General features: G+C 45.4%; 1 protein-coding gene across 3 annotated transcripts; it reads right to left on the reverse strand.

The window, feature by feature from the left end:
• Window positions 1-17,090: 17,090 nt before the first annotated feature.
• LANCL1 (LanC like glutathione S-transferase 1) lies at window positions 17,091-43,772 on the reverse strand. Of its 3 annotated transcripts, none has more exons than XM_073553207.1 (10): window positions 43,661-43,772; window positions 40,734-40,824; window positions 39,497-39,614; window positions 38,284-38,491; window positions 32,070-32,217; window positions 30,818-30,964; window positions 25,937-26,119; window positions 25,313-25,489; window positions 21,827-21,899; window positions 17,091-20,003 (listed from the first exon to the last, which is right to left on the reverse strand). In XM_073553207.1, the coding sequence occupies exons 2-10, from the start codon at window positions 40,815-40,817 to the stop codon at window positions 19,927-19,929; spliced, it is 1,215 nt and encodes a 404-aa protein (XP_073409308.1). In that variant the 5' UTR covers window positions 40,818-40,824; window positions 43,661-43,772; the 3' UTR covers window positions 17,091-19,926. The 3 variants fall into 3 exon arrangements, with proteins under 3 accessions (XP_073409308.1, XP_073409306.1, XP_073409307.1); XM_073553205.1 differs by having other exon boundaries at window positions 43,525-43,662; XM_073553206.1 differs by lacking the exon at window positions 43,661-43,772 and adding an exon at window positions 43,427-43,566.
• Between the last annotated feature and the right edge of the window lie 28,317 nt (window positions 43,773-72,089).

Below are 72,089 nucleotides of genomic sequence, written 5' to 3' on the forward strand. Positions count from 1 at the left end.
CAGGCTCGATGGCACAGCTGTGACCAAAGTGACTACAGGATAAGGGAGATTTTGAATCTCTGCACACACTTTTGGACACTGGACACTTGTGGATTGTGTGAGGCCCAATGAATATCTGAGCGCTATGTGACAGGCTCGATGGCACAGCTGTGACCAAAGTGACGAGAGGATAAGGGAGATTTTAAATCTCTGCACACACTTTTGGACACTGGACACTTGTGGATTGTGTGAGACCCAATGAATATCTGAGCGCTATGTGACAGGCTCGATGGCACAGCTGTGACCAAAGTGACGAGAAGATAAGGGAGATTTTGAATCTCTGCACACACTTTTGGACACTGGACACTTGTGGATTGTGTGAGGCCCAATGAATATCTGAGCGCTATGTGACAGGCTCGATGGCACAGCTGTGACCAAAGTGACTACAGGATAAGGGAGATTTTGAATCTCTGCACACACTTTTGGACACTGGACACTTTTGGATTGTGTGAGGCCCAATGAATATCTGAGCGCTATGTGACAGGCTCGATGGCACAGCTGTGACCAAAGTGACGAGAGGATAAGGGAGATTTTGAATCTCTGCACACACTTTTGGACACTGGACACTTGTGGATTGTGTGAGGCCCAATGAATATCTGAGCGCTATGTGACAGGCTCGATGGCACAGCTGTGACCAAAGTGACTACAGGATAAGGGAGATTGGATTGCTTTTAAAAAAGCAGTTTGCGGAGCAGTGGGTAAACAGCAATGCCAGCCTGTCAGGAAGCCTTAAAAGGCAGCCCAACAACCAACACCACTGATACACCACAATATAGCCTCCCCTTGCACTGCACACACAGTGACTTGTGTGTTGTGCAGGCCAAATCGCTAGCAGCAGAAGCAGTTTTTTTGTCTTCTTCCCTGCCTAAGGCTCTCCCTACAGAATCAGCAGCAACCTCTCCCTATACTGAGATCGGCAGAAGTAAGATGGCGGTCGGCGTGCAAGCCCTTTTATACCCCCTGTGACGCCCACCAAAGCAAGCCAATCACTTGCATGCCCTTCTGAAAGATGGTGGTGACCCCTGCCTATGTCATCACGTTGCCCACAGTGTCCGTGGATCCTGATTGGCTGTAAAAGAGCGCAAAACAAACTTTTGAAACGCGACTTTGGCGCGTAAGTCGCCGACCTCGTGGCCGACCTCATCCTAGGGTCGGGTTTCGTTTCATGAAACCCGACTTTGACAAAAGTCGGCGACTTTTGAAATTTTTCGACCCGTTTCGCTCAACTCTACATGTCAATTCTTTCCGTGGTTTAGAAACCGCCGAAAATTCCGCAGCATCTGCACTGCAGTTTCCATTTCCCATAGGGAAATCCGCAGCGTATACACACCCTTACCGTCCTTGTGTCTCAGATGTTTGAAAGTTGTGAAAGGCCACGAGAATTGGTTAAAGATAGAAGCTGTTTGTCAATTTTGAGGACATGAAGTGTGGACGCAACACATATAAGCGGTCAAGGAAGTGGTGGGAGAGGCTGGGGGCCGGTATATGACTGTTACTCTGAGGGAGAGGGGATGGAACACTCTGATGGTGTGAACCTCAAAAAAAGAATGGCGTCCAATCAGCCTGCATTTATTTATTGGGTTAAAAAGTACACGCTCTGTACCCCTTGTACACACATGGCTCCACTCCGTAAACCTTGTACACATATGGCTTTGCTCCATACACCTCGCACAAGCGCGTCTTCACTCTGTACATACACGGCTCCGCTCCATGCACACGCAGCTCCGCTCCGTACACCCTGTACACACGCTGCTCTGCTCCATACACACGCGGCTCCACTCTGTACACCTCGCACACACATGGCTCCACTCTGTTAACCTCGTACACATGCAGCACTGCTCTGTACACCTTTTACACACGTGGCCACGCTCTGTACGCCTTGTACACACACGGCTCCACTTTGTAAACCTTGTACACATGCGCTTTGCTCTGTACACCTCGCACACACACGGCTCCACTCAGTACACACATGGATCCATTCCGTAAACCTCTTACACATGCGGCTCTGCTCCGTACACATTTCACACACGTGGCCACACTCTGTACACCTTGTACACACATGGCTCCACTCAGTAAACCTTGTACACATGCGGCTTTCCTCCGTACACCTCGCACACACGCAGCTCCGCTCCATACATACGCGACTCTGCTCCATACACACACGGCTCTGCTCCGCTCAATACACACACGGCTCAGCTCTGTACACTTCACACACACAGGGCTCCATTTTGTACGCCCCACACACACACACAGCTCCACTCCGTACGCTTATATACGCGGCTCCGCTCCGTACACCCCGTACACACACTGCTCCACTTCGTACACACGCGGCTCCACTCTGTACACCTCTCATGCACGGCTCTGCTCCATACACCTCGCACACACGGCTCCGCTCCGTGTACATGCGGCTCCGCTCCGTACATCCCGTACACACGCTGCTCCGCTCCGTACACCTCGCACACACAGGGCTCCACTCAGTACACACATGGCTCCACTCCGTAAACCTCGTACACATGCGGTTCTGCTCTGTACACCTTTTACACACGTGACCACGCTCTGTACACCTTTTACACACGTGACCACGCTCTGTACTCCTTGTACACACACGTTCCACTCCGTAAACCTTGTACACATGCGGCTCCACTCCGCACACCTCGCACACACATGGCTCCACTCTGTAAACCTCGTACACATGCGGCTCTGCTCTCTACACCTTGTACACACGTGGCCACGCTCTGTACACCTTGTACACACGTGGCTCCACTCAGTAAAGCTTGTACACATGCGGCTTTGCTCCGTACACCTCTCACACACGCGGCTCCGCTCCATACACACGCGACTCCGCTCCATACCACACACGGCTCAGCTCCGTACACTTCGTACACACAAGGCTCCGTTTTGTACGCCCCATACACACACAGCTCCGCTCCGTACACCTCGTACACACGCGGCTCCACTCCGTACACACGCAGCTCCACTCTGTACACCTCGCACATACGGCTCCACTCCGTAAACCTCGTACACATGCGGCTCTACTCTGTACATATTTTACACATGTGGCCACGCTCTGTACTCCTTGTACACACACGGCTCCACTCTGTAAACCTTGTACACATGCGGCTTTGCTCTATACACCTTGCACATGCGGCTCCACTCCGTACACACACGGCTCCCCTCCGTCCACCCCGTACACATGCGGCTCCACTCTGTACACCTCGCACACACAGTTGCACTCTGTACACCTCGCACACACTGCTCCACTCAGTACACACATGACTCCACTCCGTAAACCTCATACCCATGCGGCTCTGCTCTGTACACCTTTTACATACGTGGCCACGCTCTGTACTCCTTGTACACACATGACTCCACTCCATAAACCTTGTACACTTGCGGATTTGCTCCATAAACCTCGCACACATGCAGCTCCGCTCAATACACACGCGGCTCTGCTCCGTACACCCCGTACACACTGCTCCGCTCCGTACACTTCGTACACACGCGGCTCCACTCTGTACACCTCGCACGCACGGCTCTGCTCCATACACCTCGCACACACGGCTCCGCTCCATACATCCCGTACACACGCTGCTCCGCACACCTCGCACACACAGGGCTCCACTCAGTACACACATGGCTCCACTCCGTAAACCTCGTACACATGCGGTTCTGCTCTGTACACCTTTAACACACGTGACCACGCTCTGTACTCCTTGTACACACACGGTTCCACTCCGTAAACCTTGTACACACGCGGCTCCACTCCGTACACCTCGCACACACATGGCTCCACTCTGTAAACCTCATACACATGCGGCTCTGCTCTGTACACCTTGTACACACGTGGCCACGCTCTGTACACCTTGTACACACGTGGCTCCACTCAGTAAAGCTTGTACACATGCGGCTTTGCTCCGTACACCTCGCACACACGCGACTCCGCTCCGTACCACACACGGCTCAGCTCCGTACACACAAGGCTCTGTTTTGTACTCCCCATACACACACAGCTCCGCTCCGTACACCTCGTACACACGCGGCTCCACTCTGTACACCTCGCACACACGGCTCCACTCCGTAAACCTCGTACACATGTGGCTCTACTCTGTACATATTTTACACATGTGGCTACGCTCTGTACTCCTTGTACACACACGGCTCCACTCTGTATACCTTGTACACATGCGGCTTTGCTCCATACACCTCGCACACGCGGCTCCACTCCGTACACACGGCTCCGCTCCGTGCACAAACGGCTCCCCTCCGTCCACCTCGTACACATGCGGCTCCACTCTGTACACCTCACACACACACACAGCTGCACTCTGTACACCTCGCACACACACAGCTCCACTCAGTACACACGACTCCACTCCGTAAACCTCATACCCATGCGGCTCTGCTCTGTACACCTTTTACATACGTGTCCACGCTCTGTACTCCTTGTACACACACGACTCCACTCCGTAAACCTTGTACACATGCGGCTTTGCTCCATAAACCTCGCACACATGCAGCTCCACTCCGTACACCCCGTACACACGCTGCTCCGCTCCGTACACCTCGCGCACACATGGCTCCTCTCCGTAAACCTCATACACACGCGGCTCTGCTCCATACACCTTGTACACACATGGCTCCACTCAGTAAACCTTGTACACATGCTCCGTACACACGCGACTCCGCTCCATACACACAGGGCTCCGTTTTGTACACCCCGTACACACACAGCTCCACTCTGTACACCTCGCACACACGGCTCCGCTCTGTTAACCTCGTACACACGCGGCTTTGCTCCGTACACCTCGCGCACACACGCGGCTCCACTCCGTACACCTCGCGCGCGCACACACGCGGCTCCGCTCCGTACACCTCGCGCGCGCGCACACACGCGGCTCCGCTCCGTACACCTCGCGCGCGCACACACACACGCGGCTCCGCTCCGTACACCTCGCGCGCGCACACACACGCGGCTCCGCTCCGTACACCTCACGCACGCACACACACGCGGCTCCGCTCCACACACCTCACGCACACACCACACGCGGCTCCGCTCCGTACACCTCGCGCACACACATGGCTCTGCTCCGTACACCTCACACACGTGCAGCTCTGGTACATCCACCCTGTAAACCCCTCCTGACACATAAACTTCACCTCATTTAGCACGATGACAACCAGCACAGCAGAGTCTTGCATACACTGAGGCCCCTGATCATGTGACCTAGACTCCTCCACTCCTGTGACCTCATCACAGGTCCTGTGGCAGAGAATAGAACATAGCAGCAGAGGAGAGCAGGGATGGAGATGATCGATAGACCAAGGGCTGATGCGCACAGGACCTGTGATGAGGTCACAGGAGTGGAGGAGTCAGGGGTCACATGATCCAGGGCCCTGACTCCTTCCCTCCTGTGACCTCATCAATTACAATCCTTTCTTACGATACCAGCAGCACCAGCGTGCAGGCTAAATTGTAGGTGCTGCTGGTAGCAGAGTGCATAATGCCGCCCCCTGTGCACAGCAGCTGTCTGGCGCCTGAGCCACTGGCTCAAATGGCGTCATTATAGGTGCGGCCCTGTCAGTCACCTTTACTTCTCTAAGAAAGATGTGCCTGCGCTACAGCAACAAGTCGCAGACAACATCACCCGTTCCCTGAAGAATTCTGTCTGCCAGGGTACATTTCAACAATGACACCTGGATGAGCAAGCATGGACAGGGGAATTACAGCTAGATGAAAGGGCATTGGGTGACTCTGGTGGCTGTCTCTGGTGGCTGTAAGGGCAGTCATGGAAGGGTCTGCTCCACAAGTTTTGCAATTCCCAAGGCTTGCAGGGCGCTTGGGGATGGAAAAATGAACCACTACACATCATAAGATGGATAGCTAAACTGCTAGACAATAGGAATCAGAGAACTAAACAGCTCGGGTTGTAGAACTAAACACCATAGTATGGATAATTAAACTAATAGACAACAGGAGTTGGAGAACTAAACTACTAGTCAGCTATGATTGCAGAACTAAACAAATGCAAACCAGAACACGGACAACTACTAAACAGGGGTTGAAGAACTAAACTATTAAACAGCTTGAGTTGGAGAACAAAACTACTACACACCAGGGGATAGAGACTTAAAGCACTAGACACCAAGTCTTGGAATCCTCAGAGCTTGCAGAACAAATCTCTGTATCTAATATTTCCTCCAGTGCTTCTGCCTCCTCCAACTCCTTTAGAGCCTCCACCTGAGCCCTCAACCTCTGCCTTAATGAAACAGATGTTACAACACTGCAGAGGGAATCCCATCTCTGTACTGCGCAGCCACGGCTCAGGCAGCTTTTAAATTAATATGCCTTGGAGATTGCAGCCATACAGATCAACAGTTATGGACAGCTATCCATGCCGAGATTGAGCAATGGCTGTCTACACTCAACCTGATCTGTGCATTGCCTATATGTAGCAGAGCCGATCAAGTATGGCATGCTTCTAGCCTCCTATGGAGGCTATTGACGCATGCCAAAAGTAAAAAAAAGTGTTTAAAAATTAAGAAAAAAATAAAAAACATAAAAGTTTTATCACAACCCTTTCGCCCCAATCAAAATAAAACAATAAGGCCGGGGTCACACTGGCGAGGAATACGGGAGAGTGAGAGGCGCTAAAAGCACGCATTAGACACGGACCAATGATTCTCTATGGGGTCCCTCGCACCAGCCGTATATTTCTCCTCAGTATAATACGCTCCGTGCCACTCGCAGCATGCTGCGATTGTCAGCGTACTACGGCCGTAATACGCCAATGCAAGTCTATGGGTGCGCAAAAAATACGGATTACACACGGACCACACGTGTGACTTGCGAGAAATACGCACCCGGTGTCTTTTAGCAATGCCGGCAATTCAGTGCGCTATACAGTAAACTCACACTGACAGGTTTAATAAAGAAATGAAAGAATAGATATAGACACATAGAATGCATATATATATATATATATATATATATATATATATATATATATATATATATATATATGTGTCTATATCTATTCTTTCATTTCTTTATTAAAACTGTCATAGGGCTCCATTATATGTCCATTTTGCAAGCCTGCGAGAAAATCTCACCATACGGATGCCATACGGATTACATACGGATGCTCACATACGCAAAATACGCGACCACACCTTGATTACGGATGACATACGGAGCACTATTTAGGGGTCTGTCATCCGTATTACGCATGTAAAATACTGACCGTATTTTGCACAGGTTAGTGTGACTCCAGCCTAAAGAAAAAAATCAAACCTACACATATTTGGTATCGCTGTGTTCAGAATCACCCGATCTATCAATTAAAAAAAAGAATTAACCTTAACGGCATAGCGAGAAAAAAAATCAAAATGCCAGAATTAAGTTTTTTTGGTTGCCGCGACATTGCATTAAAAAGAATGTATCTGCAAAAAAAGTGGTATCGTTAAAAACGTCAGCTCGGCGTGCAAAAAATAAGCCCTCATGCAACCCGAGATCACGAAAAATGGAGACGCTACGGGTCTCGGAAAATGGCGCAATTTTTTTTTTTAAATTTTGGAATTTTTGTTCACCACTTAGATAAAAAAGAACCTAGACATGTTTAAAGTGCAATAACGGGCGATCAAAAGAACGTATCTGCAAAAAAGTGGTATCATTAAAAACGTCAGCTCGGCGTGCAAAAAAATAAGCCCTCATGCAACCCAAGATCACGAAAAATGGAGACACTACGGGTCTCGGAAAATGGCGCAAATTTTTTTTTTTTTTTTAGCAAATTTTGGAATTTTTTTTTCATCACTTAGATAAAAGAGAACCTAGACATGTCTAGTGTCTATGAACTCGTAATGACCTGGAGAATCATAATGGCTGGTCAGTTTTAACATTTAGTGAACCTAGCAAAAAAGCCAAAACAAAAAACAAGTGTGGGATTGCACTTTTTTTGCAATTTCACCACACTTGGAATTTTTTTTCCTGTTTTCGAGTACACTACATGGTAAAATCAATGGTGTCGTCCAAAAGTACAACTCGTCCTGCAAAAAATAACCCCTCACATGGCCATATTGACGGAAAAATAAAAAAGTTATGGCTCTGGAATGAAGGGGAGCGAAAAACTAAAAAGCTCCGGGAGTTAAGGGGTTAAGAGTGTGTTTTGCTTTCTGATGGATCAACTGGAGTTTGTAAGTATATACAGGTGAAATTTATAGACTTGAGTCTAACTCACTGATAGGTGTTTTTACCAGTTGGAAAACCACATTTTAATAATAAATAAGTTCCACGCAACAGATAAATATACTTTTTTTTATCGAATATGGCATATACAAATACAGAACTACATCATGATCCTGTCCAGATGAAGAAGTTATATACTTCAAAATGCATTGACAAATAAAGCACTAAATCGGGGTCCTTCATACTTTCTTCAATGGCAGCGCAAAATTAACCCATTTGTTTCTCCATTACTTATGCTTTCATCGCGTGGGTCTGCAGCAGCCTTAAGCGTCATCAGTAGTTGTGTGCGCACAACTCAACCAGGTAAGCACAATTGTGCAAACTTTTTCTAAAATTGTTGCCCAAATAAGACCCTATTTGCGATCTGTCTCTCGCTCTGAAGATGAGACAGTGCTAGCGTCATTGGTATATAGCTCATGTGCACATTGCGACACACAAATGCAAATTATAGACGTGGTTGGTCCATGAAATTCAATGTTTGTCCGACTAAAGCATACAACCAGGTGAGCTATTGCTTTTCAGTAGAACACGACCATATTCCAAGAGAAAAATAGAGCCAATTTTCATCTCACCAAAAAAAAAACAAAAAAAAACATGATTTGTCATCTGTATTGTTATCCGTATGGAATGTTTTATGAATCAGTTAATAAACAAGAATTCCAGTATGGTGGATCAGTGGTTAGCCTTGCAGCGCTGGGGTCCTGGGTTCAAATCCCACCAAGGACAACATCTGCAGGGAGTTTGTACATTCTCCACATGTTTGCGTGGATTTCTTCCGGGTTCTCTGGTTTCCTCCCACATTCCAAAGACAAATTGATAGGGAATGTAGATTATGAGCCCCATCGGGGACAGTGCATAATGTCTGTAAAGCACTATGGAATTAATGGTGCTATATAAATGAGTAAATTACATAAAATAAATTTCAGTAAAAATCGGATACACTACTGTATGGTATCCTACTTTTTTGTGCATCCATAGACTTGAATGGGCGAGTCTCATGCAAATTGTTGGGAATCTAGTTACAGGAAAGATATATATCTTTGTACCGTGTTAGGGATGCTAGTTAGTGCAATGGACATGCGAAATTGGCATTTTGGGTCAGAGCTGTCTGTGGAAAAAAAACTTGTATTAATGTATCCTTCATGGGAAAAATAAGTGATAGTGTACAAGGAGGTACACAACATAAGTTTACAGAAGCAGTTCTAAATAAAAGGACTGCACATTATAATTAGATCGCAGCCACACAATTTACAAACCTGAACGCAAGGCTATATGTTAACATTACGATGAAACTATGTCAAGCCCACTGACACGTCACGGCGAACCTCTTAGTGGGTCCCCAAACTTAAAATATTTGACGTGACGTGGTGGTGGGATTCATACCTTCTGAACATAATGTCTATCAAGAACACCATGCTCAGTTTTGTACATTATTGTACAAAGATTAATGTATACATTTTGGATGTGTGGTCCATGTCTTTTCTACAGTTACCGTCTGTTGTAAATTTACAGGAGCGCCATGCACGGTCACTTTATGCCTTGAAGCAGAATGCCCCATAAAAACGTAGTAGGGTCACCTCAGTTTGAGGAGCAGTAGACCATACTATACAGTGATGGAAAAAATTATTTGAGCCCTTGCTGATTTTGTAAGTTGCCCACTGACAAAGACATGAATAGTCTATAGTTTTAAGGGTAGGTTAATCTTAACATTAATATACTTAAAAAAAAAAAAAAAATGTAATTTTATACAGTCTATGAATATTTAAAGACTCTATAGAAACAGGGTCTGTTCCTTTTGATTGGCGGCAAGCAAATGTGGTACCAATATTCAAAAAGGGGTGTAAAAGGGAACCTGGAAACTATAGGCCGGTAAGCTTAACATCTGGTGTGGGTAAAATTTTTGAAGGGTTTCTAAGGGATACCATTATGGAATATCTCAATGTTACTAAATGTTTAACTCCATATCAACATGGATTTATGAAGGATCGCTTCTGTCAAACTAACCTGATCAGCTTCTATGAGGATGTAAGCTCTCAAATGGACCAAGGAGAATCATTGGATGTCATTTATCTCGACTTCTCTAAAGCATTTGACACTGTCCCACATAAAAGATTGGTAAGTAAGATGAGAAAGCTTGGGCTAGGGGAAAATGTGTTTTGATGGGTAGGTAGCTGGCTTAGTGATAGAAAGCAAAGAGTGGTTATTAATGGGGCATACTCAGATTGGGCCAGGGTTACTAGTGGGGTACCACAGGGTTCTGTATTGGGCCCCCTACTATTTAATATATTTATTAATGATCTAGTGGATGGCTTACACAGTAAAATATCAGTATGTGCAGATGATACAAAACTATGTAAGGTAGTTAACACAAAGGAGGACAGTTTGCAACTACAGACAGATTTGAGTAAATTGGAGAATTGGGCTGAAAAACGGCAAATGAGGTTTAACACAGATAAGTGTAAGGTTATGCACATGGGAAGGAGAAACAGATGCTATAATTACTTACTAAATGGGAAACTGCTGGGGAAATCAGACATGGAAAAAGACTTGGGCATCTTAGTCAATAAGAAGCTAAATTGGAGTGCCCAGTGTCAGGCAGCTGCCACCAAAGCAAATAGGGTCATGGGATGCATTAGAAGAGGTCTGGGGACACGAGATGAAAACATAATTCTCCCTCTGTACAAATCACTCGTGAGACCACACTTGGAGTATTGGACGCCAGTGCTCAAGAAAGACATTACTGAACTTGAAAGGGTTCAAAGGTGGGCTACTAAAATGATAAATGGAGTTGGTTCACTACAATACCCAGAAAGGTTATCAAAATTAGGTCTATTTGCTCTAGAAAAGAGAAGACTTAGGAGAGACTTAATATATATGTACAAGTATTTCAGAGGGCAATACAGAGATCTCTCCAATGAACGGTTTGTACCAAGGACTGTGACAAGAACAAGGGGGCATTCTCTTTGTTTGGAGGAAAGACAATTTCTGCACCAGCATAGAAGAGGGTTCTTCACGGTAAGAGCAGTGAGGCTCTGGAATTCTCTTCCTGAGGAAGTGGTGATGGCCAACTCACTGAATGAATTTAAGAAAGGAATGGATGCTTTTCTTGTGAGTAACAGTATAGAAGGTTACGAATAACATAATATTATAGGTAGATGGTTGACCCAGCTTAGGGGAAGGAATTTTTTTCCCTATGGAGAAAATTGGCTTCTACTCTGTGGGTTTTTTGCCTTCCCCAGGATCAACAATGCAGAACAGCTCCACTAAAACTAGGTTTAACTAGATGGACATAAGGTCTTCCTTCAGCCTTCAAAACTATGTTACGTGATTTTCATCTTTGATATAAACATGCCTCAATCACATGTCCTCAAAAAGCCCGCTCTTGACCCATCCTCTGTATATAGCTATCACCTTATATCACTTCTTCCCTATGCCACACAACTACTGGAACAACACGTCCATCTTGAACTGTCCTCTCACCTCTCTTCTTGCTCCCTCTTCGACCGCTTACAATCTTGGCTTCCGGCTGCACCACTCTACTGAAACTGTCCTAAGGTCACCAATGACTTATTAACCGCCAAGGCCAAGCAACACTACTCTGTCCTCCTCCTCCTGGACCGGTATTCTGCTTTTGACACAGTGGACCATTCCCTATTACTACAGCCCCTCTCATCTCTTGGCATCACAGACTTGGCCCTATCTTGGATCTCGTCATACCTAACAAACTGCATATTCAGCATTTCCCACTCACACACCACCTCCTCACCTCGCCCCCTATCCGTCAGAGTCCCGCAAGGTTCAGTCCTAGGCCCCTGCTCTTCTCCATTTACACCTTCGGCCTCGGACAGCTCATAGAATCTCACCGCTTTCAATATCACCTCTATGCTGATGACATACAGATCTATAGCTGTGGACCAGATATCACATCCCTACTAACCAGAATCCACAAAGTCTGTCTGCCATTTCAACCTTATTCTCTGCTAGATTTCGCAAACTTAATATGGGCAAAACAGAATTCATCATCTTTCCCCCTATCACTCAACCCCCCTAACAGACATCCATTAAATAAATGGCTGCTAACTCTCCCCAGTTCCACAAGCTTGCTGCCTTGGGGTAATCCTTGACACTCTCTTTTTCAAACTACATATCCAAGCTCTTTCCACTTCCTGCCGACTTCAACTCAAAAACATTTCACAGATCCGTACATTCCTCAACCAAGAATCTGCAAAAACCGTAGTCCATGACCTCATCAGCTCCTGTTTTGACTACTGCAACCTCCTGCTCCGTGGCCTCCCCTTTAACACTCGCGAACCCTTCCAATCTATTATAAACTCTGCTGCTTGACTAATGCACCTGTCCCCCCGCTATTCCCTGGCCTCTCCCCTCTGTTAATCCCTGCACTGGCTCACCATTACCCAAACTCCAGTTCAAAACCCTAACCAAGGCATACAAAGCCATCCACAACCTGAGTCCTCCATACATCTGTGATCTCGTCTCCCTGTACGTACCTACACGCAACCTCCGATCCTCACAAGATCTCCTTCGCTACTCCTCTCTAATCTCCTCTTCCCACAATCGCATACCAGATTTCTCCCGCACATCACACACCTACTCTGGAACTCTCTACCACAACATATCAGACTCTCGACTACCACCAAAACCTTCAAAAAAGATCCTGAAGACCTACCTCTTCTGTCAAGTCTACAACCTGCCGTAACCACCAATCGACCATGCCATTGGATGACCAGCTCTTCCCTCACCTACTGAATCCTCACTCATCCCTTGTAGGTTGTGAGCCCTCACGGGCATGATCCACTCTCCTCCTGTACCAGTCGTGTCTTGTATTAAGATTACTTTACTCGTTTTTATTATGTATACCCCTCCTCACATGTAAAGCGCCATTGAATAAATGGTGCTATAATAAATAAATGTTATATTCTTTCAATGTTGAAATTAACCTACCCTTAAAATTATAGACTGTTCGTGTCTTTGTCAGTGGGTAAACTTACAAAATCAGTAAGAGATCAAATATTTCCTTCTCTGTAATTTTCTAATGGAAAGCTGTAATGGAGGAATTTTATATAGGTAAAAGTGCATAATTTGCTCTTTAGAAGCCACCGACTGTGGTTCTAGTGCAGCCCATTTGTTGTACATCTGACATTCCTCAGCAGCATTTCTACAGCTATTTATGGGCCCTGCTCCAAAAAGCTTGAGCTAGATGACCAAATCCCATATTAAATTACTGTCAGGCAACCCAGCCCCTTCTGTATAACTGCAATGGGCTGCGACAAAAGTCCATTGACTGCAAAACGACACAGAACCACCAATCACAGGCACCCAGAACCGAAAACCTCCAAGCATTTTACCATCAGTGCGCTGCCCTCCCTTGTACGTGGTAAATGTAGAAGGCAGAAGTTTAACCAATTCATAGAAAGACAGCTTTACGGAGGAACGAGGATACACTAGAGGACAAGACAGGAGACCGCATCCACACAAGTTTATGTTATGTTTCAGTTAGTGGATCCCTTAGAATACAAGGTGCCCGAGTGTCTATGTGCATTTTTGCTCTAAAACCCGCTAGCAATTTCTTGAAAATAAAAATACATATCTTGAAACAGACAGTAAAAATGCCACCCCCAAAGAAAAAATTCTTAAAAATATAAAACACTTGAAGTCAAATACATCAAAAACTCATTCAAGAAGCAAAAAAAAAAAAAAAAATTCCTAAAGTGTCTTCCTCAGTAGGTTTGCCTGCCTGAAAAAGAGCTTGTGCGCAGATACAAAATGGATGCAGATTTAGGATATTTCAAATTCAACAGGGCAAAATTCTGTTTCCTTTTTTCTATTACGTAGATAGGATATTAAAATCCCATTCCTGTATTGTGGAATGAAGGCAGGGGAAATCCTTCCTGGGATGGTATTGTGGGATGGAGGCAGTATGTACAGTTTGGGTAAGCACATGTACTCATTGTACATACTGTATGAATCATATTCCAGTAATTACATAGATGTCTGCCGAGATGCGACAGTGGACACATTTTTCTAGGTGTGCTAAGAATTCTGGAGAATAAGGCTATGTGCACACACTGCGGATTGGTCTGCGGATTCTTATCTGCGGAACCACAGGTAAAATGACCTGAGGTTTTACCTGCCGATTGGCTTGCGGTTTGGCACCTGGACAATGGAATAGGTGGCAAACCGCAGCAGAATCCGTAGAAACAATTGACATGTCAATTCTTTCTGTGGATTCAAAACCGCAGCTTTTCCGCAGTTAAAAATCTGCAGCATGGGCACAGCGGAATGTAAATCCCATAGGATAACATGTTATTGTACACTGTCTGCAGAACTGCTGCAGTCAAAACCGCAGCGTGTGCACATAGCCTGAGAGTAAAGATGGATCAAGAACCTGACAATGGGCAGGAACCTAAAATACTCATTTCCATAAACGAGGACTCGAGGCTAACAACCTTATTCACCTTTTGCAGATTTTTTTTTTTTTAATTAAGTCATTATTTTTTGTCTTGTGCCATTCGTTGCCTTTTTTTCTTTAAGCACCAAATTCTTCAAAAAGGCGCACAGCGTTAATGAACTTTTACACAAAAATGATCCTTTCGTATGTTAACTTTTTTTTAAGAAGCGCACGTTTCCAGAAACGTATAAAACCTTTGCGTTAAAATTTGCACATGTACATAAAATCACTTTTAGGGGTTGAGGGTTAAGGTGAATTAAGTACATTTACGCAAAACTAACGCCTTTTTTGTTTTTTTTTTTAAACGTTGCAATTCAGGAATCAGCTGTAAACATGGAAACTCTAAGGCTGTGTGCACACACTGCGGATTTTTCCGCACGGATTTTATAAAAACCTCTACAAGGTTTATAAAAACCTCTACAATGGAGAAGTTGTGAATCCCCTGCGGATTCTCCACAAAGAAGTGACATGCTGCGGTTTTTGTTTTTCATAGGTTATAGTAGTACTGTACACCGCAGCAGAATCCGCAGCGTGTGCACATAGCCTAAAAATTCCCACAGTGAATGTAAAAAAAATAAATAAAAACGGGTAAACATGAAATGGGCTTAAAAAAAAAATCAGTTTAAGGCTGTGTACCCACATATGCAGGAAAAACGTTTTTATGCGTTTTTTGCACATTTTTTACAGGAGCATCCTTCTGCTCTTATACTGTAGTTAGAAACGCAGATTTTTCCGCAAAAGTAATGAACATGCTGCATTTTTTACCGCAATGCGTTTTTTTCGTGGAAAAAAAAAACATGTGCACAAAAAATGCGGAATTCATTAAAAAGAATGGGATGGTTCTTGTATGCGTTTTTGCTGGGAAAACGCTTAAAAATCGTGAAAAAACGTTTACGTGGGTACACAGCCTAAAGGAATAAGGCACAAATAAAAAATAGGGGGGAAAAAACCAAACCCAAAATAGAAAAAATACAGATACAATAATGTATAAGACTCAAGTCTTTAAAAGTGAACCTGTCATGTAAAAATGCTTTTAGCCTGCAGATAGCGTTAATAGCGTTCTGACACCCTGCGCCTGCCGCACTTAGACCCCAGCTACAGGGAGGAAATTCTCTCTCCCCCGCAGCATTGCTCTTCCAGTCATAGGGGTGACATCAGCACGGTTTCAGTCTTTGATCGGTGCATAGAGCGCAGCGGATGTTACCACGCACCCGGAACAGACAGCCAGCTCAGCATTAGGGCCAGCTGTCAGTCAGTGCCGGGGGCACAGTTACATTCGCCACTCTCTATAGCCAGTTCACTTACTTCCGGCAGCGAGGCTTTAAGTGCAGCGGCTGCACGGCGTCAGAACGCCATTAACCCCATAACTGCCGGTTAATAGCGTTCTCAATTGAAGCTGAAAATGGAGTTCAGAAGTGAGAAAACATCTTTTATGACCAGAACTTCAAAGACTGAGATCTAAAGCTGGCCATCGATTAGTGATTTTGGGAGCTGAAGTGAATAATAAAGGAATGTTACAACATGGTGGCTTTTCAGCAGCTGGAGAGCCACAAATTGCAGACAAGTGTCCTATACAGGCTGGTGACATTTGGCTAGCGCAGACTTCGGTTTGCAGCCACAAAAAGGATGCAAGATATCCAAAATGCGGGCGAACCCCAAGGGTAGGAGTACACAGCGACTTTGGCCACGACATCTGTCACAGTCAAAATTCGCCAGGTGGCGCAGCGACACTGCAGTGCAATAGCAGCCAGTGGGGGCCACAGAGTGACCAAGAGTATTGTGTCAAGGCAGTAGGGAAAAAAAAAAAAGCAACCGTGATGGATTTTTTTGCAACTTGCTTGTAACGGTCACACAATGCCGCCCATTCACTTACATTGCGATGTAGCAGTGATACCTAGCAAACTTTTTTCATGTGACAGCTGTCGCTGTCAAAGTCGCCATATAACTCTAATATTACACTCCAGGCAATGCGAATTTTCAGCTTTATTAGCCTCTTAAGTACCAGATAATTTTTTAGGTTTTTTTTTGTTGCACTTTTGCCTCCCCCCCACCTCCAAGAGCCATAACATTTTTATTTTTCGACCAACAGAGTCATGTGAATTTGTGTTTATATATATATTTTATGCCGAGATAATTTCAGATCGAATGCAAAATAAATAAATAAAAAGTATCAGGAGACCAGACAAGTTTTCCCTAATGCTCGATTAAATGAAAGCAACTTTCTACAGCAGAGGATGCGCTGGTAAACGCCTTAACAATTAAGCATTAAAGAAATGTAAAGTATTTATCATACTGTCAATGATTACCATGATTCGAATACAGTGACACATGACAGACAAATCAGTAATACCTGTTTAATGAATAAATGTCTAGAAACACTGCTATCCGTACATGTCATTGTAAGTGTATCCTCCCTGAAAAACCCACCTAACCACCACATTTCTTCTGCCACCTGCTGGCAGTTTAGGAACACAACAACATCAACAAAATACATTTTTCAGCTCCTTCATTTCAATACAGGCCACAGTAACAACCACATATTATGTAATTAATTGTAATTTTTTTTTCTTACATGTAAAAGTTACTGAAGTGACGACAAAAGGGTTCCCTGATCCCAAACCGTCCCTTTCTCCATGTTTGCCCCAGTAACTCCCTGATGGGCTAAAGCGTGTGCACATACCCATGACATCATTTAAATCAGGTTTTTGTTATCCCCCCCCCCTTCGGGAAAGGAGCAGCCCTCTAAAAAAGAAAAAACAAAACAAGAACCATGCACTCCAGATGTCAATTACAGTCTTTCCGTAGAGCTATTCTCATGCTTGGGCTGAAATGTTAGGTCATTGCTATTGGCGTTCCGGAGTGTCGCTTTCATCACTTCTTTTCTTCTATATTGGATTTTATGTTGTGTCTAGAACAGTCGCAATAAACTGATCCAGGTGTCTGCAGCACAATTGGCAACTTTACTGAAAACTAAAGGACCAGATAAAGAGAATTAGCCCATTTTTAGAGGGCAGACAATTAAGGCTCCGTTCTGACCCATTTTGTCAGACATCTACACGTATAGCAGGAGGCTCTGAAGAATGCCAACGTCTTTAAAGCAAATTGATTTTTTTTTACGCGGGATACCTTTTTGTTATTGTATGGAAAAGCATAAAGAAAAAATAAAATATAAACCCAAATATACCAGGCCAATAGAGTCCAAAAAGACTGTTGCCCTCCATTAAACAAATGGGACACCAAGGATGTGTTTGAAAACATATAGGTCAAACACAAAGTGAAAAGAGCCTCCCATAAACAAGTAAATGAGGCCCCCAACCCAGCACCACCCTCGTAGATTGGCCATGTCGGGTACTGCAGGTCGGCCCCATTAACTTCAGTGGAGCCGAGTTGCAATACCAACAGTGTTTACATGCAGCCATATCCCTAACACTGTGCATCCGGCTTACAGAGAAGGCTGGGTTGACACTTGCGAATGTGATGCAAGAAACTCGTGCGAGTCTCTCGCATCAGTAACTGGCACTCGGACCGGAGTGTGCGGCTGCATGTATTTCTATACAGCCGCACACTCTGGTCCAAGTGCCAGCGGCAGTGCCGGGTTTTGATGCGAGTGCGATGCAAGAAATGCGCGCAAGTGTGACCCCGGGCTAAGGGTATGTGCACATGTTGTGGATTGGCCTGCGGAATTTTCCGCACAGAATCTGCATCTCTTGGCAGAAAACGCAGGCCAAAATGCTTGCGGATTTCATGCGGAATGGATGTTGATTACTTGCGGATTGTCATTCGTTTTTTGATTTGTGGATTTGCTTTACTCCATGTATAGTCAATGGGTGCAGAAAACGCTGCATTTCCGCACAAGGAATTGACATGCTGCGGGGAAAAAAATGAAGCGAATCGGCGCGGATTTTTCCGCAGCATGTGCACACCAATTCTCAAATTCCCATTGACTATCCCTGTTACTCTATTACACTGCGGATTTTATTGCAATTCCACGCGTCTAAAAAGGATTAATATGCAACTGAATCTTCAGAAGTTGTGGCAGTATTGACTGCAAACAGATTTTACTCCTGAATTGAGTGAAGATCATTCCAGGAGGAGAAAGAAGTTGATTAATCAGATATATTACAAAGTGGCTTATTTCCATGCCTACTACTGATTTATGGAATAAAAAATATAATGTCAATAACTAAGTTGGGTGAAACTTTCCGAAGATTTAAAACCCTCTGCTATTGATTGACCTTTTTAGTGTAAAATACATATTTAACCCAAAGGTATATGTTTATATATGTATAAAAGAAACATGTAGTCCAGATCTGTTCGATTCCGCCCAGACCTACTACATACCACTACTACCCCCATACTCTGCCCGTCCCCAGCTTGATATATGGATTTAGACAGAAGCTGTGGAGAAAAAAAAAAAAAAAGAAAAACAATGTGTAGTGAAGATGCTGTAAGTGCTCCAAATAAAACAACCCCTTTAAATTAGAACAAAATGATGTCACAGAAAAACGGTCATCACCAACCATCATTACTACCCATGCTGCATTCTTTTCAGTTATTTGGAGACTTCACCTTTAAACTGTGTATATTTAGTCCCCATGAATTTTGTTTTCAGAACATCCGCATAATAGTTGTAAGACTGTCATATTGCACCATAAAAAAATAATAATAAATGACCCAAATAGGTTAGCAAATAAAACATGTGTGGAATAATGCAAACATTTCAGATTTTCTTTTGAGATAGCGTTTTACAAAAACTGAACGTTATGTGCTCCAAACACTTATATCACTGTTCGTGCTCAACTATTAGTACAGTTTTTCCTCCTGAAAGTCCATGTAATATACAGAAACACAAGTAGCATTTAAAAAAAAAACATAACAATGGCCTCCGTTATCAGGAAGAAGAGAAAAAGGGCGAGAGAGACGGTCCACTGTGCAGAACAATCACTGCTTAACATCTTCTCCATTGTAACGGGAAGCAAGGCGGCTGCTGAGCGCTACGCAGATTCATCTGACAAGCGTTGTCATGCTAACAAAGAGCTGCAAAATGACATCACTCGTCATATTCACTGAAAACATTACATCTATGAACTTCGACTCTTGGGGTAAGAGGAAGTATTCTAAGTGCTGAAGACATGAACAGACCCCCGCTGCACCGCTTAGAGAAAAGGAACAGGAGCTAGATCTCAAAAGCAGGAAACTTTGCATTTGCAGGATCCATTAAGTCTGCTAAAAAGTAAATGGTACCAGCCAGCCCTGTAAGAAAGCATTGAGAAACAGCAATTAGTTATGGAATCATGCTGTAAATGACCAGAACACTCCCCTCTGCAACCACAAACCGTGAGAGGAGGTAGGCAGAGGGGATTTACACCGCTCACGGAAATTTAATTCTTTAACCCCTAGTTTTTGTGACACATTATACTTTAGGTAAAATATGTTTGACATTTACTTACAAAACTATAATTTGACAAAAATTAAAAAAAAGACCAAAACAGTTTTCAAACTTTGAATTTATCCCTTTAATCCAGATAGTCATACCACACACAAAAAAAAAAAGTTCATATAATTTAGCTTATGTCTACCTTACATCAGCACCATTTGTAAAATGGTCTTTTATTTTGTTAGGATGCAAGGTTTAAAAATGTAGTAGCAACTTTTCATTTTTTTTTTTCAAGGAATTTTACAAACTTTTTTTTTTTAAAGGGACCTAGTTATTTTTAAAGTAATTTTGGGGTCCTATATATTCCAAAACACCCAAAATTGATATTGCTTTTAAAACAGCACCCTCAACATATTCAGAACTGCTGCCAGGTAGGTTACTAACTTGTCCGGTGTTTTTCAAGAATTCAAAAGTGGCATGACCGGAATGAAAAATGTTTTTTTTTTACCACCTAAATTGTTGCTAACTTCTGGACAGGTCACTATAGTCAGCAGGCTTCAAGGTCATTATTTGACCGTGAATTGCATTGTCAACCATCAAGATCACACAATCCTGATATTAGGGTGCCAATGGGGTTAAGGAGGGAGCCCCCACACTCAGTGACTATGGCTTCTAGATGATTATCAACAGCAGAATCTAAAGGAATTAAACAACAATGGTCTGTGCCAACACCGATTGTGGTTGATGATGTCAGCTATAGTGTACAGCCGATAGCTGCTGCATTTTCACACATCGGGGGATGCGGTTCTCATATCTCAGTGACTACTAATGCATTTTTTTTTTTTACAAACCTAAGGGGTTAAAATCTATTGTTTCATGTACCGTGATGTTTGCATGAAGCTTGGCTGAAAGCTAAATGTGTGGCCGTGACCTGGTCAACTAAGCTTCAAAAAGTAGTCCAGTGCTTTTTGCTTCTCCATCAGATGAGGTGCACAACAACAGGCAGGGTCTGTTGGGTCATAACATGTCCTCTTAATTAGGACAAGTGACTCGGGAAATATTTGGGCTTAATAATGTTCTTCGGACGACTCGCCTCCAATGGGAAGTTAGCAGCACTGGGCAACACCTTATCACCACTGTGATGATTACGGTGGGAGGGCGGCTAGTTAGAATGTGAAAAGTGGGTATTAGATTATTTTTTAGAGCGGGATTAGGGGACATTTGATTGTACAGGTGCCAGAGGGGATACTAAACTGTGGTTAAGATGTTCTTGCAGAGATTTTCTTCAGCTTCTGATGACCTGCGTACCCATATAGACGGCTTAGGAGAATTGATTGTACTGACAGATTCTCTTTAAGGGTTTAAAAATTAAACCCAGAGGGAACGAAACTTTCCATTATAATCACCCCACCACCTGACTGTCTTTCAAGCATTTGTCTTCTCTTATTAATATTTCATGGGCACCATTATCGGCTTAGCTCTGCAAATACACCCAAATTGTGAAATACTTAATCTTCCATTACCTATTGATTAAATCACCACTTTTGTGGGAAAATCCCTGTAAGTTCTTTTCACCATTTCTATTATTGGAGACTCACTATAACCATCCTGGTGATAGCCAGTATGACCATACCATACCCTCCTGTGATTCAAGGTAGCATCAAGGCAGTGACATGTCAAAATGTAGTATTTTACATACCTTCAAAAAGGGAAAACGGAGCATCTGGTGTCCTGCAGCCATGTTCTCCATAATCCATGCACCACTCTGCAAACTGACAAAAGAGCCCAATATCAATGCTTTAAGCAATTATACAATTACTAACAAAAATTAATCTTATTCTGCTAACCGCCATTGAGAACGGAGCAAGGCGACATACTTCTCATCAAAATGAACTGGCAGCTACAGAAAATGTCCTGCATGTTGGTCCACAAGCAAGCCAACATGTAAAATATTCCATAAAAAGCCATATAGTTTAATATTTTGCACCTTTTTTTCACATCTCTGTATTAAGGGTTTTTCTGGAAAAAAAACAAAAAAAACAAAACAAAAACAAAACCCTGAACTCTCCTTAATTAAACTTTAAACTGGGACAAGTGTGATCAGCAGGGAAAATAGTTAACTGGGCACATGATCATCCACAAATGCAGTGTGCCTGGCTCCACAGCTCAGCCACACTGATGTGCCGTAACATGGCACCATCATCACCCTTCTGATCTTAGGTGTCCCAGGGGCCGGACTGACACTGATCACACGTTGAGGATCTATTTTACAATTAGGTTATCTATAAATTCCCTTCCATCTCTCAATAGACCACAAAGTACATGTATAGGCCCCGTCACACAAAGATGCAACAGCGATCCCGACAATGATACGACCTTGTCAGGATCGCTGGTGCTTCGCTACATGATCGCTGGTGAGCTGCCAAACAGGCAGCTTCACCAGCGATCAGCACCAGCGAGGACGCTGGTATCTAAGGTAAATATCGGGTTACTAAGCGGCGCGTGTCACTTAGTTACCTGATGTGTACCTTAGAAACCTGCATGCTCGTGCCGGTAGCTGCGAGCACGCAGGTTTCTAAGGTACACATCGGGTAATTAAGTGACGCGCCGCTTAGTAATCCGATATTTACCTTAGCTACCAGGGAGCCTCACTGATCGTTGGCTCCCGCTGCCACACGCAGCGATGCGCGCTGGCCAGCGGGAGAGCAATGATGAAAAAATGGCCCAGGACGATGCTGCACGACCAGTGATACCCGGCGGGGGGGCGGTCGCTGATCCCCGTCACACACAGCGATCTCGCTGGCGAGATCGCTGTGGCGTCACAAAATCAGCGATCTCGCTGTGTATGTGACGGGGCCTTTAGTCAGAGTTCCTTTCATCTTGCAGATCAACAGGACTCAGAAGTGACAGACAGCAGGGCTCCACTGTGACAACCAGGGTTAGATAAACTTTGATCCCAGCCATGCTGTGGACTCTTACCTTATGATGTTGTAATGTAGGCATAACACCAAAGATAATGTGTGAATTAATTTGCCGCCGCATTCTCTTGTGGCTCAAAAGTAGTAGGATATGTTGAAATGCACGATGCAAAAAGACACATAGATGCAGTGCAATAAGACTTAGAGCATGCCCATTACACACACACAAATCGCATGGTCACTTCATTCCAGCATGTTACTCATAGCCATCACCAGGTGCATTTATACATATCTAAGGAGTTTGGTACAAGGATATTGCCCTGCCCCCCCCCCCCCCCCCCGACAACAGATAAGAATATTACAAGTGTTGGGACTCCCATCGCTCCCTGCATTTCCCCTGGCTCACTCTCCACATTTGATCTCATCACAGAAGTAGTCTCCAGAATCCTCTCTTCTTCTCGTCAGACTACATGCACTACCGACCCCATTCCCTCACATCTCCTCCAGTCTCTCTTTCCATTCGTAACAACTCACCTAACTACAATCTTTAATCTCTCCCTCTCCTCGGGTATTTTCCCATCCTCCTTCAAACACCATCGTTACTCTATTATTAAAGAAACCCGCTCTCGACCCATCCTGCACAAACTACAGACCAGTCTCCAATCTCTCCTTCATCTCTAAACTCTTGGAGCGCCTAGTCTACTCCCGCCTTACCCGTTACCTCTTTACTCACTCCCTCCGAGACCCTTCACATTGAAACTGCACTCAAAGTTACCAATGACCTTCTGACAGCGAAATGTAACAGTGACCACTCTCTACTCATTCTTCTAGACCTTTCTTTAGCTTTCGACACTGTTGACCACCGTCTCCTACTCTCTAGGCTCCAGTCACAAGGACACTGCTCTCTCCTGGTTCTCTTCCTATCTTTCTGACCGCTCCTCCAGCGAACCACTTCAACTCCTCTCCCTCTCACTGTCGGGGTACCTCAGGGCTCAGTCCTTGGCCCACTTCTCTTCTCTCTCTACACGGCCCCAATTGGACAGACCATCAGATTTGGCTTTCAGTACCATTTTTTTGCTGATGACACAACTATACACGTCATCCACTAACCTTACCCCCGCTGTACTACACAACGCCAGTGACTGTCTGTCCGCAGTCTCCAACATCACGTCCACCCTCTATCTGAAACTCAACCTCCCCAAAACTGAACTTCTTCTGCTCCCGCCTTCTTCTAACCTCCCTAAACCTGACATTTCCCTCTCCGTAGGGGGGCACAATAATAACACCCCGGCAGCAGGTGCGCCGTCTGGGTATTATGTTTGACACCAATCTCTCCTTCACATCCCATATACAATCTCTTGCCGCTTACACCTAAAGAACATCTCTAGAATCCGCCCTTTTCTCACCATGGAAACAAAAACCCCTCACTGTCGCCTTTATCCACTCCCGCCTGGACTACTGCAACACTATTAAGTGGTCTCGTTTCGGTCTATCGACCTAATCGACTGCTGCGCTCTGCAAATGACTTTCGACTAACCTCTGCACTAATCCTTACCTCCCACTCCCGACTCCAAGACTTCTCCTGCGCTGTGCCAATCCTCTAGAATGCACTACCCAAAAAAATTAGGACTATCCACAATTTGCATAGTTTTAGGCGCTCCCTCAAAACACAATTGTTCAGAGCGGCCCATCATGTTCACTACTCAAAGTCATTTTATGTGAGTGTGCGCACGTGTAGCCCATTCACTATCCCCATCTATCCCCCGCTCCCTCAAGATGGCTGGAGCATCATTGTAAATACACCTGTACTTTGGATCTCCCCCCACCTCTTTGTAGATTGTAAGATCTCACGAGCAGGGTTGTCTAATTTTGCTTTAATTATTGTATTGTTAATGTTGTTACATATGACTTGTGTTTTGAAACTGTTAAACTGTAAAGCACTGTGGCATATGTTGGCGCTATATAAATAAAGATTATTATTATTACTACAAGACTAAATTGGGGGTCTCACGTTTAAGTACAAAGTATGTTTGTCAGAATCTACAGTATAAGCTCTATGGGTGCATGGCAAGGCAGTGGACAAACAGGGTATAACCAGCCTTGCATATACAACGCTCTCACCATTATTGTCTGTGAAGGAAATAACCAAGTCATATAGAAGACACCATGAATGTCTATCATCTAAATTCCTCTTCAATGGAAAACTCAGGAGTAGTTGTCATTCATTGAAAGTATTGTGGTAGAAAAGGCGTTTGCAAACCACTCACCTTGCACGCTCTGTACAAATATTTCAAATCATGCGTCAGGTTGTACATTGCAAGGAAAGAATAGGCATTCCCTGCTACTCCATGGCATATGCCATATCCCTTCTTCAATAATCCACGTTGCCAAGAGATCTCAGCACATTGCGCAGCATCTGCCAGATATTCAACATCCTGAAAAACCTGAGAAAAAAAATATGTATATGTATTTTTTTTTTACACGGGTCTTTTTGAGCAGTGAATCCTAGAAATGGGAAAAATCGATTAGCAGAACTTCAGTCTATCAGCCAGGTCAGTAATCTGTGACCGCTGAACAGGAGTGCCTGCAAACAAATTCTCCCAACTCTAGAAAATTCTGTAAAAACAACAGGTGGACAAAATTTACATAACATAAAATGTTGGATTTTTTGCTTAAAAATATTCACAGCTGTATGTTTTCCATGCTTTTTAAAATTACGTAATGATGCCTTCTATTCTTAAAAAGTTTTTCTCTACAACGACAAAGATGAGCTCTCAGAATAATAGTTCAGCAAAAATAAAATCCTTGGGGGTCCGACAAACTCCGTTCAGCTCCTATTCATTCTTTTTCAAGCAATATTTTATTAAATTTTCAAAAAATGAGATCAGTACCTTGTAAGCCTGGGTTAGCATGTAAATGACACCAGGAGCGCCATGGCACCAGTGTACTAGAAGATCCCGGTTATCCCCAATGCAGGCAGGATAGTTTCCAGAAGGATACTTGAGGTGGCGGACAAATTCCACACTAGGCCGAACAAGGATCTGCAGCTTTTCATTACTGACAAAACATTCAGGCTGCGGAGAATAAAACAATATTTTTACTACAAATGTATTAAGTCTACCAGAAGCCAAATACAACATTGTTAGTAAATCACTTGGATTTATACTAAATTAGTAGATGCATACACTGAAGCGATCCCTCTCCTACAACATAAACGTAAAATGGAGCAAAAATATTCACATAACCCTGGTGTAATGTCCACATTGTTGGAACAGGGCAGCGACAGAATGCTGGTGTGTCCTGGCCACCAGACTAGTATACTGCAAATCTTGTTTTCTCAAGTCTTCTGCCGGGCACACAAGAGTTGCTGGATGTTAATATACTGATTCGTTTTTCCGATACCTCTTGTTACAATATGGGTCTGTTTTTCCCAATTTCCAGATGTTCAATGAATGCCCCAGTTACAGTGAAAAACTAAATAAAAATGCAATGTCCCCCAGAGACCTTTTAGGACATCTTGATGGACATTATACAGTAAAGTAAAAGTTTGGGAACTGCTGGTCAAAATTACTGTTATTGTGAACAATTAAGCAAGTTGAAAATGAAATGATTTCTAAAAGGCCTAAAGTTAAAAATAACATTTCTTTTTGTATTTTAGGTGAAAAATTATAATTTCCATTTTTGTAATTTTTAAAATGTAAACAAGGAAAATGGGCCAATGCAAAAATGTGGGCACCCCTCATGGTTAGTACCTAGTGGCACCCCCTTTTGAAAGTATCAGCCAAGAATCTTTCAACTCTTGAGGGATTTTCATCCATTCTTCCTTAGAAAATTGTTCCAGTTCTGTGAGATTTCTGGGTAATCTTGCATGCACTGCTATTCTGGTCTAGCCACAGATTTTCAACAATGTTAAGATCAGGGGACTGTGAGGGCCACAGCAAAACCTTCAGTTTTTGATGTAGTCTGTTGTGGATGCTGACATGTGTTTAGAATTATTATCCATGTGTAGAAGCCATCCTCTTTTCAACTTCAGCTATTTTATAGATGGTGTTATGTTTGCATCAATAATTTGTTGAAATTTCATTGAATCTATTCTTTCTTCTACCCGTGAAGTGTTCCCTGTGCCATTGGCTGCAACGCAACCCCAAAGCATGATTGATCCACACCCGTGCCTAATGGTTGGTGAGATGTTCTTTTCCTGAAATTTTGTGCCCCATATTCTCCACACATACCTTTGATTATTGTGGCCAAAGAGTTCCATTTTAACCTCATCAGTTCACAGGACTGGTTTCCAAAATTCATCCTGCAATGTGTGCCCCCCGTCACTGTCCTGCTATGCTTGGCTCCCCCCTCCCCCCCGTCACTATCCTGCTATGCGTGGCTCCCCCCCATCCCATCGTTGTATGCATGGGCTTCCCGCATCCCGTCGTATGCATGGTTCCCTCCGTCCCATCGTTGTATGCATGGCTCCCCTCCGTCCCATCGTTGTATGCAGGGCTGTGGAGTCGGTGGTGATTTTGGTGGAGTCGGAGTCAGTATAAAATGGACCGACTCCTAAATTATATAATAAATTGGGTACAATAGTTCAATGCAGAATGTGCTGAATATTTTTTCATAGGAATTTGGGAAAGTTATGAAATGTCCTATAAATGGCTGTTCTATTCCTGATCTAAGGCTACAGCGCTTTTGCTGCGTTTTTCAGCTGCAAAAGCAGATCAGCTTTTTAAAAAACCGCACCACCTGAAAGGTTTTAAAGCTCATAGATGTTTTCAATAGCAAAAGCAGATTAGAAAAACGCCACACAAACTGACATGCTCATTCAGCCCAAAAACGGATCCTCACAAAACAATGTGTCTGAATGTCATATCTTGAAACCCATTGACTTTGCTGGAATGCCCAGAGTCACTGCATTTTACAGCAAAAAACGGATCCGCAAAAACGCTGTGTGTGAATCATGGCCGTAGTCAGAGAGGGGCAGGGAGGCAGCTGCCCCCCCTAGAAGCAGGGGCACGCACCTATCAAAACTCACTTGTATGCTGCAGAGCTCCCGTCCTGCACCGGCTCCAGACTGCAGGGGGCAATCTCCCCTCCTCTCTCCTGTCTGCTGCTGTCTTCGCCAGAGAGAGGAGGGGGAGGGGTGCCTGCCCTGCACAGGATCCGATTCCTGGGCCCCGAGCTGGAGAAAGTGAGAAAGTTGTGCACACGCTGCAGCTGGCAATGAGATAGTCTGCAAGAGGGACATGCTGGAAATCTGATTGGAAAAGTGAGGAAATTGGTTATTGCCGCCAGAACACCTAAAATGGATTCCATCTTGAAGAGACGTGCTGGGAAAGGGGCAATTGTCGATCAAGCCACTCGGTGGGGCAGCACTTATTTAATGAATGAGCGATTGCTTGAACTAAAACCGTTTCTTATAGATATGGCGAACGCTCAGGTAACCCTAAATGAAGGTCAATGGACACAGGTGGCTGAATTGAAGAAATTGCTTAAAGGGAACCTGTTCCCCCCCAGGCGTTTTTAAGTAAAAGAGCCACCTTGTGCAGCACTAATGCTGCATTCTGGCAAGATGGCTCTGTTACTTAGCTTCTGTTCCACCGCAGAAATAATCGTTTATAAAATTGTTCAAAAATACCTGAAATTTGACAGGGGGCAGGTCTTTCCCCCTCTGACAGACGCCTCGCATCCATCAGTCATTTCGTATTTGGCGCCGCCTCCTCAGTTTTATTTTGAAATGCTGGCGCCTGCGCTGTACTTTAGTTTCGTGGGCATGCGCAGTTAGCGGTGCCCAATGTGCCCATGCACTCAGATCACATCCTAGCCTTCATATCGCGCGGCCACAGATTCCACCCCACAGACACTTATGATTTATTCACACGGCTGGGAATCTTGGGCATGAGAGCCGCAGATAACTACTGCGCATGCCCAAGATTCCCAGCCCAGCCCCGCAGTGTGAATAAATTATAAGCGGTTAGCATGAGTGGCCTACAGGAGGACTGCCAGGCGCTAGAGGACTTGGGTCCTGACAGTGCTACTGCTGCCATATCTTCATCCTCATCAGATGAGGAGTTTGACTAGTATTTGGATGACATGGCGCAGGCAAAGCGTTGCCACAAGGAAAAACATTTCACTCCGTCTCCTATAGCAAGCAGATTGACCATATTTCAGGAAAATGTTTCACTTGCTCTCAAAGAAATAGAAAAATTCAACCGTTCATCAAAACTGACTGTGCTTGAGGCAATTCCTTTATACCCGGAAATTGTTAGAGATGTTCCCATGTGGTTACGACTTTGCCTTCAACCCAAGTTAGTGTATAGAGGTTGTTCTCTAGCCTTAAAATTATTAGGTCAGATTTGAGGTCGTCTATGAAGGAGGATCTGATGGAGGCATTTCTATTTCTTAGAACAAATTCATAGACTGCACAAATATGATTTAGTATGTTTTTGTTGAAAACTTATATATATATATATATATACACACACACACACATACAATATGTATATATGTAATCGATATTACATATTCACAATTTATTACAGTTTGTCTAAAGTGGTATTCCAATAAATATATGTTATATTCTATCTAAATATCTTGATTATTGTATCATGAAAATGATGCAATGTCTGATGTTCACATTGTACTACAATAAATTTTTCACTTAAATATAAGAAATATATGTGGGAGTCGGAGTCGTGGAGTCGGAGTTGATGTAAGGGAAATTGAGGAGTCCGAGTCGCAGGTTTGGCTTACCGACTCCACAGCCCTGGTTGTATGCATGGCTCCCTCCGTCCCATCGTTGTATGCATTGCTCTCCCCTCCCGTCCTGGTATGCATGCTTGCCATTACAAAAAAAAACAAAACAAAAAAAAAAAAAAAAAACACATCCTACTCACCCTCCTCCAGCGTGCCCTCGCAGCATCTCGCTTGCTGCCGCCTTCCTGCTATTCCTGCTGAGCGATCACGTTGCCTCGCTCATTAAGGTAATGAATATGCGCTCCACACCTATGGAAGTGGAGACAAGTCCATATTCATTACCTTAATGAGCGGGGCCACGTGATCGCTCAGCATAGGAAGAGCTGCTGGCGCCGGGACCAAGTGAGATGTAGCAACAGTACGGAGGAGGGTGAATATGATGTCTTCTGGAAGCCGGCGCGCTATTTAGCAACGGTACAGGCTTTAGCCACAGCCGCCGGCTCCTGCACATTTAATCATGTATAAGCTGAGGGGGGCGCTTTTAGCACAGAAAAATGTGCTGAAAAACTCAGCTTATACACGAGTATATACAGTATATATTTGTTATTTTTTATGCTTCAATAGTCTCCATGGGAGACTCGAAGCTGCAGTTGTCTTATCGGCTCTGTTACCTACAGGAGATGATCAGATCGCCTGTGTGTAGCAGAAATGCTCACTTGCATAGCAATGTGTAAATGACAACCATAGAGGTTTGCTGGAGACCTCTGGTTGTCATGCCAACACCCATCGGTGACCCGCGATCACGTGACGGGTCAACAATGACTTAAATGCCGTTGTCAGAGATTGATAGCGGCATTTCACTAGTTAACAGCCGCGGGTGATTCGCGTTTCCACCCGTGGCTGTTGCGGGCACGTCAGCTGTATATATCAGCTGTCATGTGCCCAGAAAGGTGCTGGCTCAGCGCCAGAGCCTGCACCAAGCAGGGAGAGTGACATCGGCGTAGTATTACGGTCGATGTCAGAAAGGGGTTAAACCTTTTCAGTAACATACTTTTTTTTATTATTTTGCATGGTTAACTTACCTGCATTAAGTAGTAATAAATGCCTGCAAGGCCATGGGCCGGTCCTACGTAGTACTCTCCATACCATTCGTACATTAACGGGCTTTGATGCTTCATTCGTTTGTGAACAGCAAAATTCTCACCAGATTTCAGCACTACCTCACACACCTGAATAAGAATAATAAAAAAAAAAAAAGACAAATGTGAGACATCCAAGTGGTGTCTTGAAAGAAGAAAGAAGCAACAAGCAAGCCACACACGGATCAACAATGAAAACATTTTCTTATTGAAATATCAGGAAACTAAAACAAAAAAAGATATATGCAGATTAAAATAAAAAATGTGGTAATACCTACAAAATAAAGACAAGGTCTGATGATCTTTGCCCAATAATGTGAAAAATGCTGACCTCTAATTATATAATAATGCAGACAAGAAATATGATACAATGTCCTAAGACAGTGTCAAACCTTCTAATGGTACCGTAATAACGGTAAAACACAAAAGTCAGTGTGGATGTATATTTCTAGCACAATGCACAAAACCTGATAATTCAAAGCTGTACTGATTTGAAAAAGCAATAAGCAAAGAAAGAAAAGGAGCTGGTATAACCACATAGTGAAAATAATGAACACCAAGCAAGTAAAACAGAGGGGATAATAGTAAAGTGCAAGGTAATATGCTGATCCCAAAAACGGCCATTAACAGGCCACAATCAAAACAATTAAGAAAAATTATGCCAAGGCGGAGAAGCATGCGTTGGAAGAGACTGCAGTCAAACCTGACTGACAACAAAAAGGAGTAGAGGCCATACAAATGGTAGAGAGGACGGGGAGACCCCACGCGTATCACCACCAGCGTGCGGCTTTTTCAGGGGTAATGTCAATAATTATATATAAAGAAATTAGGGGAATAGTTAAAAGCTAGGCAAAGTGGTGCCTGCAGATGCTATGTGCACCATGACTACATTGTTCACAGTACACAAGAGAGGAGGCAAATTGATTCACACAACCCTAGTCGAGCAATCACATCAGTAATGGCCTGAGTACGTCCTCCTAGAGGCTGGCATTCCTTCTGATTAGTAGGCCTGACATGACATTGTGCCTGCATCAACCCGCCACAATGGACCAGGGTGTTGCGAGTCTGTTACTATTACTGGACATAGAACTGAATCGATGCTGGCTTACAAATCCCAAATTACATGAGAGTTCTCCTACCACATGGACAAGTACCACCAATAAAAAAAACACATTTCTACAAGTCAAGCACACACCTCCTGTACGTATCTGTAAGAAACCTTCTCTCCCTTGTAATGCTTGTTGATAAATAACAAGGCGTACAGGTAACCCATCCGGCCGTACAAAAGCTCATCTGGTAGACGGGACTCCAACTTCATCACAGCAGGGTGAAACTGGAGAACTCTGGGAACACAAAAACAGTAAAAGGCATGAACTCATCCAAACACTGCAAGCAACAAAAGGATCTATACATAAGTAAAGGGGCAGCCCATCGTCCTCCACCCCTATAGACAAGTAAAGGGGCAGCCCCTCATCCTGCACCCCTACACCCAAGTAAAGGGGCAGCCCATCATCCTCCATCTCTATACACAAGGGGCAGCCCATCGTCCTCCAGCCCTATAGACAAGTAAAGGGGCAGCCCATCGTCCTCCACCCCTATAGACAAGTAAAGGGGCAGCCCCTCATCCTGCACCCCTACACCCAAGTAAAGGGGCAGCCCATCATCCTTCACCCTTACACCCAAGTAAAGGGGCAGCTCATCGTCCTCTACCCCTATAGACAAGTAATGGGGTAACCCATCGTCCTCCACCCCTATAGACAAGGGGAAGCCCATCGTCCTCCACCCCTATAGACAAGTAAAGGGGCAGCCCATCGTCCTCCACCCCTATAGACAAGTAATGGGGCAGCCCATCGTCCTCCACCCCTATAGACAAGGGGCAGCCCATCGTCCTCCACCCCTATAGACAAGGGGCAGCTCATTGTCCTCCACCCCTATAGACAAGTAAAGGGGCAGCTCATCGTCCTCCACCCCTATAGACAAGTAAAGGGGCAGCCCATTGTCCTCCACCCCTATAGACAAGCAAAGGGGTAGCTCATCGTCCTCCACCCCTATTCATAAATCCTATAATGGTATAAGGATGCAATAAAGTTTATGGGGAATTGGCTTCCAGATCTCACTACATAAAACAAAAGATTAACAATTAAACAGGCTGATGAAAACCACCATAATCTGTTGGGTTCTTACCATGCTGTACTAGAGCTCCCAATAAGATTTTACCCTATTAGCCTTCATAGACCATAAGACCAGAACATAGACCGCAAGATAGATAGCGCAAGCTAATCGGCGCTCATTTACTTTTAAATATGGAGTTATTTTAGAAGAACGATAAATCCTGCACTGGATTCAAAGTACATTTTCGTTGGAATAGCATCCAATATTTCCAAGAAAGAACATACTGCTGATAAATCTTAGGTCTTCATGTGCTCATTTGCCACTGCCAGTATAGTTAGAAGAATATCAGGGCCCAGTGTAGCAGCGAAGCCAGTGTGAAATGTGGAGGACATAGTATTCTTAATGGATGGTGAGAAAACGCAGTCAGGCGGTTAAATCACTATGGCGCCCTCTAGTGTAGACTGGAAGACAGTACAAGATAAACAATATGGTGATGATGTGCAAACCAAAAGAAAAACAAAAAACACACGAGCCTACAAATAAGCTTGAAGTGCTGGCTGGGGACTATTCGGAAAGCCCTGACCAGTCCAATGCAGACCAGAGTCAAATTCTACCTGCTCCAGATGACTGACAACTCTCACTATGTACATACAAGGGGAGGCACCTGTCAATCAAATGCACATGACAACTGCATCACACCAGTCAGGCCGGGATCTACAATCTGTTTTCTCTGAAACAGAGTTTTAAAGTTTAAAAGGGACATTTACATTGCACAATTAGTGTGAATGTGTTAAAATACTCGTTTTACGATTCTAAGGCTGTTGATAACTGTAAATGCCAGGTCTTGTTCCTGATCTAAGGATCTTGGCTGTTAGTGGAGATGAATCTGTGCTGCACTTTATGCACATGCTCAGTAGTGACCAGGGCTGTGGGGACGTAGATGAGATGAATCTGTGCTGCACTTTATGCACATGCTCAGTAGTGATCAGTGCTGTGGAGTCGTAGATGAGAAATCTGTGCTGCACTTTATGTACATGCTCAGTAGTGACCAATGCTGTAAGGGTCGTAGATGAGATGAATCTGTGCTGCACTTTATGTACATGCTCAATAGTGACCAGTGCTGTGGGGGTCATAGATGAGATGAATCTGTGCTGCACTTTATGTACATGCTCAGTAGTGACCAGCGCTGTGGAGTCATAGATGAGATGAATCTGTGCTGCACTTTATGCACATGCTCAGTAGTGACCAGCGCTGTGGTGTCATAGATGAGATGAATCTGTGCTGTTATGCACATGCTCAGTAGTGACCAGTGCTGTGGGGTCGTAGATGAGATGAATCTGTGCTGCACTTTATGCACATACTCAGTAGTGACCAGTGCTGTGGTGTCATAGATGTGATGAATCTGTGCTGTTATGCACATGCTCAGTAGTGACCAGTGCTGTGGGGTCGTAGCTGAGATTAATCTGTGCTGCTATGCACATGCTCAGTAGTGACCAGTGCTGTGGGGTCATAGATGAGATCAATCTGTGCTGCATTTATGCACATGCACAGTAGTGACCAGTGCTGTGGGGTCGTAGCTGAGATGAATCAGTGCTGTTATGCACATGCTCAGTAGTGACCAGTGCTGTGGGGTCATAGATGAGATGAATCTGTGATGCACTTTGTGCACATGGTCAGTAGTGACCAGTGCTGTGGAGTTGGAAGTAAGGGAAAATAAGGAGTTTGAGGTTTAAATTACTGACTCCACAGCCCTGACAGCAAGAAACACTGATAACACGGCTTGTTCACCAGACAAGTGACAATTGTTATATCTGTGCCGTTCCCCCGCTTCAACCCCCAACAATTGTCAAGACAGGGGATTCACATACACTGTTCCCCCTAACGAAAAACTGCTGCCTGAAGCATTCTAATGGAGAGCAACTGGAGGCACGTGTCCTGCCGCTTCATTTGTGGTGTATGGGTGTGACAAATAATATTTTAATTTCTATTACGCCAGTATATGTTCCACACTTTACAATCCAGAGGGGACATGTACGGACAATATCAGACATTACAGAGTAACACAATTCAATAGATACAAAAGCAATGCGGGCCCTGCTGCAAGCTTACAATCTATGAGGCGACAGGGGAAACTCGAAAGATGAAAAGTGCATGGTAAAAGTGCATGTCTACAGTCCAGGCACCAATAAATAGGACATTAAAGTAAAGCTGCATAAACCGGTCATCAGCCAGTATCTGTACAGGAACCAATACAGACTGCTATTGATGGCACTGAAGGGAGAATAGCTTTTTAAATTAGTGAGAGGATAGGCCAGTCTAAAGAAATGTGTATATAGGGGGTCCCTTAATAAAAACTGGATGCTGGGAATTAACAGGATTGTTTCAGGTACTGCATTCCAGAAAACTGGTAAAACACGAGAAGTCCTGGAAACCAGAGAGGGAAGTTAAAGGTCATAGAGGGTGTTATTGTTAGGTATTTAGCAGAACGGAGATGTCGAGTAGGTAGCTAGACAGGATAGCCATCGTCACGGATTTTCAAATAAGATTATGAAAAAAAGAAAACGTAGAAAAAAAAATTGACACATGCTGGAAGTCAAAGTAGATTATAACCTTAAAGAGAATGTATTATCGCAAAACGACAGTTTAAAATCAGCTTTTGTAATACATATAGTTTTTTTTTTTTTTTAATTTTTGCAATTTTCATACTTGCCACTTTAGATTCTTGTACCCTTCAGGAAGAATTTTCAACAGGCTCATTATCATCAGAGGCAGGATTACAATGACAGGCAACACTTCTACCCACAGCTAATAACACCGGATACAACAATCACAGTAAGGCTATGTGCACATACTGCGGATTGGTCTGCGGATTTTTCCACGCGGATTTTGCAAAATCCGCAGGTCAAAAGACCTTCGGTTTACCTGCGGATTAGCATCTCTACAATGGAGAAGATGGCAAACCGCTGCGGAATCCACAGAAAAGAATGACGTTAATTCTTTCTGCGGATTGGAGACCGCAGTAAAAACCGCGTGGAAAAATCCGCACCATTTGCACTGCGGTTTCCATAGGATATAATGGTACTGTACAATGCAGCTAATTCTGCTGCGGATCCGCAGGGCCAAAACCGCTGCGTATCCGCAGCAGAATCCGCAGCGTGTGCACATACCCTAAGTGATATCACAGCTTACCCCTGCTCGCCCTCCTTTCTCAGTGACTTTTGCGCAAGCTCATCGAATGCTTCACTTTAAGAAGCTTATAATAATTATAAATTTTATTTCTATAGCGCAGACATATTCCGCAGCACTTTACATTTCAGAGGGGACTTGTACAGACAATAGACATTACAGCATAACAATAATCACACAGATCATAACAGATACCAAGAGGAATGAGGGCCCTGCTCGCAAGCTTACAATCTATGAGCTTCTGCATAGTTAAAGCTCAATGGTTTAGAAACGCAAAATACCTTGGGGCCAATATAAGAAACCACAGTGGAGTCAAAAGATGGTGCATGTTACAGCTGCTTTGTGCAAGTGCAATAAATGTCCTCCAGTCACACAGTGGCATTCAGATAAGTAGTAATTTATACCACTGGAACTGATGAGCAATTTGTTGGGCTGTGCTCGGACACGCCCCTCCAACTAAGACCCAACCAACTTTTTGAATAGTAGTTTGTGTGGATGCAAAAATAGAAAAAAAATGCTACATTTATTGACAAGTTAAAAGATCTTTTGACACAAACTGTCTGATGAAGCATCCCTTTCCTGGGCAGAAAATAACTGCAAGCCCTGGACAGCGCTTGGGTTACATGCAGCAATCAATGAAGATGTGCAGACTATGGAGAGGAGTTATTGTCAGCCACACATCACTATTTAGATCAGTGGTCCCCAACCTTTCTGACCTTGAAAGCAACATTCGGCTTAGAGAGTGGGTCGCGAGCCACATTCAGCAATGGGAGAGGGTCACGAGCCACATCCAGTTCAAACCCCCTTTAAAGTAGTGTCAACCAAAGCCCCCATTTACAGGTATAATGATAACCAAAGCTTTACCACAGAAATCACTCCAAAGCAGTACACAGAGATCCACGGGTTCCCACAATACCCACATTCAGTATTCTTCCATCAGGGACTCCCAGCACACTGTCACTTCCAGCTTTGAGCCCCTCCTCTAACAGGTAGTACTGTCCTCCAGCGTACCATACCTAAAACATTTCTAAACCCATAAGACCAGTAAATGTGCAATCAGATCTGCACTTCTGTGCAGGGCTACTCACAAAATTCACCATTTTGATATGTACTCTTCATACCTGTTTGCTAGACCTGGACCTAATGCACAAAGCTGGCTGACAGTCGCGAGCCACAATTCATGGGACTGCGAGCCACATGTGGCTCCCGAGCTACAGATTGGGGACCCCTGATTTAGATCAATGAGTGAGATGCTTTCGTATATAAATAAATTAGCTTGTTCATTTGTCATCCTGATCATTGGTCTGGGTGAGATCCTTAAAGGGAATCTGTCAGCAGATTTTTGCTATGTAATCTGAAGACAGCAGAGAGGCTGAAACACAGAATTCAGGGATGGGACACTTGTTAAAGTGCATGTTGTTTACTGTGAAGGATTTATAACTAAGATTAATAAAGCAGGACTAGTCCAGCAATAAGCACCTCACTGACTATGGACTTCATACACAGAGAGCCTGGGGCAGCTTTCTCAGGTCTACTGTATTGCCAAATCAAAAAGCTCCCGACTGAGTGGGAACTACTGCACCCAGTAATCTAAGCGATACATCATAGGATTCAGCTTCTCATTGCCTACATCAGGTTGCTCTCAGATGAGGTAGTAAAAACCCGCTGACAGATTCCCTTTAAAAAGGGAACTGAAAACAAATTAAAAAAATAAAAAAATCTATAGGGCTTAGGCCGGGATCACACATGCGAGAAACACGGCCGCATCTCGCACGTTAATAACCGACACTGCCGCTGACACTCGGTAGTGGAGCCTGCAACTGCATGTATTGCCATGCGGCCGCACGCCCCGATCCGAGTGCCGGCAGCAGTACCGGGTATTAACATGCGAGACTCGGCCGTGTTTCTTTCATGTGTGATCCTGGCCTAACTTGCAGGAAAATACCTTTTAAATATACTTTTCTATTTAAACAGGAAGTTTGGTGGTAGGGAGAAAATAAAGTTATATTTTCCCAGCAGCTACTCACCAGTCAAGTGGGCAGAACATAGTTTATATATTAGTTTCATATTGGAGAGAAGAAAATTTTTTAATTGGCAGATGAAACCCTTACCTTGAAATACATTCATCTGCCTCCTTATGGGACCCGAGCTTATATAAAATTACAGCAGCTACTGCATATGGTCCTACTTCACCGCACAGAAAAGTGACATCGCGTCTAGTCAAGCAGCGCAGTCCTATGGAGGCATATTCCTGAGCCCTTATCAAGAATGACTGATCTCTATACACTTCAGAGAGGTGAAGATATAAAAGGGCTATTCCTGTAGGAAATAAAAGACATGCAAATAATTTATACAACTATACAATAAGGAATGTAATCAAAATCTCCAACACTCATACTTGATGTCGAGTATGCAGAAATCGCCTGTTCCTACTGGCCTGCTACTGGGGCACCATAGAAATAATGGGATCATCCCACTATACTGGATGGATGTTCCAGACAAATCAAAGGATTACCCATTCACTGGTAGGTGAGAGATGATAGATCCCTGAACGCAGACATTTGGGACTTGAATGCTTTATTTCCGGATTCTCTACAAGGAGATGAATGGAGTGGCAGGACCATAACTGCAGATTTGGGGCATCGTCAAATGCAACCTATAACACAATTCAACTCATCCTGGAGAAGCAGGGAAGATCGGGACAAGTCTTCTCCCAAACCCTTCTCACCCTATTGGGTGATACAATAAACCACAGCTGCAAATCTGGCAACGACAGATGACAGCTGTATCACAGTGTGTGCCATGTGTGGAGTTTGTTTAACTCCTCAGCATGCTAAACTCATGAAGACCCCCAACATAGATGTACAGTTAATGACATTTGCACTAAAACATTAAAAACTAAAAAATTTTGAGGAAATCGGTATCCATCATTTTCTGTACGATTGACTTTTATTGCATAACTCCATTAAGTCTTTTTCTCACCGATCCACACCAAAGATATTGAATATAGAGTTACATGGCCACCACTCCATATAGGCTTCTCTTCACTGTGGTCGGGCAATGAGCAGAATCGGCAAGCTCGGGGGTCCTACCAGTGAGACCCCCATGATCATACATGTATTACCCATCTTGTGGATAGAAGATGAGTGTTCATAGTGGGATAACCCTTTAGTTTTATAACCTGGATCAATTGCGACAATCATTAATTAAGATCTTTGTTATAGAAATAAACAACATGAAACAGTAATCTAGAATTTGCATAGCAAGAGACAAACACTTATCATAAAGCTCTAACAAATTGCTTTTGAAAAAAATGTATTTTACCAGACCATCCGGTGTATACAGTGAAATCGCCACGATCTGCAGATTTTAGGCCAGCTTCCATAAACAGTAGCAGCTCTTTGATTTTATTATTCAAACGATCAATAAAAACAGGACTCAGCTTTAAAGAGGGGGAAAAAAAACCAACATTAGCTAGGTCCAGGAATATTTAGAAAGGAGTCAGTAAACACATTAGGCTGGAAAGTGGAAATACAAAAGTGAACATGGAAACTGCAACTGAATACAAGAGTAAACAAGTATTTTTTTTAGTCAATTGCGTTACTAGAATCAGATTTCTTTTTCATGGACAATAAAAAAGGTCATGGAGTGCAGGCATTATTCAGAAACAGGAAAGATGTATATCTTTGTATCGTGTTAGCCAGTAGAAGGCATTATTCAGAACTTTTTTTTGGGGGGTGGGGGAGGGCCTAAAGACTTAGGGAAAGGTAGCTGCTAACTAGCTCAACTATCTGCCTGTTATTATTAATTTATATAGCACCATTTATTCTATGGTGCTGTACATGAGACTGTTCTGTTTGGCTCATAGTGGTCACAGACCGTACTTGCCGGTGACTTAGGCCTTCACGGTCTTTGATGTTGACAGAGCAGCGGGTTCTCTTCTGCTGTGTTGATGGGGTATTACTGCCAAAGTTATGCCGAAAGACAGCCAGCTCTCCGCTGCCTATCTGCAGTGTTGAGAGCTGTCAATCAGCACAACGTCAACAGTAATGCCCCATCAACAGAGCAGCCTAAAAGAAGAACTGCTTTTGACTCAAGGTCAAATGAAGCAGAGCTGCCGGTAGAATCGGTCCGTGACCTCTCAGAGTGCTAGACAGAACAGACAGATAGTTAGTAACTACTCGCCTTCTGTAATGCTGTAGGTAAGCCCCTGATGTAAACTGGAGTGTGCAAGCGCCGGAAGAGGTCTAGCGCCTGCGCACTGCAGTACTCTGCTTTGCCCCCAACAGGGCAGAGCAGTGCGCCTGCGCCGCAACGGGAAGCAAAGAAGAGGACGTCGTCGCTAGAATATGGGAGGCGCCGGACCAGACCGCGACACCCTCCGGACCGCCCCCCGGGTGAATATAATCTAACTTCTTTTTCTTATCTTTCAGGTTACATCAGGGGCTTATCTACAGCATTACAGAATGCTGTATATAAACCCCTGATGGCGGTGGCCGCATCTTATATACGAAAATATAAGTGACAGATTCCATATAAGAATAAGAGCCTCTTCACTCACCTGTCCAGCCGAATTGAAGGGTGTGGACGGATCTTTACTGTAATCTAGATATAAAAAAGGATTTGGAAAGCCTCTGATATCCATGGTATAACTAAGGACAAAAAAAAGAGAATATTGATTGATATGGTTTTTACTTTACCTTTTCTATTAGTCTAGCCATGCCGCTCTCATTACGGTTTCAACTATTTTCACAAGATTGAGGTAAAATACTATGTTTTCGGGAAAAAAAAAAAAGCATGTAACAATTAGATATGATATTGACAAGCCTTGGATGCTTCGAAAATTGAATTTGGGACACGGTAAGATCCACCACCAAAGCTGAGGTTTTGCGGTACGTGGCAAGTTGTGTGCAGCTATTCACTTGTATTGATTGAAGTTGCGCACGTCTAGCCAGAACGCAAAGGAACGTGCATATTGCATACTTGCAGTCACATAACCACCCGCTACCGGAGAATCCTGACAACGTGCAATGTGCACACTGTGTGTTCTCCCACCTTTGATAACACTCAGATGGGCAGACGAGCTGAACATTCATGCATTTTGGTGGGAGTCAGGAGAAATAGCTGTCGACTGAGCGAGCAATCGATCATCAGCTGTTGCATGTCTATGGCCGGCTTAAATGAGTTTTCTTGTTTCAGAAACACTGCTCCCTTGCTGAAGTTAGCTTTAACGAAAAACTGCTTTACACCCTGATCCCGGTGTCATAGGGTATGTGCACACGCTGCGGATTCCGCTGCGTTTCCGCAGCGGTTTTGGCCGCTGCGGACCCGCAGCAGTTTTAGCTGCGGTGTACAGTACCATTCAAATGAATGGTAACAAAAAAACCGCTGTGTAGACGTTGCGGAAAAATCCGCACGGATTTGCTGCATTTTTGAAACCGCAGAAAGAATTGACATGTCAATTCTTTCTGCAGAATCCGCAGCGGGTTCCTATCTCCACCATTGTGGAGATGGTGAATCCGCAGGACCAAACCGCAGTCAAAACCGCAGATAATCCGCAGGTCTTTTGACCTGCGGTTTATCTGCGGTTTTTGCAAAATCCGTGCGGATTAATCCGCAGCGGATTCCGCAGCGTCTGCACACACCCTTAAGGTTTTTATCGCTGATGTCTTGTTGACAGTGCTGTAGCCAATTACTGCACTCAGTGATTGGCTGCAGTTCTGTCAATGTGACATAAGAGCTGAAGTCAGTAGCGTACCGGAGCAATGGTGGAGAGTCAGCACTGGACACGGTGGGAGATTATTAAAGCACAACTTTTTTTTTTTCCCCTTGTTCAAACAAGCTGCCCCTTATTTTAGCAAAATTATTTTAAGGACATTTTTTCAGACAAGTATATCCTGTAATCAGCTGGAAAACGCTGGAACCCCAGCTGCGCGACTGACCACCATATCCTCGCCTGGACCCCCGGCTGCGCGACTGAATGCCAGCACCTCGCCTGGACCCTGGCTGCGTGACTTACCGCCAGCACCTCGCCTGGACCCCCAGCTGTGCGACTGACCACCATAACCTCACCTGGACGCCAGCACCTCGCCTGGACCCCCAGCTGCGCGACTGACCGCCAGCACCTCGCCTGGACCCCCAGCTGCGCGACTGACCGCCAGCACCTCGCCTGGACCCCCAGCTGCGCGACTGACCGCCAGCACCTCGCCTGGACCCCCAGCTGCGCGACTGACCGCCAGCACCTCGCCTGGACCCCCAGCTGCGCGACTGACCGCCAGCACCTCGCCTGGACCCCCAGCTGCGCGACTGACCTCCAGCACCTCGCCTGGACCCCCAGCTGCGCGACTGACCGCCAGCACCTCGCCTGGACCCCCAGCTGCGCGACTGACCGCCAGCACCTCGCCTGGACCCCCAGCTGCGCGACTGACCGCCAGCACCTCGCCTGGACCCCCAGCTGCGCGACTGACCGCCAGCACCTCGCCTGGACCCCCAGCTGCGCGACTGACCGCCAGCACCTCGCCTGGACCCCCAGCTGAGCGACTGACCGCCAGCACCTCGCCTGGACCCCCAGCTGCGCGACTGACCGCCAGCACCTCGCCTGGACCCCCAGCTGCGCGACTGACCGCCAGCACCTCGCCTGGACCCCCAGCTGCGCGACTGACCGCCAGCACCTCGCCGGACCCCGGCTGCGCGACTGACCGCCAGCACCTTGGCTGCGCGACTGACCGCCAGCACCTCGCTTGGACCCCCAGCTGCGCAACTGACCGCCAGCACCTCCAGCTGCGCGACTGACCGCCAGCACCTCGCCTGGACCCCCAGTTGCGCGACTGACCGCCAGCACCTCGCCTGGACCCCCAGCTGCGCGACTTACCGCCAGCACCTCGCCTGGACCCCCAGCTGCGCGACTGACCGCCAGCACCTCGCCTGGACCCCCAGCTGCGCGACTGACCGCCAGCACCTCACCGGACCCCGGCTGCGCGACTGACCGCCAGCACCTTGGCTGCGCGACTGACCGCCAGCACCTCGCCTGGACCCCGGCTGCGCGACTGACCGCCAGCACCTCGCCTGGACCCCGGCTGCGCGACTGACCGCCAGCACCTCGGCTGGACCCCGGCTGCGCGACTGACCGCCAGCACCTCGGCTGCGCGACTGTGCAGAGGAAACCCAGTCATAACACATTGGCTGCAGAATTTCCTATTGGTCCCGAGTGAATATACATAGATATATATCGCCCCCTGTAAATCCCCCACTTGCTGTGTCTATGGCACGGTATGCGCACTGGCCTGCGCTTCGGCACGGATAAACGCCAGGTCTGTGCACAGAGTCGCCCCGGGCCGGAGCACACCGCGTACCTCACGGCGGAGACGAGCAGCGGGAGGACAACAGGAAGCACAACGTGCGCAGCGTCATCCGGAGCGAGCGAGCTCAGCCCCTATGACGTAACGGCCGCGTCTCCGCCCTCCACCACTCGCGGCCTTGGGTGCTTACAGTGGAGGCTCTGGGTTCGGAACAGCTGAGTGCTCCGGTTATTACAGTCCGCATCACAGCCCCAGCCTCTTCCGTTCCGGGTCTCTCAGCCATAGTAGAGTGCTTTAGCCGCTGCACCACGGAGCCCATTGACTTAACAGGCTTTGTTCACTCCTGCGCTTTGTAGCTTCCAAATGAACCCCATTATTGTTACTAGGGCTGTGGCCCCATTTGTGGAAACGTGCGTATGATCAATCGTCCGAGTTTCCTCCGTGTTGTTACCAGAGATGTCAGCAGCGGAGAATCTACGTCAGCGAATGCGGCCATTAGGCCTCATACTGGCGATAAAATCAGACGATTGCTTCCGATTTTTAATCGGATTGCGCTCTGACCCATGTTAGTGAATGGGTGACATCTCACTTGCGATTGTTTGCTCAGCCAAAATCGGTCTGAGAAAAAAATCGCAGCATGCTGCAATTTGCAGTGATTTTCCCAACAGAAGTCAATGGGTGCGATTAAAAAAACGGACACATCACCATTCTGTGGTATAGAACACTGTAAATGGTCCTGTAAATGACTGTAGAAAAAGAGTGGCTGGAAAAAAAAAACGGATGGAAAAATAAAAAATCGCATAGAAATCGCATGACACTGGCAGAACACTCCACCCTTTTTTCCAGTCCAGAAATCGGACCGGTTTTTTAATCGCCAATGGGTATGAGGCCTTAGGTTAATAAAGGAAACGTAGCTGTAAATGTTGGATGCCGCAGGATGGTCTTTATGGGATCCGATTGTTGCTCGGGCAGGACATGAGGGGGCGAGTCTCCTCCGATATTCGGAAGACGATAGTGCATGCTGGCGTTTACATCACCCGGACTGTTGGTTTGTGTGAAAAAACGTATCTGAACAGCTGCAGAATGACATTGGTCGGTGCGCTGTCCTGCCTTGTACTGCTCACGTCCAGGGGCGTAACCATAGTCTCACCCGCGCCCTGGAGCCTAAGGGGCCCAAAAACTCCCTTTGGCCTATATGTAAAGACAAATACTATTAAAGACTTGCAATAATTGGCGGCCCCGTTGAAGCTTTTGCATTGGGGCCCATGAGCCTCACGTTACGCCACTGCACATATCCTCGTCTGACCGAGACCTTATAGGAACAGAAATACAAAACGCAGAATGTCAGTGTGGATTGAGCCTTAGGCCATACTCATGTCAGTATTTTTCATGTACCAGTGATAAGACTTCTTGTTGGGCCACGTTCACACGTTCAGTTTTTTACATCAGTATCTGTAATCGAAAATCAGGAGTGGAATAAATACTAATCTAAAGTACTGACCATTTACTGAAGGTGTGAACGTCGCCTTAATCACAGCTTCCTCCAGGCCATTCCTATTGTCCGTGACGGATCCGTCCAGTTGCTGTCATGGTTTTCCAAGTAATGATGCGTTATTCTGAATAAGTGCTGCTATAGTGATTGCAGACGAGCACCAAACCTGGACATCCCCTTTAAAAATAAATGTCAGAATGGTTATTTTTATTCATCCTCCATTACAAAAAGATAAAATGAAAAATTATCGATAAATTGAATCTATTCCGAAATGGTGAGAATATAAAACTTTATCTCATGAAAAAAAATAAACCTTAAGGCTATGTGCTCACGTTGCGGATTTGCTTGTGGAAATTTCTTCGCGGTTTCTGCATCTCTTGGTCGAAAACGCAGTGGAATTTCCACGCGTTTTTTTGTGCGGATTTCATGCGTTTTTTAAGTGGATTTGTATGTGGAATTGCATGTGGATTTGTTAGCTAAATAAAGATACATTCTTTAAAGAAAATTTTTTTAATAAATGTCATTTTCAAGTCCAACCTCCATTGTTGATGTGCTTCAACCAAGATAGGCTCTATTCTAGACTCTTCACCCACAAACTCTTCCTCCTTCTGACATCATGTCCTTTTAACAAATCTGCTGCATTTTTGGCACCAAAACCACACTAAATCCGCAGCGAATCCGCAAACCTTTTTACATCTGCATTTTTGCTGCAGATTTGAGTGACTCTGTAAGCAGATGCAGGAATGCAGAACAAGGTTGTTTCATTGGTTAACAAGAAAAAGGATAGCAATGGTCTCCTCTCAGGGAGCTAGTAACATTAAACAACGAATAGTAAGGGGAGTAAACAAAGGGTTAACGCGACAGTCTGATATGTAAATGGCACTTATCGTGGTCTTCTGTGGTCCTCATCAACATATAGTCCGATGGGAGTTGGAGTACCGACAGTGGTCAGCGCAGTGTCGTAAGGTGAAATCCACAAATCACGGTCCAGCTTCTGGTGGCAACGGGCGGTCACCGGTTTTGCCCGCTAAGCCCCTAGTCCATAAATCTGTAAAGCCGAAGTGGGGAGCACTGCAGGAGTCTCTGTCCAACACGTGTGCTGCTGCACATCTATCAGTAATGGGGGACGCACCTCAGGGTCCTGCACTCGACATCCTCTCCTCAGGGCGGACACTACACTCTCCTCACCCGGGCGCGTGATGCTCTGCACACTCACTTATTAGAGCGTCCACATGAACTCTGCCGGGGCACGACTGTGCACTGTCCCTCACGCAGCGGAGCGTGCCACACACTGCCAGCGGGAAACAGTGACACTGCTTTTTCCTGCGCTTCCTGTTCTGTGCCTGGCTTAGCCACGCCTCCTCTCTCCTGTCCGGTCCCCCTATTCTTTCCCCCTCCTGGCAACACTGGACGCAGCCTCAACGGTTCCGAACCCGGCCTGACACAGGTACCCACAGCCCGGTGTTCCTCCATACAACTCAGTGGAAGTCAATGGGTGAAAAACGCTGCAGATCCTCAAAAAGAGTTGACATGCTGCGGAAAATAAAACAGTTCGAATCAGGCCTGAATTTTCCGCATCATGTGTACACCAATTCTGGATTCTCATTGATTAACCTTGCTTTAGGAATCCTTTGCGTTTTTGGTGCAATTCCGCGCAGAAAAAAACACTGCAGATCCGCAACAAATCCTCATCGTGTTCACATAACCTAACACTATTTGGACAGAAGTATAGAGAGTCTGGTTCACATCACGCATTACCATCACATCAGTGGCTCTGTCGGGGCTTACGGCTGAAATCCTGGAAAACAGGATTGCGCCTTTTGTGGGATGAGTAGATCTGAATGACACCATTTATTTTAGTAAATGAAAGGATTCCCCGTGCTATACTGAGATATAGGGGGATCCGGTTACCCGGATACTCACTGAATGATATGAGGAAGATCTCGAGGTCAGAGGTGTTTTCCTGATGTCAGGGATGTTTCACACTGTTTAGAAATCTGTATATAGTAAAACTGTTGGTTTTGTCCAGGTCCTGTGGTAGATAGTATCGATGTCAGATTAGGGTGCTGTGTTGATGGGGAATTGTGCAATAGAGTGAAATGCAAGATTTAAATGGTTAATTCCATTGTAGAGCGGCTGGAAACTGAGCGATGTACAATAGTTGTAGATGGGTAACTGGGTAGCAGTCTGTGCCCACTGATAGAGCGAGGTGCTGGGCTTAGTGATCCTGCTGGTGATACTGGATGTTCCAAATATACAGCGGTTGGAGCTCAGACCTTGGGATGGCAGGTGCTCGGTGAGGCAAGCTGGATGTGAGTGCTCGGCTGGAGAGCTGATCCTGCCGCTGCTGGGTCTGCACGAGGAAGACGCCGGCACCTCGGGGGGCGCCCCCGTACTAGCTTCTAGTTTGACGTCACACAAGCTCCGCACCCGCCTCCTCCCTCAGCGTTGCTTCCGGCCGGAGCGCGCGAGGTTCCGGCGTCTTCCTCATGCAGACCCAGCAGCGGCAGGATCAGCTCTCCAGCTGAGCACCCACATCCAGCTTGCCTCACCGAGCACCTGCCATCCCAAGGTCTGAGCTCCAACCGCTGTCTATTTGGAACATCCAGTATCACTAGCAGGTGCACTAAGCCCAGCACCTCGCTCTATCAGTGGGCACAGACTGCTACCCAGTTACCTATCTACAACTATTTACAGCGCTCAGTTTCCAGCCGCTCTCCAATGGAATTAACCATTTAAATCTTGCTTTTCACTCTATTGCGCAATTCCCCATCAACACAGCACCCTAATCTGACATCGGTATTATCAGGGCCGCATCTATAATGAGGCAATTTGAGCCGTCAGCTCAGGCGGCATCAAGTCGCTGAAGAGAGGGGGCGGCAGCGCGGCGCCGCCTCCTGCACGCAGTGGCGGGCTGGGCCGGGTGGCAGGGATGCATTTTCCGCCTGGGCCGGTCCCCAGACGGCTGTTCAGGGCCGCCGAAGGACTGGCACTGTACTTTTTATTGTGGCCGCCAAAACTTCATTTTCAGCCGGTCTGGCAGACTCCTTCTTGATCATGCATGAATGATGCATCCACATGTATTTGCGCCTTTGAGACGCGAATACATTTGAATGCATGACATCTGGCACAGAGCAGAGGATCGCCGTTGTTGCTACTCCGCGGCCTAGCGTGCAGCAGAGTGATGAGGTCATCATGCTGCGACCTTGTCACACTGCTGCTGGCGACGCAGAGCAGGGCAGAAGAGGCGGGGACAAGGCGGCCGGCGGGAAGAATGGTGAGCAGCAGCGCTCCAATGAGGAGCAGGACTCAGAGCTGAGTTGCTGAAGATTGGAGATCTGGCATTGGCTGTGCATAAGGTAAGGGGCATGAGTCCATGGTGTTAGTCCACAAGGGCAGCCGCACAGCATTGTGTGTATAAGTGTGGTGTGTGTGGGTATATGAGTGTGTGTGGGTGTGTATGAGTGTGTGTGTAAGTGTGTATGAGTGTGTGTGTGGGGGTGTATGAGTGTGTGTATGTGTATGAGTGTGTGTGTGAGTATGTGTGTGTATGAGTGTGTGTATGTGGGTGTATGAGTGTGTGTGTGTATGAGTGTGTGTGTATGAGTGTGTGTGTGAGTGGGTGTGTGTGTGTTCAGACGGGCAGTGTGGAGGGAGGACATTACAGAGACTAGGGGCAGTATGTGGGGGACATTATGGAGAGGGACGGTGTAGGCGGGATATTATGGGATGGAGAGGTATGTTTTGGAGAGGGGTAGTGTATGGGGTATATTATGGGGAGAGTCAGCGAAGGGGATATTATGGAGAGGGGTGGTGTAGGCAGGATATTATGGAGAGGGACATTTATCATGGGGAGGGGTGGCGTGTGAGGGGGTATATTATGGGGAGGGGCAGTGTATGGGATATACTATGGGGAGGGGCAGTGAAGGGGATATTAGGGAAAGGAGTGGTGTAGGCAGGATATTAGGGAGAGGGACTTTGATCATGGGGAGGGGCGGCATGTGTGGGGGTATATTATGGGGAGGGGCTGTGTATGGAATATGCTAAGGCAAGGCTCAGTGAAGGGGATATTGGGGCGAGGAGTGGTGTAGGGAGTATTTTATGGAGATGGGTGGTGTGGGGGGTATATTATGGTGAGGGGCGGTGTAGGGGGTATATTATGGTGAGGGGCAGTGTAGGGGGTATATTATGGGGAGGGGTGCAGTGTGTGGGGAGTATCTTATGGAGAGGGGTGGTGTAGAGGGTATATTATGGGGAGGTGCGGTGTAGGAGGTATATTAGGTATATTATGGTGAGGAGCGGTGTAGGGGGTATATTTTGGAGAAGGGTGGTGTGGGAGAGATATTATGGAGAGAGACAGCCTAGGGGGATTTTTTCTGTAGGAAGCACATTGATGGACAAAAATTACAACATGGTAGATATTTATATTTTGTTGGCAGTATAATAATTTTACAACGGAGCAAAATACTCCTGGCCATGATGAGAGCCACGCGCGTTGTTTATAAAAGCTTGGCGTACGTGCCGCCACACGCGGCTCTCATCGTGGCCAGGAGTATTTTGCTCCGTTGTAAAATCATAAGCACACAGCAAAAGGACTAAGCCTCCTGATGTACCCTAATATGATAGTGTAGGGTGAAATGCGTTGAGGTAACATTGCCGAGGTGTGACAGAGTTTAATATCACGGCTTAACATCTCAGGCACATTGTGGACATATTAATTCCATTATGAGTACGGGGATGAGGCAAAATTGCCGGGATGTGGCAGAGCCTTAAGTTTATGGCTGAGCTTACTATCAGACTATATTTATGTTACTCCCATGTGAATAAGGGGATAGCATGTGCATATGAGAGGTGACATCTACGGACTGAGAGAGTGAGATAAATCATTCGGTCACTGGCTGGCATGTGTTTCAAGTGGGCAAAGGAGCCTTTGTGTAGTCAACAGATGACACTGTATTAGGGAGATTCGTTATGCTATTGGGGACAATGTGCAATAGCATTAGCACTTTAGTCTACTGATATTGGAGTGTAAAATTGGCTATTAATGATTGGGAATGATGCAATGGTATATCCATATATGCAATAAGAAGAAGGAATGGAGGACACTAGGGCTTGCAGTTTCAGATCTTTACTCATAGTTCTTGGTAACCACTGGTGCCCGCTTCCATGCCATGTCCTCCGGGGCAGAGACTCAATCAACCTCCCGGGCAAGTCAGGCTTCTCCTCTCCAACACTCCGCCAACATGTACCTGTCCTGAACGACTCCGCTATTGCGCCTATTAGTGTGAAGAGCTCCAGTACCGTGGTTACTCTGAAGTTTCTCCTGTCACATGTTCCTAACAACTCTACTTGTATGACAGACAGCTGTAGCCTGATCAGGGACCTCTTGGATCCCGGCTCTCTATCTGTGTTGCTGTTGTGTCCCAAGTCTTGGATGGGAGTAATGCATTTACAGCCATCTACTCCACCGGTGTCTGCTGCAGAACCATAAGTGTCCATACAACCTCGGGGACCGGGCCCCGGCCTTGCGCTGAGAACCTATAGGCAGGGTTCCTCTTCCAACCCACAACTCCTCTCTGTTCTCCTACTCCTTCGTTCCGCGTTGTTCCTTCTCTCTCTTATGGAAGCTTACAATGTCCCAAGAAAATGACCTTTTCCTTCGCTATCTGTAATTTGTCTTTTGACACCTTGCATCCTTCATGATACAAGAATATCAGTAATGAAGCAGTTTCCTTTAGACACACTTGCCTATCTGGGGTACAAAGAAGTAAATCATCCACGTACTGTATCAACTGCACATCTTCCCTTTCAGGGTGCCAGGAAAGAAGGATTCCTGCCATTGCCTCGGAAAATACAGAAGGGGAAGTAGCTCCCCCTTGAGGCAGTCGTGTCCAACAGTACTGCTTGCCAGCATGTGTAAAAGCAAACAGCATTTGGCTTTCTTCGTCAATTGGCACCGAGAAAAAGGCATTGCTTAAATCAATAACAGTAAAACATCTTGCATTACTTGGAATCTGATTCAACAAGGTATGAGGATTTGGCACAATAGGTATGTCCACTATCATTAGTTTGTTAATTTCCCTTAAATCATGTACCATCCGGTACACCGCAGGTTGCCCTGCCACAGTCTGCTTCTTCTTTATCGGAAAAAGAGGTGTATTAAAAATGGATTTTTTCTCCTTTAGTATACCTGCCTTCAGATAGGTGGATACCTGTGCAGAAATAGCCTCAGTTTGTTCTTTACTCAGCGGGTATTGTCGGATACGTACTGGTACAGCTTCTGGTTTCAACTTAATAGAAACAGGTGTTATTTTTAACAAACCCACATCTGTTTTATCTTTTACCCATAGTGCAGCTGGTATTTGCTCAAGCATCTGCAGTATCTCCTCATCTTGCTCAACCTGTTGTTTTTCCTGTTCTTCTAACCACATCATGGACATCACCATGGATAGTGCTTCTTCCGATAAAGGGCCTGAAACAGTAATTCCCTTTTTTCCAAATTTAATGATTGCATTGACAGCATTTAAAATATCAGCTCCTATCAAATTCAGTGGGCATTTTTCCGATACCAACAATCGGACACATAAGTCAGTAGTCTGAGCTATTCGTACATTCATAGGTTCTGTCTCATATAAAGGATGAACCACTCCCTCTGCTCCTATTCCCTTCACCGTTTTCCCTGTCATGAATCGTTGTGGCATATCTTGTTTTCTTATAATAGTACGGCTCGCCCCCGTATCAATTAAACATTTCAATTGCTTCCCATTGGGAAGTTGTAATTGGGTGGTGGCCCTTGGACCATCCCTAGGGGGAACCACTATTACAGAATCACATTGGGGGCTGCCAAGTTCCTAATCTGACAAATTTCCTGCCTCATCAGTTGCTACCAGTGAAACACGAGTCTGCTCTGGGTTAGTTGTTCTATTCCTGAAACAATTCCTTTTGAGGTGCCCTCTCTGGCCACATTCATAGCAAAGCCCTTTCCGTCTGCACTCCTCTGGGTCTATTACCCCATCTCTCCTTCTTCTGTCTCCTCCCGCAGCTCTGTTATGTATGCCTGATGCTTGGACCGCAGTTCTAACAGCATTATTAAAGGCATCAGGAGGTATATTTACCATGACAGGCACCGGCTTCTGCTGTTTTTTTGCTTTGCGATTATTAATTTGGGCTTCTATCCCCCGGAACACAGGAAGAGAATTCTCCAAGGTAGCAAATACACATTCAGGTCTTACTTTCATCACTTCAGCTCTCAAGTCCTCTCTTAATCCAGTTATAAACATGCTTTTCAGAAACCTAGCTTCCCTAGGATTTTTCAGGTCATAGTCATGGACCGTGAACGCTGCTGCACACCTTGCATGGAATTTGTCAATAGGTTCATCTGGTTCTTGAAATACTTCAGGCAACCCTGAGGTCAACTCTTCTGTTAGCTGCTTGGCTACTACATGTAACCTTGCTATAAACTGTCGCCCTGATTCTCTAGTTTTCTTATCCTCTGGAACTTCACGTATCGTATTAACATCTGCCGGGACTGCCCTCACTTTCTCAAGCAAAGGCACTCCAGCCGATATTCGACACAGTGGTTCCAGATCATTCCAGGCTGCGTCATAATTATCAGCTACCCCTTCTACTGCTCTATAGAATCCTAAGGGATTCTTGTAGGGATCGGGGAAGCTGGTTGCCATGGCTAACTGTTCAGATCTACTCCATGGCTTATACCACGTAGTGGTATCTACTTTTGCCTCATCCTCTTCTTCATCTGTTGGTCTGCTTGTAGTCTGAGTTATCACAGGGAAACTGCTGACTGTGGCTTTTCTCCCAGCCCTACTGCAAAAATCACATTCTATCTTTCCTTTCTCCTGTGGCTTATTACACCTATTACAAATCCAAGTAAGGGATCTCATAGCTCTATTTGAATAACCCTGAGTATCCTCACTTTGTTGGTGTTTGTCCTCACATCTCCACTCATTATTTTCCCTAATCAACTTTAGCTTCACCACCTGTGAACTACCTTGAGAGGGACTGGGTGTCATTTGCAATTTAAAATCATCCCCACATCCCCCTGAAACCTCCCGTCCTCCTTTTCCAGAACTTTTTATTGGGGTAGAAAAACTATCTAGGGACTCCCTTGGAAGCGCAGGGTATTGATTTGTAACCGAATATGTAGGAGGAGAAGATTCAAAAGTAAAGGGGCTCTTTTGCATCTGCATTGGAGATGCAGGAGGAATCATTCTCTCCCCCACATACTGAATAAATGGGGTTCCTGGTGTCTGATAAATCACTGGTATCTGACCAGAACGGAGTCCTGACATGTGCAAATCTGGTGGAGACAAAAATGATGGTGAAGAAAAATAAGGCACAGTACTAGCCGTTGCTGCTTCAGTGGACATAGATTCTATGTCCTTTCCACTAATGATTCTTTCCCTTATAGGGCTACAACTACTTGTAACTTTTGAATCACTGACTGAGATTTCCTCTCTCTCACTCAAAGGGGCGGAGGGAGCCGTGGACACAGGCTGTCGTTGTAAAGGAGGGGCTGTTGCTTGTCCCTGCGCTATCGGATTTCTCCCTCTTCTATTCTGGGCAAACTCACTCTCGTCATCATCATTATCAGTATTAAAATATGGATCATGCTGCTCAGCCGTTCTCATCCAGGCGGCCACTTGTTCCTCATAACCATGCCTCTCGATCCACTTATCATGCTCTCTACTAAATTGCTTCCATCTCTCAACGTCTAGACACCCATTCTCCGGCATCCCTGCTTGCTTTAAAATTTTTGTAGCATTTTTCACCGCTTTTTGCCCATGTTCCAAGCGCACCAGATCCCTCATTTTATATCTTGGATCTGTGTTTCGTCCTGGCCTGGTAAACTTAGTACCCATAGCAAAAAGCTATCTAAATCAGAAGCTGTCAAGGTCAGCCACCTCCTATCTTCAGCTCTGTCTGTCTGTTTCAGAAGCTGTCAAGGTCGGCTACTCCTATCTTCAGTTCTGACTGTCTATATCGGAAACCGTCACGGTCAGCTACTCCTATCTTCAGTTCCGATATCTAGCAGGATCCCACTGGTCGATTATGATGTCCAGCAGTCTCTGCTTCTAAAGTAACAAGCTGAACTTGTACTTTCTGTTCTGCCCTGTCTTAGGGAGACAAGAAAAACATATAACATTACAGAGGAAAAAGGCCATAAGCCAAGCCATTGAGCCTACCTCAAATACTACACTGAGAACATTTTTGGGATTGATTGGTTACTGCAGAGAGTGGATTCCTGCTGCATCGCAAATGATGCAGCCTCTCTTTGACGTGTTATCCGCATGTAATAAAGGGCAGCCATACCAGCTGACCTCGGAAGCCAAAGAGGGGTTCCAAAACCTGAAGGAAGCCATTGTCTCTGCACCGGCCCTAGGAATCCCAAACTATGCCCTGCCTTTCCGTTTGTACTGTCATGAATCAGGGGGACATGCTAAAGGGGTGCTTACACAACAACATGGAGGGAAGCATCGCCCCCTAGGATATTATTCAGCCAAGCTTGACACAGTAGCACAGGGAGCACCATCATGTATCAGAGCAGTCGCAGCTTGTGCAATACTGAAGGAAAAAGTTGCAGACTTGGTGCTAGACAATCCCTTGGAAATTCTGGTACCACACTCTGTGCAGGAGCTACTGCTCCAGGCGAGGACAAAACATTTGTCCATGAATAGGTTAACAAAGTATGAAGTGGCTCTGCTTACACCCCCAAATGTGACTATAAAAAGGTGTACAGTTTTGAACCCCGCTACTTTGCTGCCAGACACTGATGATTCAGAATTAATTGAAGCTCAGCATGACTGCTTTGAGCTTATGGAAGCAGAAACACAACCACTTGCCAATGTGCAAGAGACACCAATTTCTAATGCAGACTTAGAGTTGTATGTAGACGGATCGCGGTATTATCAAAATGGTGTACCTCATACAGGATATGCAATTGTAGATCAGCATGAGGTGGTAAAGAGTGAAGCACTGCCAGCCGAAATGTCTGCACAGGAAGCCGAATTGAAAGCACTCGCTGAGGCGTCTGTAATCGCTGAACATTTGACAGCAAATATCTTTACAGATAGCCGCTATGCATTTGGCATATGCCATGATTATGGTCCCATATGGAAGAGCAGAAAGTTTGTTGGTTCCTCTGGTAAGCCCATTAAAAATGCAGAATTGGTGGCCCAGCTCCTTAGAGCATTGGAGCTGCCTAAGAAAGTTGCTATAGTAAAAGTGCAAGCTCACACAAAGGAGCGCACTAAGGAAGCTGAAGGTAATAACCGAGCTGATATTGCAGCCAAGGCTGCTGCTTTATTCCCTCTTCCCGCAGGAACATACACTGTACAGGTGTCGGGGGAGGTGGATCTACAATTACTTCAGAACCTGCAAGATCAGGCCTCTGCACCAGAAAAGGAGGGATGGCAAAGGCACTCAGGTGCGAAGGAAGAAGATGGATTGTGGAGAGCGGATGATAGGTATTGTTTGCCCAGGGCATTGTACCCTATGATGTGCTCCCTCTCCCACGGACTAACCCATCAATCCAAGGATGGAATGGTAAGTCAGGTAAAAGCAAGTTGGGTCGCACCAGGGTTCCATTATGCTGCTGCAAAATTCGTACAGGGATGTGTAATCTGCGCATGCCACAATGTAGGAAAAACAGTAAAGGTGCCACTAAAGTGCACCCCGAGGCCATTGTACCCTTTTCAGCGACTGCAGATTGATTTCATTCAGCTTCCAAGGGTAGGCAACTATGAATATGTGCTGGTATGTGTGGATCTTTTCTCAAATTGGCCAGAAGCATGGCCCTGTGCTCATGCAAATGCACGTACTGTGGTTAAAAAGTTAATATCAGAAGTTGTTTGCAGATTTGGAGTACCAGAGGTAATCGAAAGTGACCGAGGTAGTCACTTTACTTCACAGGTGTGCCAAGGAATCACTCGAGCCTTAGGGATGGAACAATCTTTTCATACTCCCTATCACCCTCAGAGTAGTGGCAGGGTGGAAAGGTTAAATGGTACACTGAAGTTGAAAATTCAAAAGGCAATGGCAGAGACAGGTAAGCCATGGACTGAGTGTCTTCCCATTGCATTGTACACTGTTAGGGTAACTCCCAACCGAAAGACAAGTTTAAGTCCATATGAAGTGTTGTTTGGGAGCCCTCCCAAGACAGGATTGTACTTTCCCAGCAGATGCAGGCCTCTCATTCAAATATGACGGCCTATGTAGGCGCATTACAACAGGTGTTACAGCAAATTCATGCACGTGTTTTCAGTTCCCTTCCAGATCCATCCTCCTTATCAGGCTCACATGATCTTAAGCCTGGAGATTGGGTGGTGACGCGAAAGCATCTAAGGAAAAGTCTGGATCCTCGCTTTGAAGGACCCTACCAGGTCCAGCTGACCACGCCTACATCTGTTAAGCTGGAGGGAAAAACCACCTGGATTCACGCTTCTCACTGCAAGAAGTTCCACAGAAATTAAGAAGGATGGAATTTGGGAAGTACTATCCATTCTTGCTCCTCACTGTGATGTCGTCTATGCAATGTAAAAAAGATAATGATGTTTTTGAACCATGGGATAGTGATGTATCAAAACAGTGGGCTAATAAATTTGTCCAGTACCATAGCTATATTGCCCAGGTCCGAAATTTATCCAATTGTTGGATTTGTTCTCATGCCCCCATTGCTGCAAAAACTATGCCATATTTCGTAACTCCACTAACAGAGGAGGAGCTGTTCAGGGGAGGGTGTTGGGAAATGCGGACCCTTAATCTGGCTGAACAACAGAGTCAGACTTCTGCTGCCTTGCCTATTACAGGTTGGACAAGGCAGCCATGGTTTCAAATAAATCTTACTAGGAGGCAGGAACCTGTAGATAAACGACCGATCAATCTATTTGAATTTAAGGAATATGATGGAAACTGGGGAAACAAGGCTACTGATAAAAATTATATAGGGAAAGTGCCCGATCAGGAGCTAAAACTTAGCTTTGCAGTAAAAACTCCCTTTTCTCTGGGAGATAAACAAATTTGCAGTGACCAGGTGTGTTTGGAACGATTCCTACATGATACTAATTGGACAAGGAATCATTCATTCCTTTATGGCAATACAACACAATGTACTGCAAGAGAGGCGGTTCATGTAGATGAAGAAACCAGAGAAGGTCAGTATGGAGATGGTGCAGCTGAAATGTCTATAAGCCTTAATACAGAACCAGAATGTCAACCATTAAGATATTATAGGGCAGTTACTACAGATTTAGAGGACTCTTGGTGCCTTTATACTGACACTACCCGGTTGGTTTCAATAGCGATAGCTTTTCTTAATGAGTTTCAGTTTGAATTACCAAAAGGAGTTTATGTAGTCTGTGGAAGTAATGCATATAGATGGATTCCTAAAGGAGCTGAAGGTGCATGTACACTAGCTAGATTAGAGCCAGCCACCTGGGTATGGAATGAGAATGATTTCCCTTATAAAAATGTCCCTGATCACATGATAGCAATGCGTAGTGCACCCTCTCCCCAGCCACCCAAACATTTAATGCACACTCCATGGTATCTTAAAAAAACTGGGATGGTCCTCACTGGTCCTTTGGGAGTTATGTTCAGAATTCTAAGAAATGCTCAGATGATAGAAGAATTGGGTGATAGCTTTGATAAAGTAACTGAGTGTTTATTTGACGCCATCAATGTAGGATCTGCTTATATGAGACAGCTTATTGTTATAACTAACCAACACTCTATGGTGCTTGACTATCTTACAGCATCTCAAGGGGCATTCTGTCAGGTAATGGGACTTGCTGGTTGTCATTATATAGATCCATCCGGACTGATGAGAGTCACTCATGACATAGAACCAGCTAGGCTGATAAAGGAAGGAATACGGAAGGTTAATTCCCTGGAAGACCTGCCCCTCCCTGAATGGCTCGCATGGTTAAATCCTTTGAATTTGTTTAAAGGGATAGGGGATGGATATCAGGAATAATTCATTTTCTAATTCAAGCAGTCTTTGTAATATTGGTTATTGCAGTAATGATAAGAATATTTGTTTTACTCATAAAGAAAATTCTTGGCTCTAATTGTAAATATTTTCCAGGTAAGCATAAAGCTAGAATCAATACTGACTCTGATATAAAGCAAACCCAAGTGATGACGACCTTCATAACCACTGTTCAGCATGAATGTATATTCTGCAACAAGAAAACTTCAGTAGACTTGGCGGATTGTATGCATTGTGGAAAACCACTGGTTTGAGCAAAGACAAAGGCTCTACAAAGAACTACAACGATGAAGATTACATGCATTATGGACTTTAAATGATTAAATGATTAACACTTACTAATGAATAAAGATATAAAATATATATATATATACATACTAATATATCAAAATATATGTTATAATGTATTACAGTAATTATGAATTTACTATATCTTATTAACACGTTACTCACAAAACAGACATAACTTCCCTCAATAAAATCTGTACTCCTCTGAGATAGGGCAATAAGTAGAACAGAGGTAGGGAAAGAAGGTCTGATTCCCAGGTATAATCTGAATGGATACACAGCAGGACTGGTATCCCATGATATACATAGGACAAGCCGTGTGTTTTGTGAAGTAGGGTTATCTTGCAGGCCTCGGATAAAGGCAAGGATAGATAGAGGTAGGTAGACAGAATGATAAAAAGAGGGGAGTTGTCAAAGAAATGGTTAATCTTAGTTTCTAAAGTCCAGAAAAATAACTGAAAAATAACTTGTAACTTATGACACAACTTTAATTGTTATCATCTGTCTACGTGGTTAGAAAATTCTGCCAAGTGGTCAGTTCCAAAAATTCTCTCTTTTCTCAGAATAATGTCTAAAATGTCAAGGCTAAGTATTCTGGCCTATTAGTATTACCGGATGCAGTTCCACGAATTGTTAAATTGATATCAAGGAAGTGCCATACTCCCGTCATCCCCAATTAGACACATAATATATCATTTTGTCATATCTGTTATATAACTATTGTTTTTGCCAACTATCCACCATTTCGAAATTGTTACACAATATTACGGAAATTGTCTATATTTGTCCATTTCCTCTTTTGTGATCCTATAAAAGAAGTACCCATCTTAATAAAGGGAGAGATTAACTTGAAAGACAAGCCTCCTGTGTCTCTCATTTTTACATCTCCATTCCTAGGATCCTAGGTAAGATAAAATTTTACCCGAGGTTGGTGATTAGAGAAAAAATCCCGGCGCTGACAGTACCTCTGTGGCGACTGAGCCTCAGGGGTGCCACACATTCATCTACTAATGGTGGTTCTGTTGCTGCATTCATCCACTGATGGTGGCTGTGTCCCTGCATTAATCTACTGATGGTAGCTGTGTTCCTGCATTCATCTACTGATGGTGGTTCTGGTCCTGCATTCATCTACTGATGGTGGCTGTGTCCCTGCATTCATCTACTGATGGTGGTTCTGTCCCTGCATTCATCTACTGATGGTGGCTGTGTCCCTGCATTCATCTACTGATGGTGGCTGTGTCCCTGCATTCATCTATTGATGGTGGCTGTGTCCTTGCATTCATCTACTGATGGTGGCTGTGTCCCTGCATTCATCTACTGATGGTGGCTGTGTCCCTGAATTCATCTACTGATGGTGGCTGTGTCCCTGCATTCATCTACTGATGGTGGTTCTGGCCCTGCATTCATCTACTGATGGTGGTTCTGTCCCTGCATTCATCTACTGATGGTGGTTCTGTTGCTGCATTCATCTACTGATGGTGGTTCTGACCCTGCATTCATTTACTGATGGTGGCTGTGTCCCTGCATTGAGCTGTGGAGTCGAAGTCGGAGTCGTGGAGTCGGAGCTCATTTTGGTGGAGTCGGTATAAAATGGTCCGACTCCGACTCCTAAAATATATAATAAATTGGGTACAGTAGTTCAATGCAGAATGTGCTGAATATTTTTTCATAGGAATTTGGGAAAGTTATGCAATGTCCTATAAATGGCTGTTCTATTCCTGATCTAAGGCTACATTCACACACAGCATTTTTGCTGCGTTTTTTGAGGATACATTTTTCAGCTGCAAAAGCAGGTCAGGTTTTTAAAAACCGCATCACCTGAAAGGTTTTTGAGCTCATAGATAATGTTTTCAATAGCAAAAGCAGATTAGAAATCTGCTCTATCTATCCATTTATCCATATCTGTCTATCCATATCTTATCTGTACCAAAAAAAATGAAAGCCGGGTAGCACACAGACTAACACTCCTTTTTTTTTAGCACCAGTCAGGTACACCTCATAGCTGCCCAAAAGGACGCCCAGGACAGGCATTGCTCGTCTTCAGTAACACATCAATATCAATTGATAGTTGGAATAAATAAACTGCATTCACCACATCTTAAGGTGCAGGCTTTATTTTCAAGTGTAGGGGTGTGCAGTATAAGGTTCTGCAGCAGCTGAGGTGTGCAGTATGAGATTCTGCGGAACAGTATGAGGTTATGCCCCCCCCAGTTTTGATCCTGGCTAAAACCGTTTCTTATAGATATGGTGAACCCTCAGGTAACCCTAAATGAAGGTCAATTGACACAGGTGGCTGAATTGAAGGAATTGCTTAATCACCTATTTACCGTGACTAAAAAATTACAAGCTGAGGATTTAACTCCTAGCATTTTCATAAGGGAGTGGAAGAACTTGCTATTTTGCCTGTCCCAAAGAGGAGATTTAATCGCAGATGGCATTTCTGCTTCAATGAAACGGAGAGAGACACAGCTATTGGAAAATAAAATTTTTCTGGCAGCTGTTTATGTGGACCCAAGTCATTGTATATTGCTTGATGATCAACAGCTTACTAAAGGAAAAGAAGCTCTGACTGAGGTAACAGTTAGGATGAGTGGCCTACAGGAGGACTGCCAGGCGCAAGAGGACTTGGGTCCTGACAGTGCTACTGCTGCCATATCTTCATCCTCATCAGATGAGGAGTTTGACTTTGACAAGTATTTGGATGATATGGAGCAGGCAAAGCATTGCTGCAAGGAAAAAGATTTCACTCCGTCTCCTATAGCAAGCAGATTGACCATATTTCAGCAAAATGTTTCACTTGCTCTCAAAGAAAAAGAAAAATTCAACCGTCCATCAAAACTGACTGTGCATGAGGCAATTCCTTTATACGCGATAATTGTTAGAGATGTTCCCATGTGGTTACGGCTTTGCCTCCAACCCAAGTTAGTGTAGAGAGGTTGTTCTCTGGCCTTAAAATTATTAGGTCAGATTTGAGGCCATCTATGAAGGAGGCTCTGATAGAGGCAATTCTATTACTTAGAACTAGAGTTGAGCGAAACGGGTCGAAAAAATTCAAAAGTCGCCGACTTTTGGCAAAGTCGGGTTTCATGAAACGAAACCCGACCCTAGGATGAGGTCGGCCACGAGGTCGGCGACTTACACGCCAAAGTCGCGTTTCAAAAGTTTGTTTTGCGCTCTTTTTCAGCCAATCAGGATCCACGGACACTGTGGGCAACGTGATGACATAGGCACGGGTCACCACCATCTTTCAGAAGGGCATGCAAGTGATTGGCTTGCTTTGGTGGGCGTCACAGGAGGTATAAAAGGGCGTGCACGCCGACCGCCATCTTACTTCTGCCGATCTCAGTATAGGGAGAGGTTGCTGCTGATTCTGTAGGGAGAGCGTTAGGCAGGGAAGAAGACCAAAAAACTGCTTCTGCTGCTAGCGATTTGGCCTGCACAACACACCATTCACTGTGTGTGCAGTGCAAGGGGAGGCTATATAGTGGTGTATCAGTGGTGTTGGTTGTTGGGCTGCCTTCTAAGGCTTCCTGACAGGCTGGCATTGCTGTTTACCCACTGCTCCGCAAACTGCTTTTTTAAAAGCAATCCAATCTCCCTTATCCTCTAGTCACTTTGGTCACAGCTGTGCCATCGAGCCTGTCACATAGCGCTCAGATATTCATTGGGCCTCAAACTGCTTTTTTCAAAGCAATCCCAATTTTTTTTTTTTGTCCTGCTGAGAAGAAAAAAAAACTGCTTCTGCTGCTGATAGCAATTTGGCCTGCACAACACACCAGTCACTGTGTGCAGTGCAAGGGGAGGCTATATAGTGGTGTATCAGTGGTGTTGGTTGTTGGGCTGCCTTTTAAGGCTTCCTGACAGGCTGGCATTGCTGTTTACCCACTGCTCCGCAAATTGCTTTTTTAAAAGCAATCCAATCTCCCTTATCCTCTAGTCACTTAGGTCACAGCTGTGCCATCGAGCTTGTCACATAGCGCTCAGATATTCATTGGGCCTCACACAATCCAAAAGTGTCCAGTGTCCAAAAGTGTGTGCAGAGATTCAAACTCTCACTTATCCTCTAGTCACTTAGGTCACAGCTGTGCCATCGAGCTTGTCACATAGCGCTCAGATATTCATTGGGCCTCACACAATCCAAAAGTGTCCAGTGTCCAAAAGTGTGTGCAGAGATTCAAAATCTCACTTATTCTCTAGTCACTTAGGTCACAGCTGTGCCATCGAGCCTGTCACATAGCGCTCAGATATTCATTGGGCCTCACACAATCCAAAAGTGTCCAGTGTCCAAAAGTGTGTGCAGAGATTCAAAATCTCACTTATTCTCTAGTCACTTAGGTCACAGCTGTGCCATCGAGCATGTCACATAGCGCTCAGATATTCATTGGGCCTCACACAATCCAAAAGTGTCCAGTGTCCAAAAGTGTGTGCAGAGATTCAAACTCTCACTTATCCTCTAGTCACTTAGGTCACAGCTGTGCCATCGAGCTTGTCACATAGCGCTCAGATATTCATTGGGCCTCACACAATCCAAAAGTGTCCAGTGTCCAAAAGTGTGTGCAGAGATTCAAACTCTCACTTATCCTCTAGTCACTTAGGTCACAGCAGTGCCTGCCATCGAGCTTGTCACATAGCGCTCAGATATTCATTGGGCCTCACACAATCCAAAAGTGTCCAGTGTCCAAAAGTGTGTGCAGAGATTCAAAATCTCACTTATTCTCTAGTCACTTAGGTCACAGCTGTGCCATCGAGCCTGTCACATAGCGCTCAGATATTCATTGGGCCTCACACAATCCAAAAGTGTCCAGTGTCCAAAAGTGTGTGCAGAGATTCAAAATCTCACTTATTCTCTAGTCACTTAGGTCACAGCTGTGCCATCGAGCTTGTCACATAGCGCTCAGATATTCATTGGGCCTCACACAATCCAAAAGTGTCCAGTGTCCAAAAGTGTGTGCAGAGATTCAAACTCTCACTTATCCTCTAGTCACTTAGGTCACAGCTGTGCCATCGAGCTTGTCACATAGCGCTCAGATATTCATTGGGCCTCACACAATCCAAAAGTGTCCAGTGTCCAAAAGTGTGTGCAGAGATTCAAACTCTCACTTATCCTCTAGTCACTTAGGTCACAGCTGTGCCATCGAGCTTGTCACATAGCGCTCAGATATTCATTGGGCCTCACACAATCCAAAAGTGTCCAGTGTCCAAAAGTGTGTGCAGAGATTCAAACTCTCACTTATCCTCTAGTCACTTAGGTCACAGCAGTGCCTGCCATCGAGCTTGTCACATAGCGCTCAGATATTCATTGGGCCTCACACAATCCAAAAGTGTCCAGTGTCCAAAAGTGTGTGCAGAGATTCAAAATCTCACTTATTCTCTAGTCACTTAGGTCACAGCTGTGCCATCGAGCCTGTCACATAGCGCTCAGATATTCATTGGGCCTCACACAATCCAAAAGTGTCCAGTGTCCAAAAGTGTGTGCAGAGATTCAAACTCTCACTTATCCTCTAGTCACTTAGGTCACAGCTGTGCCATCGAGCTTGTCACATAGCGCTCAGATATTCATTGGGCCTCACACAATCCAAAAGTGTCCAGTGTCCAAAAGTGTGTGCAGAGATTCAAACTCTCACTTATCCTCTAGTCACTTAGGTCACAGCTGTGCCATCGAGCTTGTCACATAGCGCTCAGATATTCATTGGGCCTCACACAATCCAAAAGTGTCCAGTGTCCAAAAGTGTGTGCAGAGATTCAAACTCTCACTTATCCTCTAGTCACTTAGGTCACAGCTGTGCCATCGAGCTTGTCACATAGCGCTCAGATATTCATTGGGCCTCACACAATCCAAAAGTGTCCAGTGTCCAAAAGTGTGTGCAGAGATTCAAACTCTCACTTATCCTCTAGTCACTTAGGTCACAGCTGTGCCATCGAGCTTGTCACATAGCGCTCAGATATTCATTGGGCCTCACACAATCCAAAAGTGTCCAGTGTCCAAAAGTGTGTGCAGAGATTCAAACTCTCACTTATCCTCTAGTCACTTAGGTCACAGCTGTGCCATCGAGCTTGTCACATAGCGCTCAGATATTCATTGGGCCTCACACAATCCAAAAGTGTCCAGTGTCCAAAAGTGTGTGCAGAGATTCAAAATCTCACTTATTCTCTAGTCACTTAGGTCACAGCTGTGCCATCGAGCCTGTCACATAGCGCTCAGATATCAGTGGGCCTCACACAATCCAAAAGTGTCCAGTGTCCAAAAGTGTGTGCAGAGATTCAAACTCTCACTTATTCTCTAGTCACTTAGGTCACAGCTGTGCCATCGAGCTTGTCACATAGCGCTCAGATATTCATTGGGCCTCACACAATCCAAAAGTGTCCAGTGTCCAAAAGTGTGTGCAGAGATCCAAACTCTCACTTATCCTCTAGTCACTTAAGTCACAGCTGTGCAATCGAGCTTGTCACATAGTGCTCAGATATTCATTGGGCCTCACACAATCCAAAAGTGTCCAGTGTCCAAAAGTGTGTGCAGAGATTCAAAATCTCACTTATTCTCTACTCACTTAGGTCACAGCTGTGCAATCGAGCTTGTCACATAGTGCTCAGATATTCATTGGGCCTCACACAATCCAAAAGTGTCCAGTGTCCAAAAGTGTGTGCAGAGATTCAAAATCTCACTTATTCTCTAGTCACTTAGGTCACAGCTGTGCCATCGAGCCTGTCACATAGCGCTCAGATATCAGTGGGCCTCACACAATCCAAAAGTGTCCAGTGTCCAAAAGTGTGTGCAGAAATTCAAAATCTCCCCTGTCCTGTAGACACCTTGTTTTACATACTATATATTTTGTTGGATTTTGTCTACATTTCTACCAAAAATGAGGAAGGCTGGTGGAAGAGGCCGTGGAATTGGGCGGGGGTTGGCAGCTGGTAATGATGGTGTTGGTGGTGGATCTGATGGTAGTGGCAAGAGCAAAATAGGACCGAATGCAGGAGGTGTTGAGCCTGCGTCATCGTCTGGCTACATAAGGCCTCGAACGCTTAGTTTTCTAGGAGTTGGCAAACCGCTTTTAAAGCCAGAGCATCAGGAAAAAGTTTTGTCTTACATTGCTGACTCAGCCTCCAGCTCTATCGCCTCCTCTTCTTCAGTTGTAAAAAGTAAAAGCACTGAGTCGTCATTGGAGGCTCATGTTCATGAACCACACCTTTCCTTGTGTCCTTCACCCCAACCAAGATTGAAGGATGACGCAGGCCATACTACTGATTACTCCATGGAGCTGTTTTCACATACCATGCCTGGATTATCAAGTGAAATGGTGAATTACCCAGGCCAAGATGAATCTGACATGGAGTGCACTGATGCACAGCCGCTGATGGATGATTCTGCTGGTACATTCACTCAGAGCACTACATTGTCCTCGCAGTGTACAGAGCCAGATTCTGACCCTGATGAGACTCAGGTGCCCCTTCCCGCACACTATACCACCATACACGGTGACACAGAGGAAGGTGCACATGACATAGAAGAGGAGGTGATGGATGACCCAGTTGTTGACCCAGATTGGCATCCATTGGGGGAAGAGGGTGCTGCTTCCAATAGCTCAGATGAGGAGCATCCACAGCAGACATCAACATCGCAACAGCTGTTATCTGGCAGGCCCGGAGCACTCCAAAGACAGGTTCCAAACATCAAAAGAGTTGCTGGACAGCTTGTCCAGAGGGTCAAAAGATCACAGCGTGCTAGGCCGCAAAATGTCTGCCAAAGTAGGAAGAGTGCAGTGTGGCACTTTTTTGAACAAAATCCTCATGATCAGGCCAAGGTTATCTGTAAGAAGTGCGCAAAGACCTTTAGCCGAGGGAAAAATCTGAAAAATTTGAATACCAGTTGCATGCTTAGACATTTAACCAGCATGCACTTGCAAGCGTGGACACAACACCAAACCTCAAGTGCCACATGTGCAACTGATCACAACGAAGGTAGTCAGCAACGCTACATTGTTTCCCCCACTGTAAGCCCACCGGTTAGCACAGCAGCAAATGTTGAGGTGTCGTTGCAAGGCCACAGCAGTCAGGGAATCCCACTGTTATATCAACGAAAGACTGATTCTAGGCCATCAGAAAGAACACCAACTCCATCACCATCATCAACCCTCTCTCAGTCCGCCCTGTCCACCGCTACTTCCACCATATGCAGCTCTCAAGTCCAGCTCACCCTCCCAGACACTATGAGTAGGTCAAGAAAGTACTCAGTCTCTCATCCGCGTACACTGGGTTTGAACGCCCACATTGCCAAACTAATCTCGTTTGAGATGATGCCCTTTCGGTTGGTGGAAAGCACAGCTTTCCGCGAACTCATGGCCTATGCAGTACCACGCTATGACCTACCCAGTTGCCACTTCTTCTCTCGCAAAGCCATCCCAGCCCTCCACCATCATGTGAAAGACCGCATTGTCCATGCACTCAAGCAGTCAGTGAGCGGAAAGGTGCACCTCACAACTGATGCATGGTCCAGTCGGCATGGCCAGGGCCGTTACGTGTCCATCACTGCGCACTGGGTTAATGTGGTGGATGCAGGGTCCACAGGGGACAGCGGTGGTGGGACAGTGCTGCCTAGCCCACGGTATAGGAAACAGTTGGCTGTAGGCGTTCGACCCTCCTCCTCCTCCACCTCCTCCAGAAGCGAAAGCTCGTCCACAGAGCGCAGTCGTACGAGCACTCCATCTGCAGCTGCCACTGTTGCACACGATGTGTCCCCCTATCGAGCAGCTAGTGGAAAGCGTCAGCAGGCTGTGTTGCAGATGATGTGTTTGGGCGACAGACACACCGCCGAGGTGCTGGCCGAGTACTTGAAGCGACAAACTGAGTCATGGCTGGGCAGTGTACATCTTGAGGCAGGCAAGGTAGTTAGTGATAACGGCCGTAATTTTGTGGCAGCCATAGCCCTTTCAAAACTCAGCCACATACCTTGCTTGGCTCACACCTTGAACCTGATGGTGCAGTGCTTCCTCAAAAATTATCCGGAGTTAACAGCCCTGCTCCAGAAGGTGCGAAGACTGTGCGCGCACATCCGCCGGTCGCCTGTACACTCCGTTCGTATGCAGAAGCTGCAGCGATTGCTCCACCTTCCCAACCACCGCCTCATTATCGACATTGCAACAAGGTGGAACTCCACCCTGCACATGGTGGAGCGGCTGTGCGAGCAGAGGCAGGCCATAATGCATTTGTGGGAGGATACACGGCCAGGCACTTTGAGAGCAGACATGGAGTTGACAGGTGTGCAGTGGTCGAAGCTGAAAGACCTTTGTAAAGTCCTTCAGTGTTTTGAGGAATGCACACGGCTGGTAAGCGCAGACGACGCCATCCTAAGCATGAGCATCCCACTTATGCGTCTGCTCATGCAAACTTTGACGCACCTTAAGGAGCAGGCGTCTGCAGCCAATGTTGATGAGGAGGAAGAGGAGGAGGGAATCCTTGATGACATTCAGCCATTGTCTGCTCAGGGACCTCTCCTGGACGAGGTGGAGGAAGAAGAGGAGGAGGATGATGGGGATGATTACTTAGGGGAGGAGGATGCATCTCGTGGGGCAAGTGAAAATGTTGGCGTGGCAAGGTCTGGTACAGGGTTTGTGCGTGACTGGAGGGATGTGGATTTGCCAGAAAGTGCTCCTCCACCCAGCACTCGCAGTGCATCATTGACACCGGGAACATTGGCCCACATGTCAGATTATGCCTTGCAGATCCTAAAAAGGGACCCCCGCATTGCCAAAATGATGAACGATGACGACTACTGGTTGGCCAGCATCCTGGATCCACGCTATAAAGGCAAATTACAAAACATCATGCCACAGGAGAACCTTGACCTAATATTGGCTAATAAACAAGCAACTCTGGTAAATCGGTTGCTTGAGGCATTCCCAGCACACAGCAGCGGTGATGGTTCTCACACGAGCCGTACGGGCCGGGGGCAGCTTGGCAGAGGTGTTCGTGGTGCACACAGCAGAAGTGGCGTTGGAGACAGGGGTTTCATGACAATGTTGTGGACTGATTTTTCAAATACCGCTCACACAACTGGTAATACTGCATCGATGGAAAGTGACAGGAGACAGCAGTTGTCAACTATGGTAACAAACTACTTTTCCTCCCATATCGATGTTCTCCCACACAGGTCATTCCCCTTTGACTATTGGGCCGCTAAACTGGACACCTGGCCTGAATTGGCCCAATATGCGTTACAGGAGCTCGCTTGCCCAGCTGCAAGTGTGCTATCGGAAAGAGTCTTCAGTGCAGCTGGATCAATCCTGACAGAAAAAAGGACCCGTCTGTCAACCCAAAATGTGGATGATCTAGCCTTCATTAAAATGAACCACGCATGGGTTTCCAAGGATTTTGTCCCACGTTCCCCTGATGACACATAGGGTGACAGAAAAATGGCTTGCTTTGGTCCACCTCTTCCTGGTACTTCACCTATTTCGCCTTTTGCATCAGCTGAATGTCCAACATCAACATATGCCACTTTCTAAAACTCCCTAACTGTGCTGCCTCCCCCCCCATGGCCGGGGTCACCACCTAGCGCACGACACCGTGCGAGTGCCGTTGCCCTGGACAGGTGGGTAGGCCGACTCTTGGGCGCGGGCACTGGTACAGGGTCCTTCATAGTGCAATCAAGTGTCTCTGACGGTGGTGGTGCACACCCGCCGTCAGACACACCGCTGTACTATGAGGGGCCCAGTGCCAGTACCGACGCCCACGAGTGGGCCCCCCTTGCTTGGGCAGGGCCCCAGCATTTGCAATCTTTACCTCTCCCTGCTCCTCCGCTGTGTAATCTGGGCCGTCAAATCCATACTGTGCCTGACACCGTCTGAGCCTGCCTCCTAAGACATATATTTTGAATGTGTACGCTATCCATACATGTTATCCAGGGATACGGTACCCTTTCTAACCTTTGTGCAATCACGTGCAATCCATACTGGGCCTAACACCGTCTGAGCCTGCCTCATGCTGTATAGACATATATTTTGAATGTGTACGCTATCCATACATGTTATCCGGGGATACGGTACCCTTTCTAACCTTTGTGCAATCACGTGCAATCCATACTGGGCCTAACACCGTCTGAGCCTGCCTCCTGAGACATATATTTTGAATGTGTATGCTATCCATACATGTTATCCAGGGATACGGTACCCTTTCTAACCTTTGTGCAATCACGTGCAATCCATACTGGGCCTAACACCGTCTGAGCCTGCCTCATGCTGTATAGACATATATTTTGAATGTGTACGCTATCCGTACATGTTATCCAGGGATACGGTACCCTTTCTAACCTTTGTGCAATCACGTGCAATCCATACTGGGCCTAACACCGTCTGAGCCTGCCTCCTGAGACATATATTTTGAATGTGTACGCTATCCATACATGTTATCCAGGGATACGGTACCCTTTCTAACCTTTGTGCAATCACGTGCAAACCATACTGGGCCTAACACCGTCTGAGCCTGCCTCATGCTGTATAGACATATATTTTAAATGTGTACGCTATCCATACATGTTATCCAGGGATACGGTACCCTTTCTAACCTTTGTGCAATCACGTGCAATCCATACTGGGCCTAACACCGTCTGAGCCTGCCTCCTGAGACATATATTTTGAATGTGTACGCTATCCATACATGTTATCCAGGGATACGGTACCCTTTCTAACCTTTGTGCAATCACGTGCAATCCATACTGGGCCTAACACCGTCTGAGCCTGCCTCATGCTGTATAGACATATATTTTGAATGTGTACGCTATCCATACATGTTATCCAGGGATACGGTACCCTTTCTAACCTTTGTGCAATCACGTGCAATCCATACTGGGCCTAACACCGTCTGAGCCTGCCTCCTGAGACATATATTTTGAATGTGTACGCTATCCATACATGTTATCTGGGGATACGGTACCCTTTCTCACCTTTGTGCAATCACGTGTAATCCATACTGGGCGTGAGAACGGCTGGCGAGCTGTTAAGCAAGCTACAGCACCTGTCCAGACAAGTACAGGGATTCCCTAGCGAGGAGACTTATTTGATTGTTTTCAATGTTGGGACAGCAATTTTTGGGGAGCACTATACTCTGGAGAATGATAGATGGGGCCCACCATACACTGGAACATTCCAAAGGTGGACATCAGACACTGGAGCAGCATTTACAGGGCCCATTATACACTAGAGCATTAGAAATGGGGCCCATTATGTTTGGAGCATTATTTGGGCCCATAAGACAGTGGAGCTTCATCCATGGGGACCAACATATACTGTAGCATTATGTGGAGCTCATCATATACTGTTTCAAACATTATATGGGACCAATGATTCTGTATGGAGAAATAGATGGGCCTCGTCATGAGATGTAAAAAGTGAGGTATTTTTCATTGTACTATACCGCTATTTCTCTTTCGTATCGGAGCATGATGAGTTGTGGTATGTGTTAAAGGGGCGCTCTTTCGCCCAGGGCACATGAAAACCTGGAGCCAGCCCTCCCCACCCACAGTTTGTAGCCAAATAACCCCCATTTTTCAGTGCGTAACTTGTATTATGAAGTTAATTAAGGTTGACAAGCTTAAGAAAGAAGAATTGATGCTTTTGGCATTCAAATGGGCACTGTAGGTGTGTTTCCTGTCCTCCTCTCACTGCCGACTTTTATTCCCCATTGACTTACATTGGGTTTCGTGTTTCGGGACGACCCCGACTTTTCCCTATAATCGGACGATCTTGCTCGACCCGACTTTTGGAAAAGTCGGGTTTCACGAAACGAAACGCGACCCTAAAAAACCAAAAGTCGCTCAACTCTACTTAGAACAAATTCATAGACTGCACAAATGTTATTTAGTATGTTTTTGTTGAAAACTGTTTTTTGCCACTTACATAGTTTATTACATAGTATTATACCGTATATATATACACACTATATATATGTAATCGATATTACATAGTGTATTACATATTTACAATTTATTAGTTTTTTGTGTTCTAAAGTTGTATTCCAATAAATATATATTATGTTCTATCTAAATGTCTTGATTAATGTATCATAAAAATGATTAAATGTCTGATGTTCACATTGTACTACAATAAATTTTTCACTTAAATATAAGCAATATATGTTGGAGTTGGAGTCGTGGAGTCGGAGTCGGTGGAAGGGAAATTGAGGAGTCGGAGTCGCAGGTTTGGCTTACCGACTCCACAGCCCAGGCATTCATCTACTGATGGTGGTTCTGTTCCTGCATTCATCTACTGATGGTGGTTCTGTTGCTGCATTCATCCACTATGGTGGTTGTGGCCCTGCATTCATCTACTGATGTTGGTTCTGTTCCTGCATTCATCTACTGATGGTGGTTCTGTTGCTGCATTCATCTACTGATGGTGGCTGTGGCCCTGCATTCATCTACTGATGGTGGCTGTGTCCCTGCATTAATCTACTGATGGTGGCTGTGTCCCTGCATTAATCTACTGATGGTGGTTCTGTTGCTGCATTAATCTACTGATGGTGGCTGTGTCCTTGCATTCATCTACTGATGGTGGTTCTGGCCCTGCATTCATCTACTGATGGTGGCTGTGTCCTTGCATTCATCTACTGATGGTGGCTGTGTCCCTGCATTAATCTACTGATGGTGGCTGTGTCCCTGCATTCATCTACTGATGGTGGTTCTGGCCCTGCATTCATCTACTGATGGTGGTTCTGGCCCTGCATTCATCTACTGATGGTGGCTGTGTCCTTGCATTCATCTACTGTTGGTGGCTGTGTCCCTACATTATTCTACTGATGGTGGCTGTGTCCCTGCATTCATCTACTGATGGTGGTTCTGTT

The sequence above is a fragment of the Dendrobates tinctorius genome, unplaced genomic scaffold (genome assembly GCF_039654945.1).
Source record: "Dendrobates tinctorius isolate UK_male_01 unplaced genomic scaffold, ASM3965494v1 ptg000199l, whole genome shotgun sequence".
Lineage (NCBI taxonomy): Eukaryota > Metazoa > Chordata > Amphibia > Anura > Dendrobatidae > Dendrobates > Dendrobates tinctorius.

Coding starts and splice junctions, on each gene's coding strand:
- LANCL1 (XM_073553207.1), bottom strand. CDS start 40,817: ATGGATATCAGAGGCTTTCCAAATCCTTTTTTATATCTAGATTACAGT. Junction 21,900..25,312: donor ATTTGTACAGAGCGTGCAAG/GTGAGTGGTTTG, acceptor CTCTTTTGTCAG/TTTGCAGAGTGGTGCATGGA. Junction 20,004..21,826: donor TCCGTTTTCCCTTTTTGAAG/GTATGTAAAATA, acceptor GCTTTCTTACAG/GGCTGGCTGGTACCATTTAC.